This window comes from Ranitomeya imitator, chromosome 1, assembly GCF_032444005.1.
Source record: "Ranitomeya imitator isolate aRanImi1 chromosome 1, aRanImi1.pri, whole genome shotgun sequence".
NCBI lineage: Eukaryota > Metazoa > Chordata > Amphibia > Anura > Dendrobatidae > Ranitomeya > Ranitomeya imitator.
The window spans coordinates 26,362,919-26,425,318 of record NC_091282.1 but is presented as its reverse complement, the minus strand read 5'-3'; the positions used below and the strand labels follow the sequence as shown (position 1 = coordinate 26,425,318).

General features: G+C 47.0%; 1 protein-coding gene across 1 annotated transcript; it reads right to left on the bottom strand.

Moving 5' to 3' along the window:
• Positions 1–2,247: 2,247 nt before the first annotated feature.
• Positions 2,248–31,540, bottom strand: DDX4 (DEAD-box helicase 4). The gene is made up of 9 exons (XM_069745884.1): positions 30,351–31,540; positions 29,819–29,973; positions 28,731–28,860; positions 6,901–7,067; positions 6,648–6,793; positions 3,889–3,988; positions 3,390–3,666; positions 2,961–3,068; positions 2,248–2,512 (listed from the first exon to the last, which is right to left on the bottom strand). The coding sequence occupies exons 1-9, from the start codon at positions 30,432–30,434 to the stop codon at positions 2,432–2,434; spliced, it is 1,248 nt and encodes a 415-aa protein (XP_069601985.1). The 5' UTR covers positions 30,435–31,540; the 3' UTR covers positions 2,248–2,431.
• Positions 31,541–62,400: the final 30,860 nt, after the last annotated feature.

Below are 62,400 nucleotides of genomic sequence, written 5' to 3'. Positions count from 1 at the left end.
GCAGACATTTGGCTTGCCCCTTTAAGAAACGTGTCCACCTTCTTATTCAAAGGGTTTTTTGGGTCCCCAAAGGGGCAATGAGGATTTTTTTTTTTTTTAACACCTTGGCCACTGCCGCATCAAGTTGTGGGCCCTTATCCCAAGTGCTTGCAACAGCGTCCTCAAAGGGGCATCTCCTCTTAAACGCTGGGGAAGGGAGCCCCTCTTCTCCGGCCTCTTCCACTCCCAGCGCACCAGAGAATGGATTTTCTTGTTTAAAGGGAAGGACCTGCGCTTCCTTTGGTCTAGCCCCCCCAAACATGACATGCTGAACAGAATGTTCCGGCCTAGACTCTACTATCCCCATAGTGCTTCTGACCACTTGCACTAATTTATCCATCCAGTCTATGGGGAAGCAGAAGCAGCCAGTCATCTTCTGAAGAGGATGCTAAAGGAGATGATCTGGAAGAATCCTCATCCCCTATAAAGTCAACAGGAGTCTGACTCTGGGAACTTATGTCCTTTCCCTTAGGGCACTCTCCCTGGGATAGGAACATCATGAACTCCCTCACTTCCGCCCTAATAATTTCTTTAGGCTTGTGGTGAAGTTACAAGTCTCCTCAGCCTACCATCTGTTGGACACAGGACTGAATCTTTTCGGACAGGAGTACAGGAAGGGGGACCTGCAAAGGGCAGAATTCCTAGTGTTTCGACTTCCCTGCACACTTCTTTCCCTGGCAGAATTAGGAGAAATATGGGGAAGACTACATCACCGAGTGATCTTTCACGAAGATCACTTACCAGTGCTGCAAACAAATAGATACCGGTTAACGATGAGGGCGCATCTCAGCCGACGCTGCTGACTCATCCACTCTGGAGGAGCTCCTGCGGCTGGACCTTTCTGCAGAATCCCGACTTTCGCATGCCTGGCTATCTCCCAAATTCTCTTGGGTCTTCAGCTGGGCTGCACAGGGCTTCTGAATGGGCTGCGCATGGTGTACCTGCTCTAGCTGCTGGCTTGATTACATCCTCAGAAATGGGGCCAGAAGCACCGATGAATGTGCAATTGTGCCCAATTTAAACCCTGGGCACATCCCCGCCACCCCAGAATTGAGTCAAAAGGTCCTGGTGCCTCTTCCTCCCCTAGATCTGCCACACCCTCGGTGTGATGCTACCGCCCGCCTCCCTGCAGGCCCATGACCGTGCCACCGACATGCATTGGACCCGGTTGCCTCATCCCTCGGCGGCGCCACCCTGCTGCATCATCTGGCTGAGCAGGCCACAGCCCGGTAACTGGGACACGCCCTCAGGCGCCATAGGTCTCACCCAGGACATGTCACCACCTGAGCCCCACGGACCACCCCAGTCACGTCATGCCCCCCAGATGCGTCACCGGAGCCCCAGGACACACACCCCAGCCCTGGCCGCATGCTACAGGTAGCGCCACACCAGAGACCACGCAGCATCTGCAGGATACTTTTCTTCCAGTGCTGACCTTCCACAGCTGGTAATCCTCCCCAGACACTGCTCCATCTGCACCGCTCACTGTTGTGCGGTTCACCCTGGATCCACTGTTGCACTTCCAGGGCCCCAGCACCAGCCGGGCCTGGGTTTTATCGATTTTCCACAGGTATATCTGTAAGGATTGAGTTCCCTTCAGGGACAGGAAACCAACTGATGATGCGTGGGAGAGGTGCCACCCCCTCTTATGTCTGTAGGTTTCCTATCCCTGAAGAGACGATCCCCTCTCTCGTGGTGCTGTCACGGGAGACTGAATAAAATAGGATTTTTGGTTACTAAATCCTCCCAAGTTTACCAGCTCTGTTTACTGTATTATATTGCTACAGTTTGCAACTGTGTGTTTTGTTTCTCTTTTACATGTTACTTCTCCTACCAGTTTCTCACTAACCTAGTGCCAGTCGGTGGGGTGTACACTGCTGAGGAGCTAATTTTTTGTGCATAGTGTCAGCCTCCTAGTGGGAGCAGCATGCACCCCCCATGAAGGCTCAGAGAAAACAGATTTTACGGTAACCAAAAGTCCTGTTTTTGTACCTGTGCTGCTTCCACTTTAACTTATGGGGGCCTGTGGGCATCCTGCAGTATACAAGCATTGTGAGCAGGTACTTGTATGTTAGAAAATGTTCTACAATGAAGGCAAAAAAAAGTCTTGATGGAACCATAAAAAACATGCACAAATCCACACAAGTAAACAGTACAAATGACAAATGAAACTTTAATTTTGTGCTCAAAATTTTTTGAGCAACCAGCTACTGGCTACAAACAAATATGCAATTTTCCCAAACAGGGAAATTATTTAAATAATAACACTTTATTCTGGTAACAAAGTCCCAAAATATGTTTTTCTTTTCTTTTTACAAACATACAACTTATCGTTCAATGAAAAAAGAAAATCTTAACAACTCTTCCGTCGGCTTGAACATTTGTTCCCCTACTAGCCCCAAACTTCCTCTTCCTCGGCCGCAGGTTGTGAAAATCCAGAACTGCTGTAGCTGTCCTGCTGATAGCCGCCTCTCTGTTGAAAAGACAAAGACTGCACATTACTAATAAGTAAAGGGGCAGATTTGCTTAGTGAAACCACGCACAGCCATACGTACAAGTCATTTATCATAACGGAGAAGAACCTTGACCGCACAGCTGACAGGACAGGGCTACGAGTTTCTCTTTTTAAACTAAAAATTCATTCACACTTTGCAGTCATATTGCAGTTTTTAAACACTATTTAAAAAAAAAATTGCAGCAAGAAAAAGTGAAGATACCACCTATGTGAATAATCTCTAGGACATCAAAACTAAATGCTGTGAGCCGCAAGCTATAGCTTCAAACAGTTCTGATAAATAGGGACCACTGTTTGCACCAACTCTGAAGCGGGCTAGTAGGCTTTATGACTGGCAGCCATAGGCTACTCCACTTTTCCTTGGCTACACACACACCGACAGACTTGTTGTGCGTATAATACTCACCTTCCGGCTATCTACTGAAGCAAAATTGCTTGAAGTCTGCCTGCAGCCTGACCTGCCGTCGGGACCGAACGCGAAGTCCTCCAGCCACTTAGGGACCTCCTGTTCAGCCTACAAGAGACAAGAAGGATGGTAAAAAGATAATAGATCCAGTTCAAGACCAAGCCATTTTTTCTTCCTTCATGACCAGGGACTTTATATATATTTTTTTTGCACGTGTGCTTTTAATGGCTTAAGAAAAATGTTCTCTTTCAGAATCAGCTTTTATTACAGGGGAAACCGCCTCCTGCCTGCATAGTACAACTGACGGATTCCTAAAACTCTGCAGCTCCTGGTCTTCCTACACCCAGCAATGTCATCGATTGTCGTCCATTGCCGTCTTACTAGCACAAATATATCCTATAAAAGCATCACAATCAATGCTTCACTTACTTGGGTTAAGACGTTTACGAGATCTCGACCAACTTGTTTTTCATCGTCTCCTTTGCTATCAAAAAAGGAAGTTGCTTTTCCAGTGTTGCCGCAACGACCAGTGCGTCCAATGCGGTGAACATATTCGTCAATGTCACTCGGGATGTCAAAGTTTATTACATGAAGAACATTCTCGATGTCTAATCCTCTGGCAGCAACGGAAGTGGCCACGATCACCGGGCACTGGCCAGTGCGGAAATATGTCAGAGCTTTCTCCCTTTCTGGTTGTTCTCGGTCCCTTAGGGGAAAAAAAAAAGACTCATGAGACCAATATCTTATATGGTTTGGACCTCTGGAGTCATATCTGTAGGTTTTAGTGTATTGGAGTGATTTTACAACTCTTTCGCCTAAAATTTTGTTATTTTAAACTGTGGTGCTTGAGACTCATCAAAGAAAATCTGGAAACCAATAGTAAAACATTGTTTGCGCTTTTATCGGGAAAGCTCGGGACTGCTCTTACCCATGAATGCTTGTGGTCTTTATTTGTTCTTGACATAAAAATGCAGCGATGAAATCAGCCTTCTTTTTGGTTTTCACAAAAACCATTGTGCGCTCGGAACCTAGAAATATTTGCAAAAAGTTATAAATATATATAAGGTGAACCGGTAAAAAAAAAAAAAAAAATATATATATATTATATATATATATATATATTTATCTATTATATAATTATCTAAGGGTCACTTCCGTCTGTCCTGTCGGTCTGTCACGGATATTCATTGGTCGCGGCCTCTGTCTGTCATGGAAATCCAAGTCGTTGATTGGTCGCGGCAAAACAGCCAAGGCCATTCAGCGACGGGCACAGTTCGGAAGAAAATGGGCGCTCCATACTCCCCGCAGTCAGTGCCCGGCGCCCGCATACTCACCTCCAGTCACCGCTCAAACAGGGTTAATGCCGGCGGTAACGGACCGCGTTATGCCGTGGGTAACGCACTCCGTAACCGCTGCTATTAACTTTCTGTGTCCCAAACTTTTTACTATTGATGTTGCCTATGCGGCATCAATAGTAAAAAGATCTAATGTTAAAAATAATTAAAAACCTGCTATTCTCACCCTCCGTAGTCCGACGATGCGCTCGCGCCTGCCGCCATCTTCCGTTCCCGGCGATGCATTGCAAAATTACCCAGAAGACTTAGCAGCATCGCGTGCATCGGGACAGATTCGGTGGATCCCGGCGGGTGAGTATATAACTTTTTTATTTTAATAATTTTTTTTTAACAGGGATATGGTGCCCACACTGCTGTATTAGATACTGCGTGGCTGCTATATACTACATAGGCACTGTTATATACTATGTGGGCTGTGTTATGTACTGTGTGGGCTGTGCTAGATATTACGTGGCCACTGTTACATACTGTGTGGGCAGTGTTATATACTACGTGGCTGCTATATACTGCGTGGGCAGTGTTACATACTACGTGGCTGCTATATACTGCGTGGGCTGTGCTATATATTACGTGGCCAGTGTTATATACTGCGTGGCTGCTATATACTGCGTGGGCTGTGCTATATATTACGTGGCCACTGTTCTATATTGCGTGGCCTGTATTAACGCATCGGGTATTCTACAATATGTATGAATATAGCAGCCACATAGTATGTAGCACAGGCCACGTAGTATTTGTCTGCTATATACTACATGGCTCCTATATACTACGTGGCCTGTACTATATACTATATGGCTGCTATATACATACATAAATACATATTCTAGAATACCCGATGCGTTAGAATCGGGCCACCATCTAGTCTACTATATAATTGTCTGAGGGTCACTTCCGTCTTTCTGTCTGTCACGGATATTCATTGGTCACGGCCTCTGTCATGGAAATCCAAGTCGCTGATTGGTCGTGGCAAAACGCCCACGACCAATCAGCAACGGGCACAGTCCGCCGGCAAAATGGCCGCTCCTTCCTCCCTGCAGTCAGTGCCCGCTCCATACTCCCCTCCAGTCAGCCCTCTCACAGGGTTAATGGCAGCGCTAACGGACCGCATTATAACACTCCATTAATGCAGCTATTAACCCTGTGTGACCAACTTTTTACTATTGATGCTGTATATGCAGCATCAATAGTAAAACGATTTAATATTAAAAATAATAATAAAAAAAAGGTTATTCTCACCCTCCGACGTACACACTGTCCTCGGCAGTGCAAGCGGCAGGTTCAGGTTCCAAAGATGCTATGCGAGAAAGACCTTCCATGACGTCACGGTCATGTGACCGAGACGTCATCACAGGTCCTGCACTCATACCAACGCTGGGACCGGAAGCTGCCGCGTGCACCGCACACAGGCGCCAGGACTTTAATTGGCCTTCGGAAGGTGAGTATATGTTTATTTTTTTTTATTTTAAGTCTTTTTTAACCACGCATATATAGTGCCCACATTGCTATATACTACGTGGGCTGTGTTATATACTACATGGCTGCTATGTACTACGAGGGCAGTGTTATATACTATGTGGGCTGCGTTATATACTACATTGCTGCTATATACTACGTGGACAGTGTTATATACTGTGTGGGCTGCGTTATATACTAGATGGCTGCTATGTACTGCGTGGCCACTGTTATGTACTGCGTGGCCACTGTTATATACTGCGTGGCCACGGTTATATACTGCGTGGCCACGGTTATATACTGCGTGGCCACTGTTATACACTGCGTGGCCACTGTTATACACTGCGTGGCCACTGTTATACACTGCGTGGCCACTGTTATACACTGCGTGGCCACTGTTATACACTGCGTGGCCACTGTTATACACTGCGTGGCCACTGTTATATACTGCGTGGCCTGTATTAACGCATCGGGTATTCAAGAATATGTCATGGCCTGTGCCACTATTCTATGTGGCTGCTATATACATACATATTCTAGAATACCCGATGCGTTCGAATCGGGCCACTATCTAGTAATTATATATATATATATATGTATGTATAGAAAACCCACGATCCTGTCTGCTGCCGTACATGAGCAGTGCAGGACAGGAAACATTACACCATCACAGATTTCTTATCCACCAGGGTCTCAAATGTTGCAAGATGAAACACTTGCAGGAACATAGATCAGAAGCGGCGACAATCTGGCCGTTCCCAGCAGCGTTCATTGCAATAGTGCAAATACGGAGTAAACAAGACTCGGGTTATCAGAATCGAAAGGGAAAAAATGCATTATGTGCCCCGTCTGAGCCGCGTGTTTCTGTATTAATGCCTACCGATGCTTTGCAGGATCTCCAGAAGTTTATTCCGCTTTTCATACTCTCCCACTTCAATGATCTGCTGCTCGACATCACTGCAGGCACCGCCAACTTGTCCGACCGCCACAAACACGTAATCTGGCTTTAAAATTTTTTGGGCAAGCCTAAAAAAAAAAAAAAAGAAAAAAAAAAGGGATCAGGATTATAATTAAATGCCCGACTAGTGGACAGGAGTTGCTCCTCGCTCTGACGGAGCCACGGCCATTCTTACCGCTGTATGTTATTGGGGAACGTGGCGCTGAACATCAGTGTTTGCCTTTCTTCTTTACTCGGCATTCCTGGACTTGCCAGCAACTTCTCCACATCGCCCAAGAAGCCCATGTCCAGCATCAGGTCGGCTTCGTCCAGTACGAAGTACTTCACTTTGCTCAATCCGATCTGATAAGAAATGTGAGAATCAGCTACAGGGATTAATATCCTGCCGATCATGCCAGGGGAGACAGGGAAGAAAGTTTACAGATTCAGCAGAAATATTTGGAGATACATTTTTTAGCAAAAAAAAAAAAAATTCTACATTTTCTACAGCCTGTGTGCTGTACAACTGTATTGCTGGCTGCAAAGTGAGCTAACGGAAAATTGGTCAGTCAATTGGTTCTGACTGCAGAGTGTGCAACTTTTTGAGCTCTTAAGAGGGGTTGCCCGGTTTAAAATGATCCCTTCTCCGTGGTGTCACTTATTCGTCACGTGCCTGCTCTCACACGTGACTTGGGGTTGTGCCTGCAAGAGTTAATCTATCTCCCCACTCTCAGTCCAGCATTCAACCTCTGTCCTATGCTGTAATGGGAGCATAAATCACACACTGACCCAGGCCACACACCCGCTCATACGCACTGCCACCACTCATCGAATACACGGGAGATGAGTCCCAGAAATAACTAATAAAAATATGTTTATCACTCATAAGGCTCACACACTTTAGGCTATGGATTCTTTAGAAAATTCAGGGTTCAACTTGTTAAAGCTTTATACTTTAATAACAAAAGGATCAATGCTTACAATAAGAAAAAGGTGTAAAAATGTAATAATAAAAAGACATACAACTTATGCAAAATAGTATCAAAATAAACAGGAGAAAACTTACAGAAATCATCTAACTGGTAGTTGCTTCTGATCCCTGAGGGAGGGTGAATGGAGTTGGACCACACCAGCTTCTCAGGCTGCCCCCATCATGTGAACACAATTCTGTGTCTGCAGCCTAAATTTATAACTTTGGTCTGAGGTCAGGTTTCTAGACCGGCCCCTTAGGCCAATATCATAACTGCTGCCTGTTTGATTGGGCCACGGCCGCTACTAATGAATATATATTATTTTCCTCTGTAGACACTTGTGAGATGGTTCCCAGGAATACATCACCTCCAAGCAATTAACATCTCCCCTCCAAGCACTAAGAGGTGTCAAGTGTTCCTTTGTTCTTGGCTCTAGCTAGGCCTCCTGGTGAGATCTGGAGACAGAGGTCAGACTCTTCCCAAGGAAGTACCTATTAACACCTAGGTGCGACTTGCCTTCAGGACAGATGCTACATTATAGGTACTGTCACACTAGACGATATCGCTAGCGATCCGTGACGTTGCAGCGTCCTCGCTAGCGATATCGTCCAGTGTGACAGGCAGCAGCGATCAGGCCCCTGCTGGGAGATCGCTGGTCGGGGAAGAAAGTCCAGAACTTTATTTCGTCGCTGGACTCCCCGTAGACATCGCTGAATCGGCGTGTGTGACACCGATTCAGCGATGTCTTTGCTGGTAACCAGGGTAAACATCGGGTAACTAAGCGCAGGGCCGCGCTTAGTAACCCGATGTTTACCCTGGTTACCATCCTAAAAGTAAAAAAACAAACAGTACATACTTACCTACAGCCGTCTGTCCTCCAGCGCTGTGCTCTGCACTCCTCCTGCTCTGGCTGTGAGCGTCGGTCAGCCGGAAAGCAGAGTGGTGACGTCACCGCTCTGCTTTCTGGCTGCCCGGCGCTCACAGCCAGACCAGAGAAGCAGAGCGCCGAGGACAGACAGCGGTAGGTAAGTATGTAGCGTTTGTTTTTTTACTTTTTAGGATGGTAACCAGGGTAAACATCGGGTTACTAAGCGCGGCCCTGCGCTTAGTTACCCGATGTTTACCCTGGTTACCGGGGACCTCGGGATCGTTGGTCGCTGGAGAGCTGTCTGTGTGACAGCTCTCCAGCGACCAAACAGCGACGCTGCAGCGATCCGGATCGTTGTCGGTATCGCTGCAGCGTCGCTATGTGTGACGGTACCTTATCACTAGTCACACATATAACCCTAGACAGATGTCCCTACACACAGATATATAAATATATATATACACACACACATTTCACCACAGACACGTCTGCAGTCACTGCCATTAATGCAGACAGAATCCATCTGTCTAGTAGACCCACCCGACAAACAAACAAAAAAAAAGAGCACCCTCTATACAGGCCTGAAGGAAATGGTGGTGTCTAATGAGTCACACTGCTGGCGTACACAGTGAGGCCATAAAGTCAGGGTCTCAAATGCGCCTTCTGCCCCACAAGACACTGGTGCAAGACAACTAAATGCAGCATATGATCGGTGTGTTACAGAGCAGAACGGTGATTTCTTTCTCGCTTCATTGGGGGACACAGGTAACCATGGGTGTATGCTGCTGTCGCTAGGAGGCTGACAGTATGCAAATAAAGAGGTAACTCCTCCCCCGCAGTATACACCCTCCGGACAGGCACCAGGCAACTCAGTTTTTGCTTAGTGTCTGTAGGAGGCGGAACTGGATCTAACACCAGATCCGCATTTGTTTTTTCAGTTTTTAGTGTATTTATTAATCTTTTTCCCTTTTGTTTCAGATGCTTCTTTTGGGGCTACAGGGTGCAGTTCTCTCACTCTGATTCCCCACAGTAAGGCTACGTTCAGATTAGCGTCGGGAAACGCAGCTGCGACGCACGCGTCATGCGCCCCTATGTTTAACATGGGGGACGCATGCGTTTTTCTCGCTGCGTTTTCCGACATGTGCGTCATTTTCGACGCTAGCGTCGGACGCAAGAAAATGCAACAAGTTGCATTTTTCTTGCGTCCGATTTTCGTCAAAAAACGACGCACGCGTCGAAAAACGCAGCGTTTTTGCGTGCGTTTGCACGAGTTTTTGCGTGCGTTGCCGACGCAGCGGCGCGCAACGCTAATCTGAACGTAGCCTAAGCGACCGAGAGAGCAGTGTGGTATCACCCACATCGCACCCTCTCGGATCCGCTGGGCAGGACTTCGACTCATGTCACTCATGTTCGCTATCGGTGGCCAGTCCTTGCCCTGTTCCCCCCTCATCCCTCTCCCTGGAGTGGGCTGAGAGGAAGACGGTGGTCACCTCCAGTGTCCCCATGCCCGTTTAGGGGTTGACACAGTCTTCTGCGCTGGCTGAAATAGCGCGGGAAGGAGGACTTCATTTCCAGGACCCTTTCCGTGGTACAAAGGCTCCAGACGCGTTCCTCGTCTTCAGGTAGGGGGATATTCAATCAACGATGCCCCCCCCCCCCAAACTTATATCCTCACCTCTGCAGTGGCGGTGTCACTTAGCAGGGACCACAGGACAGCATTCACTACGCCTGCGCTCGCTGTAAGAAAAAGTGGGCTTCAGGTCAGCCATCTTTTTTTCTGCCCGTCCTGCGTTCCTTCCATCATGTCCGTCCCTCAGGAAGCTCCTATGTCTCGGGATGAGTGCAGCCCCCCTCCCCCGGAGTGGACTGTTGCAATGTCTCAGTCAGTGTCTTACTTGACTAAAGTGTCTCAGTCCCTGGTCCAGGCACTTGAACGTATCCCGCTTCTATCTAATGCCACCAGTGCCACGAACGCCTTACACGGCGATTCGCTCGCACCTGTCCAAGACCTTCAGAGACCTGAGTGTGCGGCTGTTTTTTCTATAGACACCAAAACCTTCACAGAGGCAGACTTGAAAAAAGATACAGTAAGAGGATCCTATCTAGCTCCTCTTCCAGTTCACCGGATCACACCGGGATACCCCAATCTGCCCGTTCCCCCTCGTCGCAGGCGGACGTCGGGTCTGACGTAGCTATCAGTCGGAATCTGACTCGGATGCAGATCAGACTTCCGGTACACAGGATATGGTTGATAGCCTTATTTCGGCTATTATTCAGACGCTTGAGCTTAAGGAGGAAGAGACAACCTCTCAGGACGTCTCCATTTCATTTAAACGGATTAAACGTCCCTCTAGAGTTTTTCCCAATCACAAGGAGTTTGACAACACTAATGTTTAGACACTGGGAGAACCCTGGTAAACGTTTCCCTGGAAGGAATCGGTGGACGTCAAATACCCTTTTCACTCAGACCTTGTTAGCAAATGGTCCGAGTCTCCTAAGGTCGACCCGCCTGTGTCTAGATTATCCTCACAGACTGTTTTGTCTATTCCGGACGCGGCATCTCTTAAGGATCCCACGGACAGAAATCGAGTCATTATCCAAATCGGCGTTTGAGGCTTCTGGAGCCTCCCTCTGTCCTAGTTTCGCGTCTTCATGGGTAGCAAAAGCTGTGTCAGCCTGGGCCAAGATCCTGCGCAGAGGCATTTTAGCCTCAGCTCCTGCTGAGGAACTGTCTGATTTGGCGGATCAAATTTCTCTTGCGGGTAAATACCTCATGAATGACTCCCTGGATGCAGCGGCTTGCTCACCAAGGGCTAACAGTAACATTGTGGCCATTCGCCGAGTTCTTTGGCTTAAAGCGTGGAACGCAGATCCCGTTTCTAAAAAATCCCTCACAGGCTTGCCCTTCCAGGGCTTTAGACTCTTTGGCACACAGCTGGATCAAATGATCTCAGACGCTACTGGTGGCAAGAGTACCTCCTTACCTCAGTCCAAGCCTAGACACCCCTTCAACAAGGGCCCCTTAGTCCTTTCGTCCCTTTCAGTCCTTTACCGCCTCAGGAAACCCCGCTCGTCAGGACCGGTCTTCCTCCCAAGGAGAATGGAGGAAACCTTCCTTCAGGCCTCCCCCGCACTGGAGAACTAAAAGCCGCTCCTCAAATCCTTCTGGACCTTGAGGCCACAGATTTTCTAATAAATGACGGGTCGCCCCCACCAGGAAATCCTTCCAGGGTGGGAGGCCGGCTTCTTCTGTTCTCATAGGTTTGGCTATCGGTAGTTGACGACACCTGGGTCAGGGAGATCGTCACCTCAGGCTACAAGATAGAATTTTCTTCGCCCCCAGGAAGACGTTTCTTTCTCTCTCGTCCTCCCAAACAGTCCTCCTGTCTCCCAGGGCTTCTCCAGGCCGTCTATTCTCTCCTCAGGAGTTATAGTTCCGGTCTCTTATCGCAAGCGGTTTTCGGGTTTTTACTCAAACCTGTTCGTGGTTCCAAAAAAGGACGGCTCTCTCCGTCCAATTTTGGATCTCAAGCAGTTAAACCGTCATCTCTGAATTCGACACTTCAAAATGGAATCACTACACTCGGTGATCGCTTCCATGGAACCAAAATAATTTCTGTGTTCCGTGGACATTCGGGATGCGTACCTACACATCCAATTTGCGTACAGCATCAGAGGTTCCTCCGTTTTGCAATCCAAGATCATCATTATCAGTTCACGGCTCTCCCTTTCGGTCTGGCGTCTGCTCCAAGGGTCTTTACGAAGGTCATGGCAGTGGTCATGGCCATTCTGCGTTTAAAGGGCATTCTCGTAATCCCATATCTCGACGATCTCCTGATCAAGGGTTTGTCTCGTCGGGATTGCAGCCAGAGCCTCCAGCTTACTCTGGACATGCTTATTTGCCTCGGCTGGATAATCAACTATCAGAAGTCCTCCTCGATTCCAACCCAACGTCTGGAGTTCCTGGGCATGGAATTCGACACCTCTCAGGCTCAGGTCTTCCTCCCCAAGGAGAAGTTCCTTTCTCTTCGTCGGGGGTATCAGAGCACTAAAGGGCCCGAACCCTCTACCTCGCCATGAGGGTTCTGGGGAAAAGCATTAAGCTACTTACTGGTAGCGGCATTTTTCGGAGGCCCATGACAGCACTACGAGAGAGGGGATCCGCCCTTCAGGAACAGGAAATCTACAGATACAAAAGGGCGGTACCTCTCCCCATGCATCAGTTGTATATTAGAGCCTGAGAGGACTACCGCGGTTAGTAGCACACAAATATACATTATATACAGTTTATGTCCAAAAATAATCAATCATAATGAACTATATACCACACGTGAGATCTATCTATCTCATTATATACATTATGGGAAGTGCAACCCCCACGTGAATAGGGAGGGAACTAAGGGTGCTGTCATGGGCCTCCGAAAAATGCCGCTACCAGTAAGTAGCTTAATGCTTTATTCGGACTCCCATGACAGCACTACGAGAGAATTACAGAGATGTAAACTACCTTAGGGAGGGACTATAGCCTGTAGCACCCTTAACCCGAAGGTGAGATCAGAAGAGAACCCCAAGTCCAACCTATAGTGCTTGAAAAAGGTGGAAGGGGATGACCACGTAGCTGCCTTACATATCTGGTCGATGGAAACTCCAGATCTCTCAGCCCAGGATGCAGCCATGGCCCGAGTGGAATGTGCCCTCAGATTCTGCGGAACAGGACCTCCACCTGCAGTATAAGCCAGAGAGATAGCCTCCCTAATCCACTTCGCTAACGTGCACTTTGACACTCTAAGCCCTTTCCTGGGACCTTGGAAAGATAGAAACAACGCCTCCTCTCTCTTCCAAGCATCAGTGACTGATATATATTCTAAGAGACATCTAACATCTAACGTATGGAGTAACTCCTCTTTGGAATTAGAAGGATTAGGGAGAAATGATGGTAGAACTATCTCCTGAGATCTATGAAATTCTGAGGCCACTTTTGGTAAGTAAGCTGGATCTGGTCTGAGGACTACTCTGTCCTGTAGAAACTCTGTATAGGGGGAGAGCCTAGAAAGAGCCTGTATGTCTCCTACCCTACGAGCAGATGTATGCCACCAAAAATGCTGTTTTGAGGGATAGTAATTCAAGTGAGGCTGAATGTAAAGGCTCAAACGGTTCTTTAGTCAAGGCTGAGAGGACTAGGTTAAGATCCCAAGGCATTGACCTATTCCTGTGTATAGGTCTGGATCTACTAGCTGCTTTGATGAACCTTGATACCCAATAATTACCAGCAATGTTGCAAGAAAATAGGGCCCCTAGGGCTGAGACTTGTACTTTTAGCGTACTCGTGGATAGATTTAGCTCTAGCCCTCTCTGCAGGAATTCTAGAATCTGGTTGCATTATTGCAAGAGAGCTTGGCTGAGTAGATTACACAAGAAGGAAAACACACAGCAAGTCAGCAGGATCTAGGAGCAACATGGCAGATGTGACAACCTACATGGTGAGCTGCAGCATGTGCTACATGTTCACAGATCGACCAGAAGAAGAATCCAATTTCACCTGTCAGAAGTGTAGACTAGTGGCCCTTTTAGAAGAAAAGGTGCGGGGTCTGGAAGAAAGAATAGCAACTTTGAAACTCAAAGAGAATGAAGACTTTCTAGACAGAACAGAAGCATCTCTACTGGTCACAGAAGGTGCAAAAAGTGTCAGAGAACCTCCAAAAGCAGATGAGTGGAAGCATGTGACCAAAAGAAGCAAGAAGACCATGGAGAAATCACCAACCACACAACTGAAGAACCGATATCAAATCTTTGTAGAGGATGAAGATGGCACACCTAAGAATGAAGCAATACCAGCAAGCAAAAAAGAAAAGGGCACACAGCAACAAGTGACAGCAAAAAGTACAGCCAAGAAGCAACGAAGAGTGGTGGTGGTGGGAGACTCACTACTGAGAGGCACCGAAGCAGCCATCTGCAGACCGGACATAACTGCAAGAGAAGTATGCTGCCTTCCAGGTGCGATGATCAAGGATGTGACCGATAGGATACCAAAGCTCTTCAGCTCCAAGGACGTCCACCCATTTCTTCTGATACATGTTGGCACCAATGACACGGCAAGGAAGGACCTACCGACAATCTGCAAGGACTTTGAAGAGTTGGGGAAGAAAGTAAAGGAACTGGATGCACAGGTAGTTTTTTCTTCTATCCTTCCAGTAGACGGGCATGGCACCAGGAGATGGAACAGGATCCTTGATGCAAACAACTGGCTAAGACGATGGTGCAGACAACAAGGATTTGGATTCCTGGACCACGGTGTGAATTACTGGTATGATGGACTCCTCGCCAGAGACGGACTACACCTCAACAAACCTGGGAAACACACATTCGCCAGAAGACTCGCTACACTCATCAGGAGGGCGTTAAACTAGAAGAAGAGGGGACGGGAAGAAAAACATTAGACTCGAACAAAGACGACCCAGGAAAACATACTCAGAAGGGAGGTAAGAACATTTCTAAAACAATCCACAGTGAGGAGATTGGAACAAAACAAAATCCTCTAAACTGCATGCTCGCAAACGCCAGAAGCCTGACAAACAAGATGGAAGAACTAGAAGCAGAAATATCTACAGGTAACTTTGACATAGTGGGAATAACCGAGACATGGTTAGATGAAAGCTATGACTGGGCAGTTAACTTACAGGGTTACAGTCTGTTTAGAAAGGATCGTAAAAATCGGAGAGGAGGAGGGGTTTGTCTCTATGTAAAGTCTTGTCTAAAGTCCACTTTAAGGGAGGATATTAGCGAAGGGAATGAGGATGTCGAGTCCATATGGGTTGAAATTCATGGAGGGAAAAATGGTAACAAAATTCTCATTGGGGTCTGTTACAAACCCCCAAATATAACAGAAAGCATGGAAAGTCTACTTCTAAAGCAGATAGATGAAGCTGCAACCCATAATGAGGTCCTGGTTATGGGGGACTTTAACTACCCGGATATTAACTGGGAAACAGAAACCTGTGAAACCCATAAAGGCAACAGGTTTCTGCTAATAACCAAGAAAAATTATCTTTCACAATTGGTGCAGAATCCAACCAGAGGAGCAGCACTTTTAGACCTAATACTATCTAATAGACCTGACAGAATAACAAATCTGCAGGTGGTTGGGCATTTAGGAAATAGCGACCACAATATTGTGCAGTTTCACCTGTCTTTCACTAGGGGGACTTGTCAGGGAGTCACAAAAACATTGAACTTTAGGAAGGCAAAGTTTGAACAGCTTAGAGATGCCCTTAATCTGGTAGACTGGGACAATATCCTCAGAAATAAGAATACAGATAATAAATGGGAAATGTTTAAGAACATCCTAAATAGGCAGTGTAAGCGGTTTATACCTTGTGGGAATAAAAGGACTAGAAATAGGAAAAACCCAATGTGGCTAAACAAAGAAGTAAGACAGGCAATTAACAGTAAAAAGAAAGCATTTGCACTACAAAAGCAGGATGGCACCATTGAAGCTCTAAAAAACTATAGGGAGAAAAATACTTTATCTAAAAAACTAATTAAAGCTGCCAAAAAGGAAACAGAGAAGCACATTGCTAAGGAGAGTAAAACTAATCCCAAACTGTTCTTCAACTATATCAATAGTAAAAGAATAAAAACTGAAAATGTAGGCCCCTTAAAAAATAGTGAGGAAAGAATGGTTGTAGATGACGAGGAAAAAGCTAACATATTAAACACCTTCTTCTCCACGGTATTCACGGTGGAAAATGAAATGCTAGGTGAAATCCCAAGAAACAATGAAAACCCTATATTAAGGGTCACCAATCTAACCCAAGAAGAGGTGCGAAACCGGCTAAATAAGATTAAAATAGATAAATCTCCGGGTCCGGATGGCATACACCCACGAGTACTAAGAGAACTAAGTAATGTAATAGATAAACCATTATTTCTTATTTTTAGTGACTCTATAGCGACAGGGTCTGTTCCGCAGGACTGGCGCATAGCAAATGTGGTGCCAATATTCAAAAAGGGCTCTAAAAGTGAACATGGAAATTATAGGCCAGTAAGTCTAACCTCTATTGTTGGTAAAATATTTGAAGGGTTTCTGAGGGATGTTATTCTGGATTATCTCAATGAGAATAACGGTTTAACTCCATATCAGCATGGGTTTATGAGAAATCGCTCCTGTCAAACCAATCTAATCAGTTTTTATGAAGAGGTAAGCTATAGACTGGACCACGGTGAGTCATTGGACGTGGTATATCTCGATTTTTCCAAAGCGTTTGATACCGTGCCGCACAAGAGGTTGGTACACAAAATGAGAATGCTTGGTCTGGGGGAAAATGTGTGTAAATGGGTTAGTAACTGGCTTAGTGATAGAAAGCAGAGGGTGGTTATAAATGGTATAGTCTCTAACTGGGTCGCTGTGACCAGTGGGGTACCGCAGGGGTCAGTATTGGGACCTGTTCTCTTCAACATATTCATTAATGATCTGGTAGAAGGTTTACACAGTAAAATATCGATATTTGCAGATGATACAAAACTATGTAAAGCAGTTAATACAAGAGAAGATAGTATTCTGCTACAGATGGATCTGGATAAGTTGGAAACTTGGGCTGAAAGGTGGCAGATGAGGTTTAACAATGATAAATGTAAGGTTATACACATGGGAAGAGGGAATCAATATCACCATTACACACTGAACGGGAAACCACTGGGTAAATCTGACAGGGAGAAGGACTTGGGGATCCTAGTTAATGATAAACTTACCTGGAGCAGCCAGTGCCAGGCAGCAGCTGCCAAGGCAAACAGGATCATGGGGTGCATTAAAAGAGGTCTGGATACACATGATGAGAGCATTATACTGCCTCTGTACAAATCCCTAGTTAGACCGCACATGGAGTACTGTGTCCAGTTTTGGGCACCGGTGCTCAGGAAGGATATAATGGAACTAGAGAGAGTACAAAGGAGGGCAACAAAATTAATAAAGGGGATGGGAGAACTACAATACCCAGATAGATTAGCGAAATTAGGATTATTTAGTCTAGAAAAAAGACGACTGAGGGGCGATCTAATAACCATGTATAAGTATATAAGGGGACAATACAAATATCTCGCTGAGGATCTGTTTATACCAAGGAAGGTGACGGGCACAAGGGGGCATTCTTTGCGTCTGGAGGAGAGAAGGTTTTTCCACCAACATAGAAGAGGATTCTTTACTGTTAGGGCAGTGAGAATCTGGAATTGCTTGCCTGAGGAGGTGGTGATGGCGAACTCAGTCGAGGGGTTCAAGAGAGGCCTGGATGTCTTCCTGGAGCAGAACAGTGTTGTATCGTGCAATTATTGGGTTCTGTAGAAGGACGTACATCTGGGTATTTATTATGATGGAATATAGGCTGAACTGGATGGACAAATGTCTTTTTTCGGCCTTACTATGTTACTATGTTACTATGTAATTGGTAAACCCTCTTCGATATTAAAATTTGAAGAGGCCAGAAACTTCCTCCAAGTTCTAGAGTAGATCTTAGATGTTATGAGTTTTCTACTCTTCATAAGGGTATCAATGAGATTTGGAGAAAATCCTCTGTTTTTTAACAGTGACCTTTCAAAGACCATGCCGTCAAATGTAGACCCTTCACTTGTGGATGGTTGATCGGACCTTGATGAAGTAGGTCCGGGATGTCTGGCAGTACCCAAGGTTCTTCCACCGACATGGTCCTGAGCCAGGAGAACCAAGCCCTTCGGGGCCAGAACGGAGCGATCAGTATGATTATCGCTTGATCCTCCCTTATCTTTCTGACCACCAGAGGCAACAGGTTTAGCGGGGGAAACGCATAAGCCAACCGGAAATCCCATCTGATCAGGAAGGCATCCACTACCAGCGGATATTCCCTGGGATTCAAGGAACAGAATTTTTTTCGTTTTTCTGTTGTCCTTGTTGGCAAATAGGTCCACCTCTGGATGACCCCACCTGCGGACAATCTGGTTGAAGATTTTTGTGTTCAGAGACCACTCTCCTTGTCTTAAGGTGTTTCGACTTAGAAAGTCCGCCTTTATATTTTCCTTCCCTTTTATATGTACTGCTGCTAAAGATAGAAAATGATTTTCCGCTATCTGGAGCAGGCGGTCCGCTATTTCCATCAGGGACTCGGAGCGTGTTCCACCTTGGTGATTCACGTAGGCCACTGCCACCTGATTGTCGGAGAGGATTTTGACATGGTGACCCTGTAGATACACGAGGAGTTCCTTAATTGAGAATTCAATCGCCGGGGGCGTGACCGGATGTGGAGCTGAGCGGACGTGCGAGGCTCGAGCTCCCTAACCACCAGCTATCATAAGCGTCCCAAAGCACAGTGAGGTGACCGGAGGAGGTCAGATCTGAAGATAAGATAAGCCAGGCGGTGGTGCATTCCAGGAATGAAGCGAGGGAGAAGGAGGGGGCAGGCGCCCAGCAGGGTCCAGGTCTTTGAAGCGATGGGTAGTTGGATCCAAGATGGCGACCGCAACTCTCACCACGCGGCCGCCGGCAGCAGCAGGAGTGATGGCAGTGTGAAGCAAAGGTCAGAGCTGCACAGTGAATCACTCCACCAGCCCCAAACTCCCAGCAAAACTGAAAGATCCCTGAGCACACAGAGCTATTCACCAACGCTGCAGTCCCTGCTTTTCCCCCCTGCTAGGAATGCTGAAGGTTCAGAGCCTGAAGATTTACAGCCACTAAACACAGCCCTGACCGTCTCCTCAGACTCTCCTATTACAGACTCCAATTCTGCCCCTGTCACTGTAGCCACACTCAAATCCCTGCTGGGAGACCTGAAGCAAGCCATTCATACTGATATCACAACGGCTTTCACTGAGCTACATAAAGAAATAACGCAGATTGGCGACAGAACCTCACACATAGAGGGGAAACTGGAGGAATATACTACGGCGCACAACCAACTAGTAGACGCGCATAATGAAGCGGACGAAGAAATCATGGCCCTAAAACTGAAGCTTGCAGACCTAGAAGACCGATCCAGGCGCAATAACCTACGTTTCAGAGGAATCCCTGAGAGTGTGTCAGCGGATACACTAAAGGAGTTTCTAATGGACTTCTTCACAATTCTGGTGCCGTCAGCAGAACAGAGGGACCTGCTGATTGACAGGGCACATCGGATCCCCAAACCAAAGTCTGCTCCCAGCTCCGCACCGCGAGACGTGATAGCCAGGCTGCACTTCTACCATTTCAAGGAGGCAGTGACCAAGTCAGCGTCAGCAAAGCAAGAACTTCCAGAAAGATTCCGGAACATTCTGGTGTTCACCGACTTGTCTGCGACAACCCTGAACAGGAGGCGAGAATTCTCATCCGCAACCAAGATTCTACGGGACAACAGTATTGTCTACAAGTGGGGATATCCAGTAAAGCTCATCGTGACGAAAAACGGAACTTCACACGTCCTTGCATCTCCCAGAGAGGCCATGACCCTGCTCCAGGAATGGTCCCTGACATCAGTGGATGAAGATACCAGCTCCCCACTAAAGAAAAGACCCCCGACACTGAACAAAGAATGGACCCGATTCTCACGCAAGTACTCTGTTACCATATGTATCCCCTGTGTGCCTATGCCAGGACACCACACTGTTATTTTTTTGCCTGGCTGGCAGGTTGAAGGGGCATGAGAATATTGCTTTCGTTTTTTCTATTCTCTCCCCCCCTTTAATACTGGATAGGAACGACTATCCAGTTGGTTCACATAGAACCGGACTCTGAGTTGTACAAGTTGTACTTGTTCTGGTTGTTGTTAATTACTTTAACCCCTTTGTTTCCCTTATTATCCTGTATCTGGTGACTGATTGAATTTTTTTTTCTTTTTTGTAACTGATGGTATTTCAAATATCTAGCATTAATGTGAAAGGCCTAAACAGCCCTTTCAAGAGATCGTTATTATGGAAGGAAGCCCAGGCACTCAAAGCGGACATACTATGTGTCCAAGAAACTCATTTAAATCGTGATGATACCCATAGACTACAACATAAAAATTACCCCCATATCTATGTGTCATATGCGGCGAAAAAGAAGAGAGGGGTAGCGATTGCAATAAAAGACACTGTAGCGTTCCAGCTTGTTGATAGCGTTCTGGATGATGAAGGCAGATATGTAATATTGATATGTAGCATCAATAACAAGGTGTATACAATTGCATCTATATATGCACCCAATACAGGTCAAATCACTTTTATTAAAGACCTCATAACTAAATTATCCAAAATAAAACAAGGATCCCTGCTAATCTGTGGAGATTTTAACCTCGTCCCGATCCCCAACATAGACAAATCTTGGTGCTCATAGAAAAAGTCCCAATCCCATGCGCTGTCCCAGTGTCTTATATCAGAAGAATTGTATGACACGTGGAGGGTCCTTCATGCTTCTGAAAGGGATTATACATATTACTCCCACCCACATAAAGTATATTCAAGAATAGATCTAATAGTAGTGGATAAATGGCTCCTACAAAATATACAATCAGCAAAAATTGGGAACATAACCTAGTCGGACCACGCTCCTGTAACATGCCAAATTAAAGAGACGTACAATAATTTAACTTATTCTCCGTGGAGAATTAATAACTTCTTAATAGCCTCAGATAATATTAAATCCCAACTTAACGACCTTCTCCAGGAATTTTTTGATATCAATAGTACCCCTGACATATCCCCGACCACAGTGTGGTGCGCCCACAAGGCCTATATAAGAGGGCGGCTAATACAGATAGCAGCGCAACACAAAAAATTGAGAATGCGACAAATAGAAGAGCTCAATAAAAATATAGCAACAATGGAAAACATCCATAAACATAGCCCATCACCCACGGTATATAGGAAACTACAAAAGGCAAGATACGAACTATATCAGCTATTCCAATATAAATATGAGCATAATTTGAGGAGGAATAAAGCTAAATATTATTGGCAGGGGAATAAGGCGAGTAAAATACTTGCCAATAAGATTAAAGCGAGATTAACAAAGCAAAAAATAGCTCACATACAAGATGATCAAAAGAACAAAATATACAACCCTAAAGAAATTGCGAATACTTTCGCAAGATATTACTCCTCACTCTATAATCTCAAGACCGACAACCTTATCCCACAACCCAACGCTGAGCTAATTAATAATTTCCTGAATAGCATATCTTTACCCCAAATCCCAGAGGATAAATTGATGGCAATAAATCAACCTATAAGCCAAAAAGAAATCCAACAAACCATTCAGGCAACAAAAAATAATAAATCCCCAGGACCGGATGGTATAACTAATGAATACTTGAAGTTATTCAACCAAATATTGTCCCCACATCTATTATTAGTCTTCCAAAATATATTTGAAACAGGCAAAATACGAGAAGAAATGTTACAAGCGACTGTAGTCCCTCTTCCCAAGCCAGGAAAAACTCCCGATCATCCAAGTAATTTCAGGCCAATATCCCTACTAAATACTGACCTCAAGCTGTACTCCAAAATCTTAGCAAATAGACTCTCCGATGTAATCCCTTCCCTGGTGCACAGAGACCAGGTTGGATTTATCAAATCTAGACAGACATTGGACGGCACCAGACGAATGATTGACCTCATCCATGTGGCGGGGAGCGACCGGACGCCTTCTCTGCTCCTATCCCTGGACGCGGAGAAGGCGTTCGATCGGGTGCATTGGGGATACCTGTTTGAGGTTCTGGCCAGATTCGGATTTACGGGTAATATTGCTAAAGCAATCACTCTGCTATATTCTCACCCATCAGCATCGGTTTCTGTCTCTGGAATGATGTCGGACAGGTTTACTATTACTAACGGGACGAGACAGGGGTGTCCGCTATCACCCCTTATATTCGCTTTGGTGATTGAGCCTCTAGCGCAGAAAATTAGATCACACTCGATGATATCAGGAATTCAGGTGAATAAAACGGAACACAAAATAGGCTTATTTGCTGACGACATCATTCTAGCATTAACAAACCCGACAGAATCATTACCGGCAGCAATGCAAGTAATCGATTCATATACTAAAATATCATATTATAAGCTGAACGTGTCTAAATGCCAGGTATTAAACCTGACCCCTCTCACAAAACACCCCAAAAGCTTTGAGAATAAGTACCCTTTTAAGTGGGAAAATGACCATATTGAGTATTTAGGTATTCGGCTGACACTCTCGGCAGATAAAATGCTATCACTGAATTATGAGTCTCTAAGGAAGAAAATCCAAACTGACATGTTACGTATGAAGAAACACGAACTATCATGGCGGGGCAGGATTGCATCGGTAAAAATGTTCATTCTCCCACAAATACTGTATTTATTCCGCAATCTCCCCATCATATTCCCAATGAAAATATTAAGAGATTCAAGCAATGATTTTAAAATACATTTGGCAAGAGAGAAAACCCAGAGTCCAAGCGGACACGCTTTACATCCCTATGAGTAAGGGTGGCCTGGGGTGCCCCTCAGTGGTCCGGTACTACAGGGCCGCATTATTCGAACAGTTACGATTCATGTGGAATAATGATGATGATCGGCACTGGATAGCAATTGAAAAACATTTGATGAGAACCTCCAATGTCTCAGCTTTTTACCATGCACATCAAACTAAAGTCCCTAATAGAAACCTAAAAATGTCCCCAACAATAGACGCGGCTCTGGAGCTATGGACAGTGTTGACTAATAAATTAGGCCTTATACAAACCGCATTCCTCAAAGCTCCTATAGAGACACTGGAGCATTGTATCCCGGACCTCAAACTTAAAAATTGGAATTTACCCAAAACCACCTCAATTGGGAACTTGTATGAGGGGGAGGAATTAATTACTTTTACATCATTGAGAGATAAATACAATGTTCCTCAAAGGGATTTTTACAAATATTTGCAGATCCGGCATTTCCTAACTGAAAGGAAAAAACAGATGCCTGCACCGCCATCTAAACTTTACTCTATGCTGATGAACCCGACATCACAGATTAGAGCGCTGTCCACAAGCTACGACTGTATGTTGGAGAATACTCTGCCCTCTCTAACTACATACCTGCAAAAGTGGGAAAAAGACCTAAACTGCACATTCACACCGGATCAGTGGAGGGCATCCTTCTTAATTATTGGAAGCCAATCTAAATGTACTAACCACATAGAAAACGCCAGGAAATTGTTATATCGGTGGTATTTCACTCCCAGTAGATTGTCCAGGATGTTCTGCAGTTCCCCAGACACGTGCTGGAGGTGTGGAGACCCCTGTGCAGACATGCTACATATATGGTGGAGTTGTGACAGAATTAGACGTCTGTGGGCAGCCATAGATCATCTGATGTTCCAGATTTGTGGTATACCGGTGACTCTTAATGCACAGCAGGCGTTACTCGCTATTGATTTGGACTCGTTTCCCTATGAGTTCCGTACAGTGATTGTACATATTATTGTAGCAACAAGACTCAAAATTGCTAGTTACTGGAAAAACTCCAGGTGCCCCTCACTGCCCGAGGTCGTATCACTGATCAACGAAAATTGCCTATCAGAAAAAATAATCGCTACATCTAATAATAATATAGCTCAATTTCAGAAAAAATGGAACAATTGGTTATCTTTCCGTTTAAATACCGTTCTTAAATGACTTTGCAGATTTGCATATAGAGAATGTGATTGGATAGTTATTGTAATGTCACCATTTCCCCTATCCTCTTCCCTTCCCTAATCCCCATAACGTTGTGTTAATTATTAAGAATTTAATGTCAATAAGATGTAATGCTTGACACAATTTGTAAATAAAAATTTATGTTTAAAAAAAAAAAGAGAATTCAATCGCCATCAACTCCTTTTGATTAGAAGAGGCTGATGTTTGGGGGTCCCATAGACCCTGGACTACCACGTCACCCATGTGTGCCCCCCACCCTGTGGGGCTGGCGTCCGTCGTAACTACCCGAGTCACTTGAGTCACCCAGGGAACTCCTGCTGACAGATTGTCTTCCCTTAGCCACCATCTAAGAGATGTCAGAACCTCTGGACTCAATGTCATCTGACCCTGCAGGGAACCCTGTAAGACTATCATAATTCAGTATGTCAAACTGTAAAGGTCTGGAGTGGAACTGGGCCCAACGGACGGCGGGAATACAGGAAGTTAGGGAACCTAACAAGGACATAGCCTGTCTAAGAGTCATGGTTGGTTCTTTAATTGCTTTTAATACCTGTTGTTGGATATGGCGCAGTTTATCAGGTGGAAGACAGCATTGTTGGGACTCGGAATCTAACAGCAGACCTAGGAATCTCTGGTTTTTTAGGGGTTGTAATCGGGATTTTTCATAATTCACGATCCAGCCCAGATTCTCTAGCTTAGATATAGCTGTTTTTACCTGAGCAAGGCAATGGTCTGCTGAGTTCCCAACTATCAGGAAATCATCCAGATAAGGGATTATGAGGATATCAGATTCACGTAAATGCGCCATGACCTCCTCAACTACTTTAGTGAATACTCGGGGAGATGTTGAGAGGCCGAAGGGAAGGGCTCTAAATTGAAAATGTCGAACAATACCCCCCATAGACACCGCCACACGTAGAAACCTCTGAAAGTTTTCATGGATAGGAACATGATAATACGCGTCTTTTAAGTCCACAACTACCATGAAGCAGTGTTTGAACAACATTTTAATTGCAGAGCTGATTGACTCCATTTTAAATGTGGCTCTAACCAGGTATTCATTCAGGGATTTAAGGTTAATAATAGTCCTAAATGATCTGTCTGGTTTCTGGATCAGAAAAAGGGGAGAGTAGAATCCACTCCCTCTTTCTGACTCTGGAACTTCGATCAGCACGTTTTTGAGGCATAAACTCACAACTTCTGCCTCCAAAGCCGCCTGTTCAATAGTGGAGGAATGTAAGGGGGTTAACATAAATTTATCCCGAGGCCAGTGAATAAATTCTAATTTCAGACCTTCTGAAATAATACCTCGGACCCAGTCACTATTTGAGATGTTAGACCATGCGGAAGAGAAGGCTGACAATCTCCCTCCCACAGAGATCGCTAGTCATTGGTCCGGTTTCTTACGTTCTTTTGAGGAACGGCGGAACATGTAACCCGTACCTCTCCTGCGTCTATCCTCCCATCTAAAATTCTCTCTAGCGGGTGATGCGCGCTTCCTTCCGCGACCAAATCTCCTCCTGTTGAATGGACGCCGATAAGAAGCTGATGACAAACTCGGGAATTTTTTCTTGTCATCTCCAGCCTTTTCAAGCAGGTCATCCAAGGTTGGTCCAAAGAGGTATTCCCCTTTGCATGGGATAGCGCATAATTTGGACCTTGATTGAATGTCACCCGACCAACATTTCAACCACAGGGCTCTACGAGCCGCGTTGGAGAGTCCTGCTGCTCTGGCCGCCATCCTGACCGAATCGACCGACGCGTCCGACAGGAAAGCCGCAGCATCTTGAATCACCGGAAGCGCACTTAGAATGGAACTTCTGGAAGCGCCTTCTTTAAGCTGGGATTCCAACTGTTCCAGCCAGACCATTAGGGATCTGGCTGTACAAGTCGCAGCCACCGCTGGCCTCAATGATCCGGCTGCCATCTCCCAGGTACCTTTAAGGAAGGTATCCGCCTTCCTGTCAAGGGGGTCTTTAAGGGATCCCATATCTTCGAAAGGTAATGCGGCCTTTTTTGATGCCTTTGCTACCGCAGCATCTAATTTAGGGGCCTTGTCCCAGGTATCCACAGTCGTATCCTCAAAGGGATATCTGCGTTTTAAGGCTGGTGGTAATGAGCCTTTCTTCTCCGGTTTCTTCCATTCCCGGAGAATCAGGTCTTGAATTTTATCATTCACCGGGAAGGACCTATGCTTCTTGTGTTCCAAACCACTGAACATTAGTTGCTGACGGGAAAGCGGAGTCTTAGGTTCTTCTAGGCCCATCGTACCTCTGACCGACTTAACTAATTTATCCACTCAGTCCAGAGGCAGACAGAATCGGCCAGATTCCTCTTCTGACGACGAGGAAGAGAGATTTGAGCCATAGGAACCTTCATCCTTATCTTCCTCTGATGAATCAGAGATCACCGAGGTTCTCGGTTTTGAACTCCCCGCCTGGGACATAGACCGCAGGGATTCCCTTACTTCTGTACGGATCATCTCACGCAGATTAGCCGTAGAAGCAGATTCTTCCGCTACCTAGGGGAGGACAATAAGGGTGATACCATCTATCTAGCCTGATGTCACTCAACCCCTCCACTCCTGTAGACCTCACCGTCTGTTGTATACAGGAGGCGCATAATTTTTTAATATAAGAATCTGGTAACGGGACTTCACACAGGGCACACTCCTTATGTTTCGACTTTGCACTTTTCTTTCCCTAAAATGACAAAGTATAAGGGGCCCGCGTCACTGAGTGAGCATTCACGTAGATCTCTTACCAGTGTACGCCAAAAAAGGTACCGGAACACGAGGGGGTTATTTGCCAGTCGATGCTCTGGATCCCTGCTTGGACGAGCTTTTACGGCTGGACTGGTCACTTCTGGCACGCTCCTTCTCCGTGGGCTTTTGTCGCACCTCCTCCGGCAACTGAAGCTGCTGCTCACCATCACTCTCCATGATGTGGATGTGACCAAAGGCAGAGCTCTATTCCCAGCTCCTGCTTAAATCCCCCTCAGATCCGGTCAGCAGGCTGCCTGGCGCCACTCCTATTGGTTCCGGCTGATGAGACTACAGCTGGGGGGTCAGCGCAGCGTGTGAGGAAACCGGCGTTCAGGATCGATGGGCGCCGCCATCTTGGATGAACTGCGCATGCGCAGTCACCCAGAGACCGGAAGCGCCTGCTGACTCCGCCCCCTCAACGTCACTGCACCGGAAACGCTCCAGCTAACGCTGAGAGCGATGCAGGACGCCGAAGAGCACGCAGCAGCGCTCCGGATAGCGTTCCCCTCCTGGCACCGCTACATCACCACCGCGCTGCACCACCACATGGACCGAAGGAGCGATATACTTACCGGCGCCGGCGCTAACGGAGATCAGGAATCCTCTGGACTCTGCTCCCTGCTGTCTACATCACTGACGTGCAGTCCAGCCAGGACCACCGTGATGTCTTCCAGGAGCTTCCGCACCGGTCGAGGTAGGAGACCCCCCCGCTACCTGATTCGACCGGCCGGCCTGGGATCCATTCTACGAGATTCATCTGTAGGATCCTGTCCCTCCAGGAACAGGAAACCAACTGATGCATGGGGAGAGGTACCGCCCTTTTGTATCTGTAGGTTTCCTGTTCCTGAAGGGCGGATCCCCTCTCTCGTAGTGCTGTCATGGGAGTCCGAATAAATGGTTGCTTCCACGGAAGCGGATCCCTATGCTCAGTTCAACTCTCACCCCCTCCAGCTGGCCCTTCTGGCTGCCTGGGACAGGAACCCACTTTCCCTGGACCGCCCGCTTCGCCTCCCTCCCAAGGTAAAGCAGTCTCTCTTGGTGGACGCTATCCAACTCCATTCTGCGCGGGAGATCATTTCTTCCCCTCCGCTGGCAGGTCATCACCACAGACGCCAGCCTCCAGGGTTGGGGAGCGGTCTTTACCTCACGGCCCAGGGCCGCTGGACTGCTCAAGAGGCGCATCTTTCTATCAACCTCTTGGAAATCAGAGCCATCTTCCTTCATTGGGGGACAGCACCCTCCCTTTAGGCGGTACCGTGTTGTGTGTTGGTACATAGGTTGAGTTTAATTTTTACTTGTTCCTACTACTGCTTTTGCACCAACTGCCAGTTGGCACCAGTTGCCTGTCGGAGGGTATATACTGCTGGGGAGGAGTTCATTCTTCTTTATTTGTATAGTGTCAGCCTCCTAGCGACAGCAGCATACACTTATGGCTACCTGTGTCCCCCAGTGAAGGCTTCAAGAAAGATTTTACGGTAAGAACCAAAAATCCCTTTTTTTCTTACAGGAAACAATTTGGCACGACTTGTATTTTATTACTTTTAGCCCCCTCTCTTTATATGCTTAGGAGTCCAGTAGGCTGCGGTCTACAGCTAATGGTAAGGTAGGACCGGCCGCCCACATGACTCCTTGCTGCCCACATACAGGAGTGGTCTTTAGGGTAAATTACAATTCAAGAAGATAAATCAACTTTCCAATAGCAAGTAAAAAAAAATCCAAAGAAAATAACATCTAGAAATAACTAATTTTAATGGCAACATTCATCAACACTTTACATTTCAGAGAACCCACCTTCTCTTTGCTGATCACGTCCATTAACCTTCCAGGCGTGGCACAGAGAACGTTACATCCTTGAAAGATCTGCCGCAGTGAATGAGACATCTGCGTTCCCCCGTAGATCACCACCGGGCGCACGATTGTCCTGAATGTGGGGGAATCGTTTACCAGCTATAATCTCAGATATTACTAACAGTTACATTACCTACAGTGCCATTTTCACCTGTTTTCTGGGATTTCTCTTTTTTTTTACCGTGTGTTATCTCAAGTCTTAACACTTAAGGTACCGTCACACGATATCGTTAACGATATTGTTGACGATATCGTTGCTTTTTGTGACGTAGCAACGATATTGTTAACGAAATCATTATGTGTGACAGCGACCAACGATCAGGCCCCTGCTGGGAGATCGTTGGTCGCTGGGGAAAGTCCAGAACTTTATTTCGTCGCTGGATCACAAGCTGACATCGCTGAATCGGCGCAGGGCCGCGCTTAGTAACCCGATGTTTACCCTGGTTACCATTGTAAAAGTAAAAAAAAAAACACTACATACTTACATTCCTGTTACATTCCCCCAGCGTCAGCTTCCCTGCGTCCCCCAGTGTCAGCGCCGGCCGTAAAGCAGAGCATAGCGGTGACGTCACCGCTCTGCTTTCCGGCCAGCGCTTACACAGTGCAGGGAAGCTGACGCTGGGGGACGCGACAGGAATGTAAGTATGTAGTGTTTTTTTTTTTACTTTTACAATGGTAACCAGGGTAAACATCGGGTTACTAAGCGCGGCCCTGCACTTAGTAACCCGATGTTTACCCTGGTTACCCGTGGACTTCGGGATCGTTGGTCACTGGAGAGCTGTCTGTGTGACAGCTCTCCAGGGACCAAACAGCGACGCTGCAGCGATCGGCATCGTTGTCTAGATCGCTGCAGTGTCGCTAAATGTGACGGTACCTTTAGACGCTATGGGTCGCTGCGGACCTTCACATCCGAGGGGTTACACGGATGGGATCAGTGTTATCTCAGGCTGTGAGGCTTCCCTGTACTGGCCATTTACCACACTTAACCAGCATTAAAGCCTGGTGGGGTTAGGAATATTCAGTGGACGCACCCGTATGAAAACTTTCGTGCCTCTAGGTAAATCTGATTGATCAGCTCTCTGGTAGGTGCGATAATTATCGCTTCTGGTTCCTGAAGATGTTGAAATTGACTTGTTGCAACTCCATTTTTCATCATATGAGCCAAAATGGGCAACAGAAAGGCCGCCTGCGGAGAGGATAAAGAAAAAGGTCTGTAATAAAAGGACAATTGTATGTAATGATGTTAAAAAATTGAGCCCATCCAAGCCCGGGCCCCTGCAGAGTAGATCCGAGCTCAACTTGTAGGGGACCGCAGAGTCTATCCGAGCTCGGGTCTCCTCGCCGAGTCCATCCGAGCCCGGGTCTCCCCGCAGAATCCAGCCGAGCCCGGGTCTCCCCGCAGAGTCCATCTGAGCTCATGTTTCCCCGCTAGGTCCATCGAGCCCAGGTCCATCCGCGCCCCCCCTCCAAATCCCCGCAGAGTTCATCCAAGCCCAGGACCCCTCCGCAGAGTCCATCCTCCCTCCCTACTTCCAAGAGTTAAATAACAGATTGTACACTTACGGTTTTTCCAGATCCGGTCTGGGCACACGCCATTAAGTCACGTCCGGCCGTTATTATAGGAATACTGTGCTTCTGTATGGGCATCAGCTTTACGTAACCCGCCTTATAAACATTTCTGGTTAAACTCTCGCTGAGATCAGCTTCTTCAAATGACTGAAAGTCACAAAATACTGTAAATTAACAGATACCACATATTGCTTTAACTTAAACGCCACAAAAATAGGGATTTTTGTGCACTCACCATAAAATCCTTTTCTCCGAGCCAATCATTGGGGGTCACAAGACCATGGGTGTTATGCTGCTGCCACTAGGAGGACAATAAGTTAACACACAAAGATAACTCCTCCTCTGCAGTATACACCCTCTCACTGGGCCATATTCAACCAGTTCGGTATTAAAGCAGTAGGAGTATTAAACATAAGAAAATAAAACTATGCCAAAACCAAGAAGTAACAACAAGCCAATAGGCTAACAGGGTGGGTGCTGTCCCCCCCAATGACTGGCTCGGAGAAAAGGATTTTACGGTGAGTACACAAAAATCCCTATTTCTCCTACGCCTCATTGGGGGACACAGGACCATGGGACGTCCACAGCAGTCCCTGGGTGGGGAGCAACATAGCTGCTATTACCCCATGAACCACAGGCTTACAGCTAAGGTACTACAGCCGACTGCAGAATGCGCCTGCCAAGGGTAGCGTCTGCAGAGGAAAAACAATGAAAGTGATAATGCTTTCCAAAAGTATGCACGCTGGACCAAGTTGCCGCTTTGCAGACCCGTTGTGCTGACGCCTGGTGCTGAATGGCCCAAGAGGCGCCCACTGCCCGAGCAGAATGGGCCTTAATCCCTGTTGGGATAGGAACATCCCTGACACGATAGGATTCCTGAATAGCTGATCGGATCCACTTGGATTGAGTGGCCTTGGAAGCGGGTAAGCCCTTCAGTTGTCCCTCTGGGAGCATGAACAGGACATCTGACTAGCAGAAGGGAGCCGTCCGTGAGATGTACCGTCAAAGAACCCTAACCACATCAAGAGTGTGCAGAGCTTTCTCAACTCGATGGACTGGTGCCGGACAAAATGAAGGCAGAATAATCTCTTCATTGAGGTGAAAAGAAGAGACGACTTTGGGTAGAAAAGAGGGGAAGTCCTCAAGACTGCCTTATCCGGCTGAAAAATCAGAAACGGGGTTGGCAGGAAAGAGCCGCTAACTCTGAGACTCGCCTGATTGACGTAATAGCCACTAGGAAAACTACCTTCCAGGAAAGGAAGGTCAGAGAGACGTCCTGCAGTGGCTCGAAAAGGGCCTCCTGAAGAGCTCCAAGGATCAAATTAAGATCCAAAGGCATTTTATAGGGAGGCGCCACACACGAAACTCCATGAATAAACGTCTTCACCGGTAATCTGGTGGCAATTTTGCGTTGGAACAGGACTGACAATGCTGACACCTCTCCTTTGAGAGAGCTAAGAGCGAGACCCGACTCTAGGCCTGATTGGAGAAATTCCAATAGGAAAGGAATGGAGAATACCAGAGGAGATCGTCCATGGACGTTGCACCATGCGAAGAAGATTCGCCAGGTACGGTGGTAAATGCACATGGACACGGGCTTCCTAGCCCAGATCATGGTGGAGGATACCTCTGGGGAGAATACAGCTTGGGCTAGAATCCAGGTTTCAACGGCTACGCCGTCAAAGACAGGGCTCCGAAGTTCTGGTGATAAATCGGGCTCTGTGAAGGTCCATGCGATCTGGAAGCCACCATGGGACGTCTGACCAGCTGAACCAGTTCTGCGTACCATGCATCACTGGTACCCCTCCGCCCTGATCTTCTGGATGGCCATTGGTAGCAGAGGAAAAATGTACGGGAGGAGGAATTGACGCAACGGCAGGACCAGAGCATCTGCTCCGACGGCACGTGGGTCGAGAGATCGGGCAATGAACTGTGGGACCTTATTTAGCCTTGAAGCCAAGAGGTCCACATCCGGGGTCCCCCAGCGATGACAAATCTGCTGGAAAACTTCCGGGTGAAAGGACCACTCGCTCGATGCGAGACCCTGGCGACTAAGGAAGTCTGCCGCCCAATTTTTCACACCTGGTAGGTGGCTCGCCGAGATGGGCGAATGGTTGTTCTCGACCCAACGGAGGATGTGGGTCACTTCGAGCATGGCCGTCTTGCTGCGGGTTTCCCCCGACGGTTGATGTACGCCACCGCTGTGGCGTTGTCGGACTGGTTTCTGATGGGGTGACCTGCCAGAAGATGGTGACAGCTGAGTAATGCTAGTCTGATCGCTCGTATTTCCAGGATATTGATGGGGAGACGCGACTGTTGAGTGGACCACCGCCCGTGCTGTGTGGTGGTTGAAAACCACACCCCAGCCCAACAGGCTGGCATCGGTGGTCACCACCAGTCAATGCACTGGGAGAAAAGACTTTCCCTGGTACAGGGAGAACTTCAGCGTCCACCACCTGAGGGTCTGCCTGACATACCAAGACAGACGAAAACGACGGTCGAGAGGTCGGGGTCCCGTTCCATGCTGACAGTAGCGCATGTTGTAAGTGACGGAGGTGGAACTGCGCGAACGGAACTGCTTCCATGGCTGCCACCATTTTTCCGAGGATGCGCATGCTGAAACAAATGGAGTGAGGGACTGGACGGGAGAGACTCCGTGCTACCTGCTGCAAGGTCAAGGCCTTTTCTGGAGAGAGAATGACCAGGCTGCGGGAAGTGTCCAGTGTGATTTTAAGAAAGGAAATCCGCTGAGCTGGGGTCAGAGAGGATTTTTCGAAGTTTACCTTCCAACCCAGGCGAGAAAGAGTATCCACTGTGATAGCAACGTACTCCTCGCAAGCTGGATATGACGGAGCTTTTAACAGCAGGTCATCCAAGTACGGGAGTTCCACCACTCCCCGAACATGAAGGATTGTCATAACCTTGGTAAAAACTCGGGGAGCAGTGGTGAGGCTGAAGGGTAAGGCCACAAATTGAAAGTGTTTCTCTCGAAAAGCGAAGCGAAGGAACTGTTGGTGAGGAGGGAAGATTGGGATGTGGAGATAAGCATCCTTGATGTCTATGGATGCTAGGAACTCTCTTTTTTCCATGGACGCGACGACAGAACGGAGAGAATTTATTCTGAAACGTCGGATTTTGATTAAGTTGTTGAGACGGTCCAGTATTGGTCGCAGCGATCCGTTTTTTTTTTGGGACCACGAATAGGTTTGAGTAAAACCTCTTGAACCTTTGGTCTTGGGGAACCGGAATGATGACTGTCCCCTTGTAGTGCCCTTATTGGCTTGTAAAAAAAAGTCTTTGTTTTGGGAGAACGCGACTGGGGGAAGGGGGAAGAGAAGAAATCTATCTTGTATCGGGAGGACACCAGTTCTCTGGGACCTAGGAGGGAATCTATTGCCTTTGTCAGGGAGTCCATAGAACGTGAGAGTGAGGCGACCCACTCAGGGGGACTCGGCTCCATAGGGTCTGAGGAGGCGTTGGAGGTGCACACAGGTCGGATCACAATCCGCACATAACGGGGTAGTGTGAGCTCGAGGTAAGGCAGTACTGCAAGCGGCACATGACGTGAAAAACACTGTGTGCTTTTTGTTAGCCTTCTTGGCTTCTTTAGGTTGAGGAACTGTCTAAGAGATAAGGGGCCAGATGGGCAGGATATGTGCTGAAGGGCCGGGCAGGCTGCAGAGAAGGGGTTAAGCCATTTGTGTAGAGCTTACCCAAGGTCCTGTGTCGGTTGTTCCCAGGGAGAATAGGACAGAGGGGAGAGGGAAGTCCCGTCTGTCTGGAGCGGTCAGCGTCTGCGGCGTGATTCCCTGCAGCAGAGTGAAGCAAGATGGCGTCCAAGATTTGCAGGGCGCTTCACGTTCTAGACTAGAAGCGCTGATGGTGAGCGGAGCTTCGGCTTGGGCGGAGCAATAGATCGTGGCCTAGTCCGGCTGAAAAGCTGGGGGCTAGATTTCTGAAATCTGCCGGTGATGCGTGCCGGCAGCCACGACAGGTCAGGTGCTGGCAGCCGGCCAATGTTTTCCCTCCCCGGGGATCAGGACCGCACCTTCCAACGCAGGATCGCGAGGAATGGAGGTACAGCCTGCAAGCAGTACCGAGGGTGCAACGTCTGCTTCACAGTCAGGACTGCCGGTATGAGCTGAATCCTCTTCCGTCGGGGGATGGAGAGAAAAATACCTCCATCCATCTTCGTCAGCTCTCGTGGGGCAGCGATGATGCCATAAGGTGTGGGGCCTTGGAAAGGTGGTTGGGCCCAGGAGAGGGTCATAAGAGTCAGACTATGTTCTCGCCATCATGCAGGGGAAAGATCGGAACCATGAAAGGAACAGTCGCCCAAGAATATATCAGGCGTGCCCCAGTTGTCGCAGGAGAGGGTACGGGGAGGTATACTCCGCGCGCTCGCCTGTTGATGGTTCGGGGGAGAGCGGACCCTAGAAAGGAATCCGTTGCCCCCTTCACTCAGTTAATTAAAAAAATTTTTTTTACAGAAAAGAAAATAATAAAGTTGGGGTCTGAAACAGACCCAAGTGCCTCCTACAGACATTAAGCAAGAACTGGTTGAATATGGCCCAGTGAGAGGGTGTATACTGCAGAGGAGGAGATATCTTTCTGTGTTAACTTAGTGTCCTCCTAGTGGCAGCAGGATAACACCCATGATACTGTGTCCCCCAGTGAGGTGTAGGAGAAAAAAAAAAACTTCTGAACTAATTACTGCATATTAAAAATTGAGCGGACCCCTGTAGACCAGCAGTTACAGATCTACTCTTCCCTCAGACACAGGCGTCATCTATGCTGGACGAGAGGCCAGTGACCTCAGTATTGTTCACTGATCAAAGTCTATTCACGCCGAGCAGTAATGATGGCCGCCATCATCAGCCACTGTTGTCCCCAGACAAGCCTTCGATGGTGGTGTTAGTGTGGGCAGGAATCCAGTCATTACAGAACTGCCCAACACTGTGACAAGCCCCACTACTAGTACAACATCATCCATCCAATCATTGTGCCTCTGCACGAACACAGAACTAATTTCATCTTCATGGATAGCAATTCTCCAGCTCGAGGTCGCATCATTAGGGAGCGGCTGATGGATGCTGTGGCACCTCATGGAGCAGCTGCACTTTCTCCAGACCTGAGGGAACAGCTTAGTGGCCCATATAGATACTTCCCAACTCTGTATCCCAGAACCTCAATGAACCGAGGACCGCCATGCCTCAGCAGACTCCTCTTGCGAGAAGCTGGAGATGTTGCTAATGCCATGGGACAAGTAATTGAGACACTGACATTTATTGCTGGGGTACACCACCGCTGGGGTGGGCTCGGCTTTTGAGCCTGGTGCACGGCGTGTGACTGCTACGAATAAAAATTTAATACCCACCCCTCACAAAAAAAAAAAAAAAAATCATCGTAATAAAAACAAATACAAAAACAGTTAGAGGACACTAACCAGGATTGCCGGCGGTGCATTGACATCAGATACAGTGACCGTGATATCATCATATTTATCAAAATTAATGCCAGTTTGGTAGTGCCTAAAGATGTCATCTTCAGCATCGGATGGAGGAGGGGGGACGTACGTCACCTTCGGGCCTAAAATAATGATGATGCACAAAAGCCAGTGAGATGACAACGTGGTGGGAGACGTGCTGCTATCTTCTCATTCACCTACCTGTAGCTCGTAAGCAGCATCTGCACATTATTGATGGGTTGTTTTACATTTTTTTTTTACGATTAAGGCTTCACATACAGGAAAATTGTATTTTTGTACTGTGTTATGCCCAACCATAGACAGTGACATGCAGAAGTGGAAAAAAAAATACGTTACCCTGAGAAGGTCATGAAACATGCAATGACGCAGTTGTACTCGCCTTCCCCATATTACTCACAGACAGCACCTACAAGCTGAACGTGTAGAGCTGCGAGACCATACAAACATCTCTCGCATTTATCCCAGGCTTCGGGGAATAACGCTTTGATAGCTGGCATGGATCCAGAACAATATGATACTACAGCTCTCATTTCACAACACTGTCCCCTTTCATCTTCTCTGCCCACACAGAAAGTAGAGCTGCAGAATGTCACATCACTTTGGATCTGTGCCAGTTGTCAGGGCATTATCCCCAAATGGCTGGGATAGATGCAGAACAACATGACAGGCTGCAGCCCTCATCTCACAGAACAGTCAGCTCTGAACTTCTCTCCCCAGTCGGTGCAGGGAGAGGAGAGCTGCAATTTGTCACATCATTCTGGATGTGTGCCAGCTATCAGGGTGTTATTCCCAAATGGCATGGATAGATGCAGATAGTCTTTGGGAAATCAACCTATGGTACAATCTGTGCATTATGTTGCTTTTTTTCAGTAAATGCCATCCATTGTGCAGGAACACATCACAATACATACCAGTTTCTGCTGTTCTATTATCATCTTGACCTGTAAAAAAAACAAAAAAAATTAAAAACAGATGAAAAGGCTGGACTGGGCCAAGACTCAGCAACTTTTGCAGGAGGAGTTTGTTATTTTTTTTGTGTCCAATCCTTACTGTCTCCCTAAAGAAAGGAACGGTTTCTGCTCCTACAAGGATCCAAATTCTGGCATTAAATATTCTTAATGACCCTAATAAATGTGAGTGCACAGTGAAATCATTCACAAACCACTTGGACCAAGCAACAAAACCTTTTCCAGAACTGAAACACACATCTTCATTTTTTCCTCTGTAGCCACCTAGAAGGAATAATAAAGCCTTAAAATGTTACATATCCATATGTCTAAATGTGCACAAGATGAATGTTCGGGCATCTACCCGGAAAACGACTTTTAGTGTGGATGAATTATTTATCTGGGCACGAAGAACCTGAGGGCGCTAAATGTTTTAAGGGAATGTGTAACTAGGAGAGTCACTTGTAAAGAAGGATCTGGATGTAATAATCTGCCAGAATTATATGTTCTAAGCGAAGTAAACCTAGGAGTCAGTTGTAGAAAAAAAAGCTGTATGTATTCTCTAGGTATGTTTTAGTGGAGATAATCCAGAGAGACTCATCTTTTACAGGGGAGAAAAACTAAGGGAGCCACTTGTCAAGAAGGAACTGGGTGTAATGTGACAAAATATTTTAGGAAAAGTGAACTCAGTTGAAGAGAAGATTCTGGGTATAATATGTGCACATCATATGCTTTAAGAGGATTAAAACTACATCACTGCAAGGAAGAATCTGGGTATAATAATCTGTAGGTACCATAATATGTTCTAGGGGCAGTAAAATGAGGAGTCACTTGAACAGAAGTTTATGCATACTAAATATATCTGAACGTATCATACCTAAGGAGTAAAATAGGGATTTTTGTGTATTCACCGCAAAATCCTTTTCTCCGAGCTACTCATTGGGGGACACAGGACCGTGGGTGTATGCTGCTGCCACTAGGAGGCGGACACTAAGTAAATACAAAAAGGGTTAGCTCCTCCTCTGCAGTATACACATCACCCACTGGCTCCGGATAATACAAGTTCGTAGCAAAGCAGTAGATTAACAAGATTTAACCGTAGGAACAACATGTCAAACTAAAAACACTCATCATAGGCAACAAGCCAAAACAGGGGTGGGTGCTGTATCCCCCCCAAATGAGTGGCTCGGAGAAATGGATTTTACGGTGAGTACACAAAAATCCCTATTTCTCCATCTCCACATTGGGGGACACAGGACAGTGGGATGTCCAAAAGCAATCCCTGGGCGGGAAATAACAACCCAACAGTGTAAACTTATGGCACCTGCTGTCTACAGGTGCGCTACCGCTGCCTGCAGAATACGCCTGCCCAGGCTTGCATCTGAGGATGCCCGAGTATGGACATTGTAATGCTTTGAAAAAGTGTGCAGGCTAGATCAGGTCGCACCTTTGCAAACCTGCTCTGCAGACGCTTAAAAAGAACCTATCACCCCGTTTTTTCAGTACGAGAAAAATACTGTTAAATTGGGCCTGAGCTGTGCGTTACTATAGTGTATTTTGTGTACCTAAGCTGCCGAAATACCGTATTTTCCGCTTTGTAAGACGCACTTTATTTCCCCCAAATTTGGGGGGGAAATGTGGGTGCGTCTAACAAAGCGGATATACCGCTTACCATTACAGGCTGGGAGGAGGGGGTGTCCGCCGCCGCTACCGCCGCTGTCGTCCGCCGCCACTGCCGGGGTTGTCCGCTGCTGCCCCGGGTGATGCTGAAGGCTCCGGTGCTGCGGGGGGCTCTGGCGACATTTTGTGAAAGACCAGAGCCCCCCGGCAGTTCTTCCATGCGTTCCAGTATGACTAATTCCGGGAAAATGGCCGCCGGAATCTCGGGAGATGAGATTTCAGCGCTGAGATCTCATCTCTCGAGATTCCGGCGGCCATTTTCCCGGAATTAGTCATACTGGAACGCATGGAAGAACTGCCGGGGGGCTCTGGTCTTTCACAAAATGTCGCCAGAGCCCCCCGCAGCACCGGAGACAGCCCTACAGCACAGGAGCCCCCTGCAGACCCCTCATCCCAGCCTGCAGCAAAGGAGCCCCCTGCAGACCCCTCATCCCAGGCTGCAGCACAGGAGCCGCCCTGCAGCACAGGAGCCCCCTGCAGACACCCTCATCCCAGCCTGCAGCAATGCTCCACTCCTGCCTCCGGCAACGAGCCTGGGACCCTGATCCACCACAACCACAACCCCTGGTAAGTAATAAGACGCATGGATTATAAGACGCCCCACCAATTTATTAAAAAATAGTTTTTTCCTATTTTTCTCCTCAAAATTTGGGGTGCGTCTTATAATCCGGAGCGTCTTACAAAGCGAAAAATACGGTAACTTACCAAAGTCGCCGTTTTCGCCTGTCAATCAGGCTGGTCAGGTCATATGGGTGTGGCGACATCACTGTTTCTTCCCCCAGATCTTGCATATATTTCCGTTGGTGGCGTAGTGGGATGCCGCGCGTGCGCAGATGGAGATCGCGGCAGCCCTTTTCCTGAAGTTGAGATGCGAACTCGGCTTCAGGAAAATGGCCACCGCGATCTCCTTCTGCGCACGCGCGACATCCCGCGACCATTTTCCTGAAGCCCCGGGCAGCAGAGGACTCCATATGCGCACGCGCGGCCTCAGGAAGATGGCCGCCCCCACAGATCACCAGGGAAATAGCGCCGATCGCGCGTTTTTTCTTCTCCTGCCCAGTGGATTCAGAAGATGGGCATGCGCAAACCACTACGCCACCAACAGAAATATATGCAAGATCTGGGGGAAGAAACGGCGATTTCGCCACGCCCATATGACCTGACCAGCCTGATCACAAAATACACTATAGTAACGCACAGCTCAGGCCCAATTTAACAGTATTTTTATCTCGTACTGAAAAAACGGGGTGACAGGTTCCCTTTAATTACGAATGGCCCAGGAAGCACCCATCGACCGAGGAGTGTGCCCTGAGGCCTGCAGGGATAGGCTTGCCTCTGACGCGGTAAGCTTCTTGAAGAGTTGACCGAATCCATCTGGCGATTGTCGACTTAGATGCGACCAGTCCCTTCTGGTTTCCCGCAAGGAGCACGAACAGAGCATCCGTCTGTCGAAAACGTGCCGTCCTAGACACGTACTCCCTGAGAGCTCTGACAAGATACAGGGAGTGAAGAGCCTTCTCCACGCAGTGCGCTGGAGCAAGACAAAATTACGGAAGTACAATATCCTCGTTGAGGTGGAAGGAAGACACCACCTTTGGGAGGAAAGTAGGGGACGGTCTGAAAGAGCAGCCAACTCCGAGACTCGTCTGATCGAGGTAATAGCGACGAGAAAGGCCACCTTCCATGAAAGGAGAGGTAGAGAGATGTCCTGCAACGGCTCGAAGGGAGATTCCTGCAGGACACCTAGGACCAGATTAAGGTCCCATGCCTCTAGAGGCGCTTTGTAGGGAGGCACCACGTGAGACTCCCTGAAAGAACGTTCTGACCTGAGGTTTGGAAGCAATTTTTTGTTGAAAATGGACTGACAAGGCCAAGACCTGCCCTTTAAGGGAACTTGGCGAAAGCCCCAAGTCCAGACCGGATTGGAGGAAATCTAGGATGGTAGGGATGTTGAAAACCATCAGAGGACGACCTCTGCTTCTGCACCATTCAAAGAAGATCATCCAGGTCCGATGGTAGATGCACGATGACGCCGGCTTTCGGGCATTGATCAAAGTGGAAACTACCTCACAGGAAAAACCTGCTTGAGTCAGTACCCAGGATTCAACGGCCAAGCCGTCAAACACAGGGCCCCTGAGTTCTGGTGGTAGATCGGGCCCTGAGAAAGTAGATCTGGACGATCTGGTAGGCGCCAAGGAATGTCTGCGATGAGCTGGACCAGCTCTGCATACCACGCCAGTCGAGGCCAATCCGGGGCGATGAGAATTACCGGGACACCCTCTGCCCTGATCTTCCTGATGACTCTGGGAAGCAGGGTCAGGGGGAAAACAGGTAAGGAAGGTGAAACTGACTCCAAGGAAGGACTAGCGTGTCCGCCCCGATTGCTCTCGGGTCCCGAGACCGGACCACAAACTGAGGTACCTTGGCATTGAACCAGGAATCCATCAAGTCTACGTCCTGAGTACCCCAACGAAGGCAGATTTGTTGGAATATGTCCTGATGGAGAGACCACTCTTGAGGCAGGACCTTGCTGGCTGAGGAAATCCGCGGAAATCCCAATTCTCCACTCCTGGAATGTGAACGGCCGATATGACCGAGTGGTTGTTTTCGGCCCAGCGAAGGATGCGCTCTACCTCGCGCATTGCAGCTCTGCTGCGGGTGCCCCCCTGATGATTTATATAAGCCACAGCCGTGGCATTGTCCGACTGGATACGGATGGGGTGACCTGCTAGAAGATGATGGAACCACTTTAGGGACAGATGAATCACACGCATCTCCAGGATATGGATTAGAAGGCGAGACTCGCGCCAGGTTCCCTGCGCAGTGTGATGGCGAAAGACCGCTCTCCAGCCGAGGAGGCTGGCATCGGTAGTGACTACCAGCCAATGACTGGGAGGAAGTACCAGAAGAGAGGTTCGGAGCATCCATCATTGGAGTGTCTACTTGACCCGAGGAGAGAGAGGACACAGTCGGTCGAGGAAAAACAGACTCCCGTCCCATGCGTCCAGCAGAGAGTGCTGGAGGGGACGGAGGTGTAGTTGCGCAAATGGAATCGCCTCCATTGCAGCCACCATCTTCCCGAGAATCCTCATGCCGAAACGGATGGAACAGGGGGACGGCTGGAGAGCTTCCAGACCCCCTGTTGAAGAGGCAGGACCTTGTCCCGAGGAAGAAGCACCAAGCCTAGGGAGGTGTCCAGGGTCATGCCCAGAAAGGAGATTTGTTGAGCCGAAACAGGACATGACATTTTTTAAATTGATCAACCAGCCCAGCCGAGAAAGAGTATCTAAGGAAATGCAGACGCACTCCTTGCAGGCTTGCCAAGAATGCAGAATGGCCATGACTGCCGCCTTGACCTTTGTAAAAACTCTGGGGCGGTGGCGAGGCCGAAAGGCAAGGCCGTGAACTGAAAATGTTCATCTCTGACAGCAAAGCAAAGAAACCTTTGGTGAGGTGGAAAGATTGGGATGTGGAGGTACGCATACCGGATGTCGATGGATGCTAAGAATTCGCCTTGTTCCATCGAGGCAATGACTGAACGGAGGGATTCCATCCTGAAATGAAATCCTTTGACAAATCTGTTCAAGAGCTTTAGGTCCAGGATGGGCCTGACTGTTCCATCCTTTTTGGGGACCATAAACAGATTTGAATAAAAACCGCGGAATCTTTCGTCCTCTGGGACAGGGACAATATCTCAGACTTGGTGGAGCAACTCGAAGGCCTGGGAAAAAGCCGATCACGCGTTTCCACTTCGGGAGGGCGGGAAGCGAAAAACCGGGTTGGAGGGGGGAAGGAAAAATCGATTTTGTAACCAGAGGACACCAGATCCCAGACCAACTCGTCGTGAACGACTGCGAGCCAGGCATGACGAAACAAAAGGTGTCCGCCTACTTTACGGGTGTCGTCCGGAAGCGATTGCGAGTTATTTAGAAGAAGATGTTGGGGTCTGGATGCCCTGGACCTAGACTGCATGGTGCGGCCCCCTCCAGGAATGGTTGGGCTTGTAAGAAGCCTGAGAGATTTTGCTCTGCCGATGCGGCGCCCCGAACCAGGGGAACTGGCCGAGGTATCCCATGCGTAAGTTCCACGAAAGAGCCGAAAACGAGCCTGCGGCTGTCGTCAGAACGGTTGTCTGAATCTCTGCTGGGGAGAGAAATACTTTTTCCCCCTGTAGCGTCTGAAATCAGCTTGTCCAGCTTTTCACCAAATCGTCGGCCACTGAGATATGGCAGGGACGTGAGGGACTTTTTAGATGCAGAGTCCGCTTGCCAGTTCCTCAAGCATAGCGCTCTCCTAATCGCCACAGCGTTTGAAGCCGTAAGTGCAGAGCTGTTCGCCGCGTCCAGGGAAGCGTTTACTAAGTAATAGCCAGCCAAGGAAATTTGATTTGCTAGCTCCGCTATGTCCGAAGGATGATCACTGTTCTGTAAGTGTAAGGCCTTATGCAGAGTCTGCCCAACAGGTCAAGGCTTTGGCTACCCAGGTAGCAGCGAAGGAGGGAAAGAGTGCCGAGCCTGAAGCCTCAAAAGCTGAACGGGCGAGACTGTCAACTAGGCCAGGGGTCCCCAACTCCAGTCCTCAAGGCCCACCAACAGGTCATGTTTTCAGGATTTCCTTTGCATTGCACAGGTGATGCAATTATTATCTGGGCAAGACTAAGGAAATCCTGAAAACATGACATGTTGGTGGGCCTTGAGGACTGGAGTTGGGGACCCTTGAACTAGGCGATCTGTGGGATCTTTGATAGAAAATCCGTCCGGCACAGACAGAAGGGTTTTAGAGGACAAACGTGACACAAGAGGATCCACAGGAGGGGATTCTGTCCATTGTTTGCGGAGATCAGGAGAAAGGATATTTGGACTTCAGAGATCTCTGGCCTGCAAAGCGTTTGTCCGGACGCTCCTTATGTCGCTGGAACTCCGGGTGATTGGCAAACACCATATGAATACGTTTGGCCCTTTTGAAGGACACCGAATTATCTGTACTGGAGGTCGCCGGTTCCTCATCAACCTGAAGGGACCGGTTGACGGTCTCAATGAGACTATCTATAGAGCTCCGATAACCTGGCGACTCCAGATCTAGAGGCAGACTCAGGTTCAGAGTCCTGGTCGGAAGAGGTGCCTGGGGAGCAAGAGCTGGAAGCAGAGCTAACGGACGCAGAGGCACCAGAGAGCCTGTGGGACGAGCTACGGATGCGCTTCCTAGATGGCAGCTTGTGCTTAGAATGAGAGCGGCTAGGGTCACAAGCATTACAGAGCGGAGCAGTATGCCCGCTTGGTAGCGCAGCCTCACAGGAGGTGCAAGAAGTGAACACCGTGTCTTTGCAGACTTTTTGGAGGGTTTAGGCAGAGACATGTTGTACTGTTAACCTCCGTGCAGGGCTGATGTGGGGCACTTGTGCAGCTAATAAAGCGGAGTATTGTGAGGAGGAGGGCCTGTGTCAGTGTGCAGCACACCGACCCAGGTCCTGTTGCCACGCTGTGACCGGCAGAAGGTACAGCTGGCGCCCTGAAGCTCCTCATATCCAAGATGGCCGCCAAGAGTATGTGGAGCGCTTCTCGGTTTGTGAGAAGCGCTAAACTGGTGGGCGCGCGCTTTGGGCGTAGACGCGGCCTAGCTGGGGCCGAAGCCGGGGACTAAATTAGCCGTGCCCGGCTCACTCCTGCCAGACTCACCGCTGATGCTCCTCTTCAGGCGTGGTATGGGGAGACGCAGTAACCCTCGATCCGCCGCCATCTTGATGAGGAGGTTGAGAGGGACTGAGGAGCTCCATGCAGCACCGCTGTTCTTCCGTGGTGGTGCAGAGGGAGGGCGGCCGGACAGTGCCTATGGAAGGTGGCCTCTGTGTATCCTAAGGGTTCGCTCCCTTAGGATTTAACAGGGCTAGTTCTTGGCCGAACATCCCACGTCGCAGGAGAGGGTATTATCCTGAGCCAGTGGGCAGTGTATACTGCAGAGGAGGAGCTAACCCTTTTTGTATTTACTTAGTGTCAGCCTCCTAGTGGCAGCAGCATACACCCACGGTCCTGTGTCCCCCAATGTGGCGATGGAGAAAGTAAGCCACTTACAGAGAAGAATCTGGGATTAATCTGAGCACATGTTTTAGGGTGAGTAAAACTAGGAGTCACTTGTAGAGAAGGATCTGGGATTAATCTGAGCACATATGTTTTAGGGTGAGTAAAACTAGAAGAGTCACTTGTTGAAAAGAAATTACTGGGGGGGCGTGACCGGATGTGGAGCTGAGCGGACGTGCGAGGCTCGAGCTCCCTAACCACCAGCTATCATAAGCGGCCCAAAGCACAGTGAGGTGACCGGAGGAGGTCAGATCTGAAGATAAGATAAGCCAGGCGGTGGTGCACTCCAGGAATGAAGCGAGGGAGAAGGAGGGGGCAGGCGCCCAGCAGGGTCCAGGTCTTTGAAGCGATGGGTAGTTGGATCCAAGATGGCGACCGCAACTCTCACCACGCGGCCGCCGGCAGCAGCAGGAGTGATGGCAGTGTGAAGCAAAGGTCAGAGCTGCACAGTGAATCACTCCACCAGCCCCAAACTCCCAGCAAAACTGAAAGATCCCTGAGCACACAGAGCTATTCACCAACGCTGCAGTCCCTGCTTTTCCCCCCTGCTAGGAATGCTGAAGGTTCAGAGCCTGAAGATTTACAGCCACTAAACACAGCCCTGACCGTCTCCTCAGACTCTCCTATTACAGACTCCAATTCTGCCCCTGTCACTGTAGCCACACTCAAATCCCTGCTGGGAGACCTGAAGCAAGCCATTCATACTGATATCACAACGGCTTTCACTGAGCTACATAAAGAAATAACGCAGATTGGCGACAGAACCTCACACATAGAGGGGAAACTGGAGGAATATACTACGGCGCACAACCAACTAGTAGACGCGCATAATGAAGCGGACGAAGAAATCATGGCCCTAAAACTGAAGCTTGCAGACCTAGAAGACCGATCCAGGCGCAATAACCTACGTTTCAGAGGAATCCCTGAGAGTGTGTCAGCGGATACACTAAAGGAGTTTCTAATGGACTTCTTCACAATTCTGGTGCCGTCAGCAGAACAGAGGGACCTGCTGATTGACAGGGCACATCGGATCCCCAAACCAAAGTCTGCTCCCAGCTCCGCACCGCGAGACGTGATAGCCAGGCTGCACTTCTACCATTTCAAGGAGGCAGTGACCAAGTCAGCGTCAGCAAAGCAAGAACTTCCAGAAAGATTCCGGAACATTCTGGTGTTCACCGACTTGTCTGCGACAACCCTGAACAGGAGGCGAGAATTCTCATCCGCAACCAAGATTCTACGGGACAACAGTATTGTCTACAAGTGGGGATATCCAGTAAAGCTCATCGTGACGAAAAACGGAACTTCACACGTCCTTGCATCTCCCAGAGAGGCCATGACCCTGCTCCAGGAATGGTCCCTGACATCAGTGGATGAAGATACCAGCTCCCCACTAAAGAAAAGACCCCCGACACTGAACAAAGAATGGACCTGATTCTCACGCAAGTACTCTGTTACCATATGTATCCCCTGTGTGCCTATGCCAGGACACCACACTGTTATTTTTTTGCCTGGCTGGCAGGTTGAAGGGGCATGAGAATATTGCTTTCGTTTTTTCTATTCTCTCCCCCCCTTTAATACTGGATAGGAACGACTATCCAGTTGGTTCACATAGAACCGGACTCTGAGTTGTACAAGTTGTACTTGTTCTGGTTGTTGTTAATTACTTTAACCCCTTTGTTTCCCTTATTATTATCCTGTATCTGGTGACTGATTGAATTTTTTTTTCTTTTTTGTAACTGATGGTATTTCAAATATCTAGCATTAATGTGAAAGGCCTAAACAGCCCTTTCAAGAGATCGTTATTATGGAAGGAAGCCCAGGCACTCAAAGCGGACATACTATGTGTCCAAGAAACTCATTTAAATCGTGATGATACCCATAGACTACAACATAAAAATTACCCCCATATCTATGTGTCATATGCGGCGAAAAAGAAGAGAGGGGTAGCGATTGCAATAAAAGACACTGTAGCGTTCCAGCTTGTTGATAGCGTTCTGGATGATGAAGGCAGATATGTAATATTGATATGTAGCATCAATAACAAGGTGTATACAATTGCATCTATATATGCACCCAATACAGGTCAAATCACTTTTATTAAAGACCTCATAACTAAATTATCCAAAATAAAACAAGGATCCCTGCTAATCTGTGGAGATTTTAACCTCGTCCCGATCCCCAACATAGACAAATCTTGGTGCTCAAAGAAAAAGTCCCAATCCCATGCGCTGTCCCAGTGTCTTATATCAGAAGAATTGTATGACACGTGGAGGGTCCTTCATGCTTCTGAAAGGGATTATACATATTACTCCCACCCACATAAAGTATATTCAAGAATAGATCTAATAGTAGTGGATAAATGGCTCCTACAAAATATACAATCAGCAAAAATTGGGAACATAACCTGGTCGGACCACGCTCCTGTAACATGCCAAATTAAAGAGACGTACAATAATTTAACTTATTCTCCGTGGAGAATTAATAACTTCTTAATAGCCTCAGATAATATTAAATCCCAACTTAACGACCTTCTCCAGGAATTTTTTGATATCAATAGTACCCCTGACATATCCCCGACCACAGTGTGGTGCGCCCACAAGGCCTATATAAGAGGGCGGCTAATACAGATAGCAGCGCAACACAAAAAATGGAGAATGCGACAAATAGAAGAGCTCAATAAAAATATAGCAACATTGGAAAACATCCATAAACATAGCCCATCACCCACGGTATATAGGAAACTACAAAAGGCAAGATACGAACTATATCAGCTATTCCAATATAAATATGAGCATAATTTGAGGAGGAATAAAGCTAAATATTATTGGCAGGGGAATAAGGCGAGTAAAATACTTGCCAATAAGATTAAAGCGAGATTAACAAAGCAAAAAATAGCTCACATACAAGATGATCAAAAGAACAAAATATACAACCCTAAAGAAATTGCGAATACTTTCGCAAGATATTACTCCTCACTCTATAATCTCAAGACCGACAACCTTATCCCACAACCCAACGCTGAGCTAATTAATAATTTCCTGAATAGCATATCTTTACCCCAAATCCCAGAGGATAAATTGATGGCAATAAATCAACCTATAAGCCAAAAAGAAATCCAACAAACCATTCAGGCAACAAAAAATAATAAATCCCCAGGACCGGATGGTATAACTAATGAATACTTGAAGTTATTCAACCAAATATTGTCCCCACATCTATTATTAGTCTTCCAAAATATATTTGAAACAGGCAAAATACGAGAAGAAATGTTACAAGCGACTATAGTCCCCCTCCCCAAGCCAGGAAAAACGCCCGATCATCCAAGTAATGTCAGGCCAATATCCCTTCTAAATACTGACCTCAAGCTGTACTCCAAAATCCTAGCAAATAGACTCTCCGATGTAATCCCTTCCCTGGTGCACAGAGACCAGGTTGGATTTATCAAATCTAGACAGACATTGGACGGCACCAGACGAATGATTGACCTCATTCATGTGGCGGGGAGGGACCGGACGCCTTCTCTGCTCCTATCCCTGGACGCGGAGAAGGCATTCGATCGGGTGCATTGGGGATACCTGTTTGAGGTCCTGGCCAGATTCGGATTTGCGGGTAATATTGCTAAAGCAATCACTCTGCTATATTCTCACCCATCAGCATCGGTTTCTGTCTCTGGAATGATGTCGGACAGGTTTACTATTACTAATGGGACGAGACAGGGGTGTCCGCTATCACCCCTTATATTCGCTTTGGTGATTGAGCCTCTAGCGCAGAAAATTAGATCACACTCGATGATATCAGGAATTCAGGTGAATAAAACGGAACACAAAATAGGCTTATTTGCTGACGACATCATTCTAGCGTTAACAAACCCGACAGAATCATTACCGGCAGCAATGCAAGTAATCGATTCATATACTAAAATATCATATTATAAGCTGAACGTGTCTAAATGCCAGGTATTAAACCTGACCCCTCTCACAAAACACCCCAAAAGCTTTGAGAATAAGTACCCTTTTAAGTGGGAAAATGACCACATTGAGTATTTGGGTATTCGGCTGACACTCTCGGCAGATAAAATGCTATCACTGAATTATGAGTCTCTAAGGAAGAAAATCCAAACTGACATGTTACGTATGAAGAAACACGAACTATCATGGCTGGGCAGGATTGCATCGGTAAAAATGTTCATTCTCCCACAAATACTGTATTTGTTCCGCAATCTCCCCATCATATTCCCAATGAAAATATTAAAAGAGATTCAAGCAATGATTTTAAAATACATTTGGCAAGAGAGAAAACCCAGAGTCCAAGCGGACACGCTTTACATCCCTATGAGTAAGGGTGGCCTAGGGTGCCCCTCAGTGGTCCGGTACTACAGGGCCGCATTATTCGAACAGTTACGATTCATGTGGAATAATGATGATGATCGGCACTGGATAGCAATTGAAAAACATTTGATGAGAACCTCCAATGTCTCAGCTTTTTACCATGCACATCAAACTAAAGTCCCTAATAGAAACCTAAAAATGTCCCCAACAATAGACGCGGCTCTGGAGCTATGGAGTGTGTTGACTAATAAATTAGGCCTTATACAAACCGCATTCCTCAAAGCTCCTATAGAAACACTGGAGCATTGTATCTCGGACCTCAAACTTAAAAATTGGAATTTACACCAAAACCACCTCAATTGGGAACTTGTATGAGGGGGAGGAATTAATTACTTTTACATCATTGAGAGATAAATACAATGTTCCTCAAAGGGATTTTTACAAATATTTGCAGATCCGGCATTTCCTAACTGAAAGGAAAAAACAGATGCCTGCACCGCCATCTAAACTTTACTCTATGCTGATGAACCCGACATCACAGATTAGAGCGCTGTCCACAAGCTACGACTGTATGTTGGAGAATACCCTGCCCTCTCTAACTACATACCTGCAAAAGTGGGAAAAAGACCTAAACTGCACATTCACACCGGATCAGTGGAGGGCATCCTTCTTAGTTATTGGAAGCCAATCTAAATGTACTAACCACATAGAAAACGCCAGGAAATTGTTATATCGGTGGTATTTCACTCCCAGTAGATTGTCCAGGATGTTCTGCAGTTCCCCAGACACGTGCTGGAGGTGTGGAGACCCCTGTGCAGACATGCTACATATATGGTGGAGTTGTGACAGAATTAGACGTCTGTGGGAAGCCATAGATCTTCTGATGTTCCAGATTTGTGGTATACCGGTGAATCTTAATGCACAGCAGGTGTTACTCGCTATTGATTTGGACTCGTTTCCCTATGAGTTCCGTACAGTGATTGTACATATTATTGTAGCAACAAGACTCAAAATTGCTAGTTACTGGAAAAACTCCAAATGCCCCTCACTGCCCGAGGTCGTATCACTGATCAACGAAAATTGCCTATCAGAAAAAATAATCGCTACATCTAATAATAATATAGCTCAATTTCAGAAAAAATGGAACAATTGGTTATCTTTCCGTTTAAATACCGTTCTTAAATGACTTTGCAGATTTGCATATAGAGAATGTGATTGGATAGTTATTGTAATGTCACCATTTCCCCTATTTTCTTCCCTTCCCTAATCCCCATAACGTTGTGTTAATTATTAAGAATTTAATGTCAATAAGATGTAATGCTTGACACAATTTGTAAATAAAAATTTATGTTTAAAAAAAAAAAAAAAAAAAAAAAAAGAAAAGAAAGTACTGGATGTAAATCTTTGCGAAACATGGTTTAGGAAAGTAAAACTAGGAGAGTCACTTATAGAGAAGGATCTGGGTGTTTTTGTAGATCAGACATTTTACCTGTGATGTGAGACTACAGAATGAAAGCATCTATCAATCATAAAAACAGGTTTTTTTGGGGGGGCAAACTGAGGGAAAAAATAAAATCTCACCTCTTTGGCCAAAGCCTCTTCTATTCTCGAAACCACTAGTGCCACCTGAAACAAAGATAAAAAAGCTTCTTTGTCAACCACAAAGGGAGGTATATAATGCTGACAATATTTTGATGTTTGCTTTATAAACCAATATACAAAAAAAAAAAAATAAAAAAAAAAAAAAAAAAAAAGAAAATTGGATTTTGTACTTATTGTAAAATCCATTTCAGGTTGAATACGCTGGAGGACACAGGACCGTGGTGTACGCCCTGACATTAAGGCTCGACACGATTAGGAAAAAAAAGGCTTGGTTCTGCCTGGCGTGCTATACCCACCTAGCAGACAGCGGGGTCTGCGGCTCCTTACACCCCATGCCGGCATATGCAGAAGCCACAGGGAGGATCTGGTAGAATATGACAAAAAATGTGAAAACAGGCAAATGTGGCAGGCTTGTAGGCTGGATGCCTTAATGCTCAGAAAGACCTTGACTGCTCTTGCAGAATAATCCATAGGGCAGTCAATTTGTTTTTGTAGGTCACCACAATTCCCAACCCGATCAATTTGGAAATGGGCAAGTTAAAGGCTGATAGGCCCTTGTGTTTCTCAACAGGGATCATACAAAAAAAATTGAAATGCCAGGAGGCCTCCATGACAGAGGAACGCCCTAAAGATCCTGACCAGACAGAGAAAAGGAGGGGAGGACAATGTCACGGACGTAGAATGGCTGAGACCACAGAAGGAAGTTATGCTGGGTAAGACCACCTTGTCCTGATGGAGAACGAGGAAGGGAGCACTGCACGAACGGGCAAAGAGCACACACGTCATATGTAAGTAATAGAAACAGGAAATGCCATTTTCCATGATGGACACCTTCATAACATGCTTCATAAAGTTTCAAAGGGAGACTCAAAGTTCAGATCATACAAGGTTGTGGTTCCACTGCATGCCTTTCAGTGGGGACATATTGAGTCAATCTCTAGATGAAAATTATAACTTTTTAGGTAAAAATCAAGAGTAGAGTATCCTGAAAGTTTGGAAAGGACAACTGTCCATTGAGGAAGGTTAGGCTGAGGCCTGCAACAAGACCAGAAGAAAAAAATCTAGGAATGGAGAACGGCATGGGATGAAGTTTCTTTGTTCAAACTAGCCAAAGTGGAATCTCCAGATACGGAGGTAAACCATCGCAGATTGTGAATTACGAGCACGCAACATGGTCTGGAGCCAAACAGATCTTCAGATTTCAGAACCTCAACTTCAAACAGCCAAGATAAAACGCAGCTGAAGCAAAATGTGGTGGAAGACAGGACCTTGTGATATAAGGTCACGACAAGGAAGAAGCAGAAAATATGTCCAAGCCAGGTCAGCCCAGAGATATCATGATCACCAGAACCCTGAACCCTTGACGCGCGTGGGCAAGTCTGAAAGAGCAGAGAAAACTGTCCATGGAGTAACCTGAGCGAATACCGCAAAAGAACTAGGAACTCAGAACCCGGTGACAAGTTGTGATTTTGTGTCTAAGAGGTCCAAGACAAGGATACTCCAAGCTGACTGAAGACCTACGAGAAGAGCCCACTAACCTGGATTCAGAGTTTCTCGGCTAAATAACTCAGTGGCCCAGTTTTCCATGGCGGTGGCTGCTGAAAGAGCAGGAACATGGAGCTTCAACCACCAGTAAGACTTCATGCTTTCCCCTAATGGTCGAGGAGCTCCTGGTGCAACCATGATGGTTCAGGTAGGCCACTGTTTGTTGTTGAGTTGTCTGACTAATCGAAAAGTGAGGTCCTTGAAATGGGAGGGAGCCAAAAATACAGCTCTCCAAAAGGTTTACACAGGTGGTGGTATATTCTCCAGAGACTAGACATTGAGTGGAGCAATTGTGGGAGAAGAAAAGCACCTCAAAAACATCTAGCCCAGAGCATTCAAGCAAAAATAGATGGAGCAAGAGGACTCCATCTATAACGAGATGCTACAGCTCGACGAAAGGAGAGATTGGTGGACAGTAAAACAGACACTTGCCACATGGGTGTCAAAGACCAAGCTCAGAAAACCCAGGAGCTGGACAGTCAGACATGGTAATGATCCAGCCGAAGAGCTTTAAGGAATCCAAGGTGATTTGGAGGCTGGAAGTTTTCACTTCTATGGACAAGGACTTACTCAAGAGGATGGTCCAAATAGTGACTGATTCCACCCCTCTGTCAAGGAGCAGCGCCATCAAGAGTTCAAGAAACTGGAAAAAAAGCCATTCAACCTGTGAAGGAGAGAGGATGTCCTTCGTTTGGCTAAAAATGATGCAAGAGGGAAGACCTTAATGCAAGTGGAGGGTGCGCAGCTCTGGAGCCGGGTTATCAGGAAGGTTTAGTTCTCAACAGGGGATGCCTTGAGTTAGGGGGTCAGGAGGACATCATTACTAAAGGAGTGAAAAAGTCTGGGAGCTCGTAGACAGATGAATGCTTACAATTCTGAAGAAACATTACTTTTTTTTGCTAACAGAAGAACCCTAGATGTTATTGCGCAAGTCTGCTTTCTAATGAGCCTGTCTCCTGCAAAGTGGTGCCAGTAACGCTGTTTTTTGGATGCTTGATCAGTAGACTAAGATCTGAGCTAAGTGGATCTTTGAACAACCACAGAAATTTGCTACACAGAGGGCCGCAATCTGTGCCGATACAAGAGAAATCTCTCAAAATAACTGTAAAGCATGCAGCAAATGAGGACACAGAATGGTCGAGAAGATCCTCTTGAAAGGCACCAGATGATGCTGACCCCGGACACTGTAGGTTAGGACGTAAAGAGCCTGTTGATGAAAAAGCCACTTTGAGTCAATCCTCTTAATCCAGCAGGACACAGAGGGACAACGCATCAACAAAAGGGCACAGTAGTTACTCTCGAGAGTCAAGTTACCGGAGATATGGACCATTTGTCAAACAATTCTTTCCAAAGGGGAAGAGGGCCTCAAACCCCTTATGGGAAGGCCTATCCGGGTGATTCACTCCTACGCTGGAAGATTGTCTAAGTCTTTATGGGAAAAAGACGTGTTCCATACAGTGCCGACAAAAGGAAACCACTTCCCGAGATGGAGAGTCCTTGACCTGTAGTAAGGCTTTCACTGCCCTAATATAGTCCTGCATATATGAAGCCAGCAGAAATTCTGCTCAGACATAGGAGAAAGTCAGAGCTGCCCCCACCACATCCCTCCGAGGATTCAGACTGGGTAGGGCGAGTAGCCGGTTTATCAGCTTTGGCTGAGCTGCCGCGTGTCTGAAAAAAAAGGATATGGCCCACCACTTTCCTACCAAGTGTCAAGCCTCCTACCAGCAGGGTGAGTACCCCCACAGGCCCATGTCCCCCCCAATACTATCAACAAGAAACACGGCGATACTTTTACCTCCGATAACGTGCTGACATAGGATGAGAGACAATTGGGAACCCCACCAATCCCAAAACCAGGGCTCAGACATACACCCTTAACAAGAGGGATAGGTCACCACTGTACTCAGTGGATCTGTGGGGGTCTCGGGGACCAGATGCAATCGGATCAGCACGCTGACTGTACAAGGTTACATTCACCATTACCTTTTCTTCCGAAATCTCCCCCACCGTCGCCATCAGCCTCATCATTGTTTGCTAAAGGTTAATGACAGATGGGTTAATAGTTTATCATTGAAAGGCAAACACAAAAAGACTGGAACAATAAAGAATATGCTGCTGTCAAAAAACTAAAATAGGAGTATTTATAGTTACAGATTAAACCAAAAGAAATTACAAAAAAAAAAAAATCCAACTACAAGGAGAAAATTATGTATGAAAAAATAATAAAAAAACTCACCCCTCCTCCCAAAGCCTTTAAAGCCGCCACTTTCATCTGAACCAAGTAAAAAAATAATTCATTGTCACAATTTATTGAGACCGAAAAAAAAAAAAAAAGTACCGTAGTTCTGGCAAGGTGTGAAGGTAGAAGAGCCGGGATGGGATCGACATCTGTACAGATACTGACCTGCACACCCAAAATTTCTCTCTCCATCTGCATTGTTGTTCTCTCCTGAAAAAAAAAAACACCAAAAAAGTGATCTTGTGTTTTATAAAATTACGGAAAGCAGCCGCAATTATTAAAAAAAAAAAATTATAATTGACAAATGCTTGAGAAGAACGATGGCAAAAAAACGTGCTGGGATTGGACAACTTGTCTTTTTGCTACTTTTGATTTTGCACACCAATTATCTATCGTCTCCATATTTACGGATTCCGTTTTTGTTTATTTTGACCAACGGGCAATTATTGTATTTCTATTAGGCAGTTTTTTAACACTGCAATTTGTACAGTCCGTATTACATCGTTGCCTTATTTGTGCATAATGTAAAAATACTTATATTTCCTCATTTATTTCATGTGTGTTTATATTTCTGTGGTCAAAACAATCAAAAAATTAAATATTTTTAGTTTACAGCAAGTTCATGAATGATTGCTGCAACGGGGAAGACACCAACATGAGGGGAGTGAGGCCTTACCTCTTCTCCCATAGCCTCTCCTGCCTCTGAAACCTAAAAAGTAGAAAATTGTTAATGTGGAATTCCTTGGAAATCTCTTGGAACGTTCTCAGAGCAAAAGGACGACTGAGCGCTAATGGGACTCAAAGGCCTATGGGAATACAGCAGTGGCCATGCACTCGTGCCACCATGCAGTCATCTAACAGCCCCATGGGAATAGGAGCAGTGGCCATGCACTCGCGCCACCATCTAAGGCTAAGTTCACATTTGCGGTAGAGTTCGCAGTGTTTCGTACGCAACTGCAAACGCATGATAATGCTGCGTTCTTTAGGCTACTTTCACACTAGCGTCGGAATTCGGCCCGTCGCATTGCGTCGGGCCGAGATTCCAACGCTAGCGTTGTTAGTGCCGCACAACGGGTGCAGTGGATGCATTTCTCCGGTGCATCCACTGCCCCATTGTGAGGTGCGGGGAGGTGGGGGCGGAGTTCCGGCGGCGCATGCGCGGTCGGAAAAAGCGGTCCGTCTGGAGCAAAAAACGTTACATTTAACGTTTTTTTGCTCCCGGCGGTCCGCCACAACCGTCGCACGACGGTTGCGACGTGTGTCAATACGTCGCAATGCATCGGTAATGTTACTCTATGGGGCAAAAATGCATCCTGCAAACAACTTTGCAGGATGCGTTTTTTCCCCTAAATGACGCATTGCGACGTATTAAAAAAAAGCCAGTGTGAAAGTAGCCTTATCCGCATCAACTTACGCATGACTGATTTAAAAACGCAACGTTTGCACACGTTTTTGCATGCGTTCGCGTTATTTATGTGCATGCATTTGCTTTGAAAATTTTTTTCAAGAATTTCCTTCACAAGCCACGCTCAATGGGTATGGGTCATGGGATTTCTGTATATAGACCCATGTCCTTGCGTTCTTATGCGTTCCCATAGACGGTAATGTGTTGTTTTGACGCACTCCTTCCGCATGCGTATGGCGGCGGCAATTTGACACCAAAAAATTCTAACATGGTGTGTCAGCTGCGCCCAGCTGCACACCGCAAAAATATGCATGTGTAAGCAAATGCGGACTAACGCGTGCAAACGCATTCACCTGCGTCTACAATGCAAAAGTTGCTAAAGATAAGAAATCAAGACGCATGCGGATGTATGTGTCCGAAACACTACAGAGACAACAGCAAATGTGAAACCAGTCTAAGAACCCATGGAAATGCAGCAGAGGCTATGCACTCGTGCCACCTCACAAACAGACCTCACATCCAGCCTGTATTACTGGGAGACACACAGAGCTCACATCTATAATATAACGCTGGGAGCGTCACTCTGTCCGAAGCCTTTATAGACTGCACAAGCGCAGTCTGGACCCCACAGAGTGACGCTCCCAGGAGATCGCGGTTATGCGTAAGCACTGAACGCACACCGCGATCTTTAACGGAGAGGCAGGGACGTGGCAGGAGGGTGAGTATAAACTATATTCACCTTTCCCGTTCCAGTGCTGCGCGCCGCTCCATCTTCTGGGTCCTCTGCCTGTGACGTTCACAGTTCAGAAGGCGCGATGACGCGCTTAATGCGCGCCGCCCTCTGACTGAACAGTCACAGCCAGAGGACCCGGAAGAAGCTGCACGCAGCGCTGGAACGGGACAGACACGTGAGTATAGCAAGTGTCGGGGGCCTGAGCTAGCGCAGATACCGGCACCTGACCCCCACAGCGCGCCGGTGTCCCCGCCTGCTCAGGCCCCACAGCACTCGGCGCCCAGCGACGATAGGCGAGCCGAGTATGGTATTTTTTTTTTATATATCGCAGCAGCATACGGGGCATATAATACAATGGAGCATCTTATGGGGGCCATAAACCGTTATGGAGCAGTGTACAGGGCATATAGCATATACTGGTCCTTCTCAAAAAATTAGCATATAGTGTTAAATTTCATTATTTACCATAATATAATGATTACAATTAAACTTTCATATATTACAGATTCATTATCCACCAACTGAAATTTGTCAGGTCTTTTATTGTTTTACTACTGATGATTTTGGCATACAACTCCTGATAACCCAAAAAACCTGTCTCAAATTAGCATATCAAGAAAAGGTTCTCTAAACAACCTATTACCCTAATCTTCTGAATCAACTAATTAACTCTAAACACATGCAAAAGATACCTGAGGCTTTTATAAACTCCCTGCCTGGTTCATTACTCAAAACCCCCATCATGGGTAAGACTAGCGACCTGACAGATGTCAAGAAGGCCATCATTGACACCCTCAAGCAAGAGGGTAAGACCCAGAAAGAAATTTCTCAACAAATAGGCTGTTCCCAGAGTGCTGTATCAAGGCACCTCAATGGTAAGTCTGTTGGAAGGAAACAATGTGGCAGAAAACGCTGTACAACGAGAAGAGGAGACCGGACCCTGAGGAAGATTGTGGAGAAGGACAGATTCCAGACCTTGGGGAACCTGAGGAAGCAGTGGACTGAGTCTGGTGTGGAAACATCCAGAGCCACCGTGCACAGGCGTGTGCAGGAAATGGGCTACAGGTGCCGCATTCCCCAGGTAAAGCCACTTTTGAACCATAAACAGCGGCAGAGGCGCCTGACCTGGGCTACAGAGAAGCAGCACTGGACTGTTGCTAAGTGGTCCCAAGTACTTTTTTCTGATGAAAGCAAATTTTGCATGTCATTCGGAAATCAAGGTGCCAGAGTCTGGAGGAAGACTGGGGAGAAGGAAATGCCAAAATGCCTGACGTCCAGTGTCAAGTACCCACAGTCAGTGATGGTGTGGGGTGCCATGTCAGCTGCTGGTGTTGGTCCACTGTGTTTCATCAAGGACAGGGTCAATGCTTTATGGTGATGAAGATTTCATTTTTTCAGCACGACCTGGCACCTGCTCACAGTGCCAAAACCACTGGTAAATGGTTTACTGACCATGGTATTACTGTGCTCAATTGGCCTGCCAACTCTCCTGACCTGAACCCCATAGAGAATCTGTGGGATATTGTGAAGAGAAAGTTGAGAGACGCAAGACCCAACACTCTGGATGAGCTTAAGGCCGCTATTGAAGCATCCTGGGCCTCCATAACATCTCAGCAGTGTCACAGGCTGATTGCCTCCATGCCACGCCGCATTGAAGCAGTCATTTCTGCCAAAGGATTCCCGACCAAGTATTGAGTGCATAACTGAACATTATTATTTGATGGTTTTTTTGTTTGTTATTAAAAAACACTTTTATTTGATTGGATGGGTGAAATATGCTAATTTATTGAGACAGGTTTTTTGGGTTATCAGAAGTTGTATGCCAAAATCATCAGTATTAAAACAATAAAAGACCTGACAAATTTCAGTTGGTGGATAATGAATCTATAATATATGAAAGTTTAATTGTAATCATTACATTATGGTAAATAATGAAATTTAACACTATATGCTAATTTTTTGAGAAGGACCTGTACTATGGAGCATCTTATGGGGGCCATAAACCTTTATGGAGCAGCATACGGGGCATATAGTATGGAGCATCTTATGGGGGCCATAAACCTTTATGGAGCAGCATACGGGGCATATAGTATGGAGCATCTTATGGGGGCCATAAACCTTTATGGAGCAGGGTACGGGGCATATAGTATGGAGCATCTTATGGGGGCCATAAACCGTTATGGAGCAATGTACAGGGCATATACTATGGAGCATCTTATGGGGGCCATAAACCTTTATGGAGCAGCATACGGGGCATATAGTATGGAGCATCTTATGGGGGCCATAAACCTTTATGGAGCAGTGTACGGGGCATATACTATGGGGCATCTTATGGGGCCATCAACCATAATGCAGCAGCATATGAGGCATATACTATGGAGCATCTTATGGGGGCCATCAACCATAATGCAGCAGCATACGGGGCATATACTGTGGAGCATCTAATGGGGGCCATCAACCATAATGGAGCAGCATATGAGGCATATACTATGGAGCATCTTATGGGGCATATGGATGGGAGCAGCAAATTACAGAACGGTGGCGCAGGATGGGAGCAGCACATGACAGAACGGGGGCGCAGGATGGGAGCAGCACATGACAGAACGGGGGCGCAGGATGGGAGCAGCACATGACAGAATAGGGCAGCACATGACAGAACGGGGGCGCAGGATGGAAGCAGCACATGACAGGATGGAGGCGCAGGATGGGTGCAGCACATGTCAGAATGGAGGCGCAGGATGGGTGCAGCACATGACAGAATGGAGGCGCAGGATGGGTGCAGCACATGACAGAATGGAGGCGCAGGATGGGTGCAGCACATGACAGAATGGAGGTGCAGGATGAGAGCAGCACATGTCAGAATGGAGGCGCAGGATGGGTGCAGCACATGTCAGAATGGAGGCGCAGGATGGGTGCAGCAGATGTCAGAATGGAGGCGCAGGTTGGGTGCAGCACATGTCAGAATGGAGGCGCAGGATGGGTGCAGCACATGTGAGAATGGGGGCGCAGGATGGGAGCAGCACATGTCAGAATGGGGGCACAGGATGGAGCAGCACATGCCAGGATGGGGACGCAGGATGGAGCAGCACATGACAGGATGGGGACGCAGGATGGAGCAGCACATGACAGGATGAGGGACGCAGGATGGAGCAGCACATGACAGGATGAAGACGCAGGATGGAGCAGCACATACCAGGACGGAGACCATATACCAATATAAATGCTCGCCACCCGGGTGTAGAACGGGTTCAATAGCTAGTCCAGCCTATATTACTGGGAAGGACACAGACTTCACATCCAGCCTATATTACTGAGAGACACACAGACATCACATCCAGCCTATATTACTGGGGGAGACACACCGACCTCACATCCAGCCTATATTACTGGGGGAGACACACAGACCTCACATAGCCTATATTACAGGGAAAGACACAGGCCTCACATCCAGCCTATATTACTGGGGGAGACACAGGCCTCACATCCAGCCTATATTACAGGGAAAGACACAGAACATTACCTGATCTTCCAAATCCTCTGCTGCCAAAATCATTGTCTTCTAAAACCAAGAATCATACAAGTGTTACAGTGCAGTAACTTTAAGTCATTAACGAAGCACTCCTCCCTTCTGAGTTTTTATTCGCTTAATATATTGCAATCATATTATATAGCACTGACGGCTGCCCCTCAGTGGTGATGTATTACAGGGCAGCCATATTATACATCTCAATAATAGAACTGGGCTGCCACACAGTGGTGAGATACTATAGAGCAGCCATATTATACACCCCAATAACAGAGGGAGGACTGGGCGGCCCCTCAGTGGTGAGATACTATAGAGCAGCCATATTATACATCCCAATAACAGAGGGAGGACTGGGCGGCCCCTCAGTGGTGAGATACTATAGAGCAGCCATATTATACATCCCAATAACAGAGGGAGGACTGGGCTGCCCCTCAGTGGTGAGATACTATAGAGCAGCTATATTATACACCCCAATAACAGAGGGAGGACTGGGCTGCCCCTCAGTGGTGAGATACTATAGAGCAGCCATATTATACACCCCAATAACAGAGGGAGGACTGGGCGGCCCCTCAGTGGTGAGATACTATAGAGCAGCTATATTATACACCCCAATAACAGAAGGAGGACTGGGCTGCCCCTCAATGGTGAGATACTATAGAGTAGACATATTATACATCCCAATAACAGGAGGAGGACGGGAGCGGTCAGAATCAGCTGACACCCGGCGGCGAAGGTCCGCACACCACCCATGTCCGCGTGTGATCGTGCAGATGTAATAATCTGTCCTTAGATAGACCCAGGTCACGTACGGATTATTACGTCTAATGTCAGAACGGGGTTTAGAATACTGTTCTCTGTATTACTGAGTGGTGCCAGAAGTCAGACCCCCACTAAGCCATGCTGAATATTGGGTAATGTGAACCTGTCAGACAATTCATGCTGCCCGACCACACGGCCTCTTGAATCTGACACTAGCTCCAATATTGCTTGGATACATATTTTGCTTTAAAATATGGGGCGATGGGCGAGATCTGTCCTGTCCTACCCAACACTGCATGATTGACAGGTCTCTCCGTGATATATGCTTCGCTCGTACACACTTACCTGTTCTTCCAAACTCTGTCTTGTCATCTGAATCATCCCCATCACCTGCAGGTAGGATAAAATGGAAATCTGCTTTATACATGAACTTACCAAATGCTGATCCATCTGAAGGAAATGAGTATCACCAGGTAATGTAACTGGCATGTGACACAAAGGGTCCTGTTATATAAAAATAAAGGGGCTCCTTACCTCTTTTTCCAAAACCACCTCCACCACCTGCAATAGTCAGAAATAGTAAATGAAATGTTTACACAGGAGGCAAGGAGGAAATATCGGCGAGTGATAAGTAATTTACTACGTCTGAGTGTCCGCGCTTAATTATGATGAACGACTGAGCGCACGTTTGCTTTGTTGGCACACAGCCTATATTATATAGCCAGCCTATATTACTGGGAGACACACAGACCTCACATCCAGCCTATATTACTGGGAGAGACACAGACCTCACATCCAGCCTATATTACTGGGAGAGACACACAGACCTCATATCCAGCCTATATTACTGGGAGAGACACAGGCCTCACATCCAGCCTACTGTATATTACTGGGAGACACACAGGTCTCACATTATTATTAATTCATATAGCACCATTAATTCCATGGTGCTGTACATGAGAAGGGGTTACATAAAGGGTAATAGATATTGTTTACAGTAAACAGGTTTACAGTGACAGACTGGTACAGAGGGGAGAGGACCCTGTCCTTGCGGACTTACATTCTATGGGATAGCATCCAGCCTATATTACTGGGAGACACACAGACCTCACATCCAGCCTATATTACTGGGAGACACAGACCTCACATCCAGCCTATATTACTGAGAGAGACACAGACCTTACATCCAGCCAATATTACTGGGAGAGACACACAGACCTCACATCCAGCCTATATTACTGGGAGAGACAGCTCACATCCAGCCTATATTACTGAGATTGACACGCAAAGCTCACATACAGCCTATATTACTGGGAGAGAAACACAGACCTTACATCCAGCCAATATTACTGGGAGAGACACACAGACCTCACATCCAGCCTATATTACTGGGAGAGACAGCTCACATCCAGCCTATATTACTGAGATTGACACGCATAGCTCACATCCAGCCTATATTACTGGGAGAGACACACTGGAAAACATACTCAGAAGGGAGGTAAGAACATTTCTAAAACAATCCACAGTGAGGAGATTGGAACAAAACAAAATCCTCTAAACTGCATGCTCGCAAACGCCAGAAGCCTTACAAACAAGATGGAAGAACTAGAAGCAGAAATATCTACAGGTAACTTTGACATAGTGGGAATAACCGAGACATGGTTAGATGAAAGCTATGACTGGGCAGTTAACTTACAGGGTTACAGTCTGTTTAG

Excerpts from the sequence above, each read along its gene's own strand:
- DDX4 (XM_069745884.1), bottom strand. The coding sequence starts at position 30,434 with ATGCCCATACAGAAGCACAGTATTCCTATAATAACGGCCGGACGTGAC. Across the intron at positions 7,068-28,730 it reads ACGTGATCAGCAAAGAGAAG|ATCGGATTGAGCAAAGTGAA; the intron begins GTGGGTTCTCTG and ends ATTTCTTATCAG. Across the intron at positions 2,513-2,960 it reads CTTCAGTAGATAGCCGGAAG|AGAGGCGGCTATCAGCAGGA; the intron begins GTGAGTATTATA and ends TCTTTTCAACAG.